The following is a 72,089-nucleotide window of genomic DNA, read 5'->3' on the forward strand; positions in this document are numbered from 1 at the left end:
AATTATGATCCCGGCTTAAACTAATGTAATCAAATATATTACTAAGAGGTTTGGGCCGCATGTGATGATATATGTATGTACGTATGTGACGATTTTAAATCGGTCGAAAAGAAAAAAAAAGGGGTCGAAGGGGGATACAAAATCGGTCAATTAGCAGTTTTTCGCCTTTGGCGGTGTTAAGACGTTTCGGGAAAAAAATTCATATTTTATTTCACATAACACATAAGTATTTATTTAAATTTTATTTCATTAATTAACCTTTTTTTGTTCGTTACTAGTTTATGTATATTACAATTGTTCACGTGTTTAATATTTTTTTTTCTTTTCAACTTGAGTCACTACCTGAACCCTAACTAGAATATTCATTCTTAAATTTCACAAATTTTTGTTCATATTTGCATTCAGTAGCCTGTTTTACTATTTAATCTTAGTGGTCCATCCATTTTGTCACACCTCAGTTTATACATATATACAAATGTATATATAATATATGGAAGTTTTTTTCTTTTGTTATTGTATTCGTATATACGTTTTGGCAGTCGTTTCCAACCGTGAGTTTCCCAAAACAGACGTGTTGAATAAACCTTCATCCATCAGTGGATGGAAAATGATTGTGATGATTATAAAATAGAATGCACTTACTACTACATAGGTCAATTGGGGATTGGCGTCCATTTTTGAATTTTTGTCTTTCAGTTTGCCACCCCTTCAAATTTGCTGCCCTTAGGCACCGATTTATTTACCACGGAACGTCCCTTTTAATTCATATACATATTTTACCACTCATTTTAACACATTTAACAATTATATAATCGATTTTTTAATCCAGCAGAACAGACATTTATGGTCAAATTTGAAAATTTGCAGCATTTTATACAATTCAGCGAAATTCGAGATTGCTGAAAACTCGAGATTTGCGGGAAAATCGTTAAGTTTGCTAATTTCTTGAAACCGTTTCAATGAAAATCAGATTGGCAAACTCTGACAGGAAACGATCGACCTGGAGTCACAAATCCAAGGTCTGGCCAGCAAAAACCAGCGGGATTTGAACCCGTGACCACTGTGTTCAAAGCATTGTATGCTAACTGCTTGTCTATTCTGCTGTTTAAGTCTATTCTACTAGTCTATTCTTTTGATTATAATGGGAGTACTGCAGCCGCAGCCCACATGAACGAGCCGCCACTGCTTTGTATACTTGTGCTAATTGTTTTACCCGGCTTCGCTCAGTATTTATAATATAAACAGCGTAAACATTGCGAATCTAATAGTAAATATTCATTTGTTTTTTTATTAAATTTATTTGAATCCAAAAAAATTTAATATTCAACCAATTGAATTTTCGTCATAGAAACTTCGTTTTGTTTACGAAGTTCCCAACCAAAAATACAAACTTACAAAGTCTCTTTCAAAATTATATATTAGAATAAATGTACAATTTATCTGACCAGGAAGGCTCATTGGGGTTACCTGTTAGGCTTTCTTGGTATAAATTGAAAATCAATAAATAAATTGTTTTTTTTATTGTATTTCTTGCGTTTTATTATGAAGCCAATCTGCCGCTCCATAGAGCGAATGATTAAGTTAAAGTGCAAACTACCAAAATCGACAGATAGATCGTGAACTAAACTAGATGCGCATAGAAATTGGATTTGAATTGAAGCTTCTTTACCATTAGGTACGACGTTGTAGAATTTATGCTAGGTAGCTCTCGTAGAATCGTTGAGTGAAACTACATACCTTTTCGTTCCTTGAATAAATTCTTATCTCATTTTTTACATGCAAGTGTGAGGTTTTTTCGCTGGTGGGACATGCCGCATTGGCGTCAAGATGCATCATTTATAGGGGAAGAGAGCATCTTTTTGGGTAGCAACGACTCTGGCCACCATAAAGCACTCTCTCCTCTCGTGAATTCACAAAGCATAAGACCTCTCGCCCCCTGGCCGTGGGTGGGTTGGGTGAACAAGGAGGTCAAAGTAAGTTAAGGGGCAGCCCCCAGGTGGGAACCGAAACCGCTCAAACACTCGCCAAATTCGAAACAACAATATATTTGATCATAGTAAAGTGGCCGTTTTGGCCACACAGACCTTCACCGTTCGATACGTGTGATTCTTTACTGGAAAATGTTATACCTATGACTAAATTGAAATATACTCCATGTGCTGTTTCATAAACTAGTGTTGCGTAGGGGTGGGTGGAGAAACCAAATAAAAGAAACTTTGGAGAAACCAAATATTCTTCTTTAAGCTTATAAATGGTTTCCTTGATTGTTCTGATTTACTGAATAAGGTTAATTTCAGAATCCCAGTTTGATACTCTAGACGCGTTGCACTCTTTTCACTTGATCCTTTCAATACTAATTCCCAAAAATATTTTTATCTGCAGCGCGTTTATCGTATGTTTAACGGAGAGCTGAATGAGGTTGATCTGTTTGGTATTTCCCTACATCAATTCAGGTCTAACATCAAGAGAATCTTGACCGATTGATTCATTTTTTCTCCTATTCTATTTTTCCAATATTTCCATTATTTTTATACTTTAGTTTAGTTATGTAATGTGCTATTTAATCATATTATAGCTTTTATTCTTTTCCTTTTCATTTGTTTATTTTGTATTTACCTTTTTCATTTGTTTTATATTTGTAAATTTCAATTTCTTCTTATATTCTATCTTATTACCTTTTCCAAATACTTTAATACTATAGTTTAATTATGCAATGTACTACATATTTTGTCATGCCTTTATTCTTTACTTTTTAATTTGTTTTCCATATATTTATGTTTTTCATTTTTGTAAAAATCTATTATTGGACTCGGATGTTACATATATTATTTATTTACTTTTTGTTTTTTTTATACCTATCTCTGTACATCCTGTCTGTTGATTTTTCAATTAATAAAATAAAAATAAAAAGCCAAAGTCGCTTAACAGCATTTATTGGGTGATTAAAGAGATCCACTCACTGCCAATGCTCCGCTCCGTCCACGATGTCTGGTAAGATTTGTACTTTGTTAATATAAACTGATGACACTCTGATCGGCATTTCTAGCAATGCTTTGATGCTGGCATTATCCATGACTTTCAAATTCGAAAATGCAAGTGCATCACTCAAAATTATCATGGTGAGAACTTTCGATTGATTCACTAGTTCAGGGATGGCGAAACTAGAGCACGCGTGCCCGAGGTGCCACCTTTGAGAATTTATATGACACGCGAACGAATTCCAAGTTCAAAATTTTTTTTTTAATTTTTAAGTTTTAAAAATTATAATTTTGATTTAATAATCCGTGAACTATTCATTTATTCCGTTATATTAATTATCAAATGTTTTTGCAGAAGAAAAGCCAGATCAAATCAAATTAACACGAGAATTTTCTGTAGTTATTCAATTGATAACACTGTTCGATAAATGACGACTTTTTTTTGGTTTAGAGACGAGATATGACTTTTCTTATAGAATTATGCCCAGTGAACACGAATCTGGTTATAAAAAATGTTGATTGGCTCGAGATTCAGAGATATATGTGTTTTTTAAATCGCGCGATTTTTCTATATCTTGGTGTTGTTCGGTCGATGTCTCAAAAGCTGTCAATTTCCTGTTCAAAATGAATATTGGAATCTATAGTCGGTATTTTATCTTCCATTTGTAGTACTTTTCAGCTTTTAAATCTCTCTAAGTAGTCATCCAGTTCAAATCAAAAGTCAAAAGTACGTATTTTCACTTGGGGTTTTTTCCCACTGTTATTACTATTTTATATTGAGTAGTGTAGTGATCTGTGTTCTGTGTTAGTACATAGTTTTCTGACCACACTATTTTTTGTTTTCGTTTAAAAGGATTAATTGGAAGTGTGTTGAATTTTAAATCTGTAAAATTGCGAGCTAAAAGCTCGTAAATAAAATTTCTCTTCGTTTATTTTATCGAGGTAAGCCAGTTATCAATAGAATTTTTGTTATTAATCCACAATAATAGTCGAATTATGATTTTTCTAAGTGGAATTTTATTGAATTCTCATATAAAGATAATTTAATATATTATCCCTATTAATTCAATTCAGATTCGTGTAATTACGAGTAAACACTAGTACGAGCTTTAAAAAAAACTGATGAATCCAGTTGGTCGTGTGTATTATTACTAAAAGTGACGAAATATGAACGAGATATTAAGAATTTGTCATCGAATGTATGTACAACAAGAAAAATCTTATTGATAAATAACTGATGTGTATTTGTATTGATTATGACTTTATTTTTAAGAAACTATTGTTATTTTTAGCTTTAAAATAAAATTCAGAAAAAAATTTCTTATTTTTATTTTTTCTATTTTGTTAGTTTTTTTACTGCTTGAGCACGCCACACAATCGAGAAATAATATTTGAGAATTTTTGGCACGCGGACCCAAAAAGGTTTACCATCCCTGCACTAGTTCATCTAATAATGTATGTTCGCCATCACCTTTCAACGACTCAAAATATTATAAACACTCAACAAAACATTGCTAGTGCCCCCTTTCTGACTAGAATACGATGATCCTAGTATACAAACATCTGCACTATTACATAGATCCAACGTACAAAGTGAATAAATTCCACCGTGGAAAGCGTCGTAATCCGCTTCGGTTACATTCGCACGTCCACCAATTTAAACCTAATCCCGGGGAGTTTCCGCGCGAAATGATTCAGAAACTAAAATTCCATTCATCATAAACTCAGGGCCGGGCCCTTTTAACTTTTCTGGCAGAGCACGATAAGGTCCAGCACCCCCCCCCCCCCTCCTCCCCCCCCCGTCGTTTTATTTATCATAAAGGATAATGGGGATCGGACGCACGCAGGCTCTCCCACCTCATAAAACGTGTCCATCTGGTGTGGTCCGCGGACGCACCCCTGCGACCCGAAAGGGTTAAATGCGGTGAAAATGACGAGCGGTGACGTGCGCCGACCCACGGCCAACCGATAAAACCAAATTCAATGACCGTAAACATACTCAGTCACAGTTTCATCCCCACACACTTGACCGCTTGCTTCGAGTTGGAGCCGTTCACCATGACCTGACCATTCTCATAAAGGTGCACTCGCATGGAAAGATTCGCACACATTCTTGATACCCGGCCGAATGTATGCGCGATCGCTATTGCTCAGTACAGTAGTGTATGTAGATCAGTGGTTAGCACATACGCTAGCATCTGATGCTGCGTACGGACCAAACCAACGACGATTTTCGGCCAACTTTTAAAACCAGTAGCGTACAAAATATCGAAATAAAAATAAAATTAAAAAATTGAAATTAAATATCAAAATTAAGCTTAAGAGCGAGATTCAGCTAAAATAAGATCATCGTTGATGTTTTGAATTACGACGATACGCATTTACAAACAGAGAAATATTATAACTTCTCAGATTACGAGCGAAAAAAAATCTTGTTATTATTTCTTAAAAGTCGTCACGATATACTACTGTATTTCGGCCGTCGATGAAACATTTAACAAAAAAACCGTCGGTGTCGGTAGTCGGTGATTTGTCAAAGGGTTTTTTTTTCTTTCGTCGAAATAAAATTAATAATCACATATTATCCGATAAATTTTACCTCTGAGATGGATTTATTTCGACGAGAGAAACAATTGAAGACTAAAAAAATTTCGATTGATGTACCGACAACGCAACGGTTTGGCGACGATCGCTGGATCACCCATACTAATACATGATATATTCTCAGTAACTGTGCATTACGGGGAAGTAAAAATAATAAGTCTTTGATTTTTTTTCGATCTTAGTGCATATCTTCGTAAGTCGAGGATTACCTGTATGTGATTGTTGATGATCTAATTTTAAGTCAATCTCGAAAATTTATTTAAATTGTGCATGTTCTGTTTTAAATTTCAATATTTTATTTTAATTTTATAATGATTATAATTTTATTTTGATATTTGAATTTAATTTTAATATAATAATAATAGTTTTCATTTTGATATTTAGTTTCAATTTTTAAATTTAATTTTTATTTCGATATTTTGTACGCTACTGGTTTAAAAAATTGGCCCAGAGATCGTTCGTTGGTTTGGTTCGTACGCACCATGAGAGGTAACGGGTGCGATCCCTGTTCCAGTGTTGCTGGCCAGACCTTTGATATTTTATTACATATATATTTGATTTTTAAATGCTTTTTATTATTACGAAATTATGTTCACAATACATTATCTATTTTAATAGCTACTGATCTACTGATCATTTTCTATTTTACAATTTAATTTAATTTGGATAGTAATCATAGTATTATATTATTCCAATGTTAATCTACAGCATAATAAGAAAAAGAGCTCAAAAACCTATTTACAATCCTTATAAATGCTCGTAATACATCTAATACATAATATTAATGAAAGACTCTCTAATGTCGATGACCTAAAGCAGATTATGTTTAGGTAATCTGTGTTTAAACCTGAAGGGTATAGACATTTTGTTGTAATCACGGAGACTCTTCACAAGTGTGTTAGTATTGTTATTAGTGATTCTGTCATAGAATCTACTGGTTAGTTTGTTAGTAATGTCTGTAACAAACGAAATATTGTATATGGCATGCAGTTTTTTCAGGTTAGTATATATGGGTGTATTATAAATTATTTTTAGGGATTTATTTTGTATTACTTGGAGCTTGGAAAGGTTAGTATTCGAGGCTTACATACATATATATAAATGTATGCGCTGCTCTACAAATCGCTGCAAAACACGCGGCTGCATGCTCATTTTGATTTCGGTATTTGCCGTCTCGACGAAATTCGCGACTGTTTGAATTTAAGCATGTACGAAAGACGAGATATTCTTTGGGTCGCGCAGATGACATTCCGATGTGCATTGATGATTGGCAATTATTAAAATTGAGTTGGATTTTTCTGGCAAGTTTAAAAAGGAAAAAGTCGAGACAAAAGCATCAGGATCACAAGACGAGTGGAGAAGTGTATTGGGAATCTGACATAAAGTTCGTATATGTGCGAGCAGTACTCGCAGTACCGTAAATATGAATAAAAAAAACCCGTAATGGTACCGTAAATATAAATTAACAAAAATAGTATTTATGCAGTCAGATTTGGAAATTTGTGACCCCAAGTCAATCTTTTCCTATCAAAGTTTGACAATTTATTTAATACTAGCTGTATTACCCGGCTTCGCTCGGTATTTGCAATATAATCCGCTTTAACATGACTAATCTAATAGTAAACATTTTATTAAATTTATTTGAATAGTTTTATTTTATATAAATTTATTTGAATACTCATTTGTTTTTTTATTAAATTGACTGTCACGAACAAACAAACATATATAGTAAGTCTCTTATAAAAAATTATATGTATACCGGAATCCGGTGCCTGCGCTCCCTAGGGGGCAGAGCCGTAGGGCTTCGCCCTCGGCGTCTGCGCCCCCTAGGGCTCCACCCCCTGACGTCTGTGCCCCCTAGGGGGCGGAGCCCTAAGGCTTCGCCATCGGCTTCTTTGCCCCCGGGGATTTGAATCGAAAAAAATCTAAATATTTGTTCGATGACGTCACAGATTTACGACCCAACAAACGAAGGAAACATACATACATACATACAAAGTCTCTTTCGAAATTATTATTTAACTAGTGTAGGGCCCGTTGATTTCAACGGGTGGTTTCGAAAAGAAATTGAAACTCGAATAAAAATAAAGTTAAAGATATGGAATCGACTGTTTTCGGAAAGACAAAGGCACAAAAAAATGAAAATTATGAAAAAAATGAAAAATATGAAAATAATAAAAAATATGAAAAAAATGAAAAAAATGAAAAATATGAAAAAAATGAAAAAAAAATGAAAAAACTGAAAATAATGAAAAAAAAATGAAAAAAATGGAAATAACGAAAAAGATGAAAAATTTGAAGAAAAAAAATGAAAAAAACTGAAAAAAACTGAAAATAATAAAAATATGAAAAAAATGTAAAATATGAAAAAAAAAATAAATTTGTTCCCCATTCTGGTTGATGGTTGATCATAAGAAATCGGAAATCGAAAAAGATTGTCGACGAAAGCCGAAGATACGCGAATGATTGGTTCCCCATACTTCTAAAGGATAATCGAATATTAAGTAATTTTAGAGAGTTTTTTCTGTCGAGGCTGTAGTCTAATGGCTAGCGACCTGTTCTGGGCGAGGGGGCCTTAGTTCGATTCCGTGATTTGGAATTTATTTTATTTTTCAAATATCGCTAAAATATAAATTAATTTCAATTAAAAATATATATTTAATTGTTTTATATGAAAAGAAAAAAAATGGTTCAAAACCTCGCTAAATAAAATTATAATTACGTATTTTTATATGGCGAGAAGGAATATTTCAATTAATGTTTAAAAAAAAAAGGCGAAATGAAAAATTGGATTTGGCGTGATGTCCGAGACCATTAGCTGAATTTAGACCCATATTCAGGCTATTTGGGGTGATCGGTTCGAGTCGCGACAAAGTCGTCTCGTCGAAAAATGAATTAATCGATTTTTATCGATTCGTTCATTATGTTCGGCGAGAGTTAGGACACACACACACACAGATTACCGTCTTTATATATATGATATACATATGTACATACATGAATGAAAGATTTTTAAACATGAGTTTTTGGTTGGCGAGCGTGTGTGTCGACACTTGCCGTAAAGGCTTTCCCGACGTTAAGACGTATAAATAAACACTGCCTAAGCCACTCCATGTGCATCATTTGGAACCCGCTGCATCCAAGATCCTACATACATATTTAGGTTCCTTACAAATTGACTACATACCTCTATTTGCCACCACTGTCTGATTTAATATAATTTCAAATATGTATGTCATTTCAGATTCAGCGGGGGCAGCTGCCATAAGCCTCACATTTTTAGGGTTCGGATTACCTTTTCGAACAAATCCAGTTCTACGTATCTCAATACACAAAGTGATGCACTATATTGTTGATACGATGAATATGTTACCAAACGGCGTGCAAACGGCATAAAGGAAAATTAAATGGCAGGACTCTTGCGCGAATGCACACTACACACATAGCATCCCCTTTTTGTCCCGGTGGCGCATCATTAAAACACACCCGTTGTGACCGGGGCGTGGATGAAAGTCACAATTAAAACGATCTCCGACGTCGGCATTATTCCGGGGTCATAATTTTTATGACAGTTTTTATTTATAATAGTATATATACAAATATGTATATACTGGACGCGCGACACTTTAATCTCTCGGGGTGCGCTATTACGTAGCCGTATGAAAGAATAAAAAGAAAGGCTCCAGCGGTCGTTTTCAACGTGTGAAAGATTGCTGAAATTCGCGAATGCTTTCCGAGATAAAAAGGAAAATAGAGACCGGCATTGAATGTTTAATATTAAATGTGCGGAGGCGGTATTATCCCGGTTTGAGTATTAAGCAAAGCATTGCAAAATTTCATGTGAATATATGTACGTATATCTTTGTATAAATAGAGGTTATTTATATCGAGCGTGTGTGGGTTGTGTAAGCGCCCGTCAAAAATGACGGTGAGTGATGCTTCTGAGGTCCACTAGCTTTCTTGCCTTTCTTGCTTTTCTCTTTCTTACGATCCGTTCAATTGCTGGGTCATTTGAAATGTTTCATTAATGTGTGATACTTGAAACTGTTTCCAAATTGAACGGAATTTTTTTTGCTTATTATTCAACTTATTGTGAAAATTGTCGAGACGGTTATCGTTCGTAGATTTTCGTCAAAAATGATAAGCAACAATCCAAAATATTAAAATATTGTTACGTACGCCGCGGATTGAGCGAATTGCACTTAGACCAACGGATATCTGTTATCGGATTAACTTAGTGCTTGCACTTACTTCCAAGGATTATATCTGGACTCTAAGTGCATTTAGGCTAAACAATGACCGTTATTAGTTCTTTCTCAGAATCGGTACGGGGAGACCCAATGTCGTGGAAATACATATCCGAATACGTGACTATACAACAGGTAAACAGATTAGACGTCCTGAGAGATCTACGCTTTATAAGGCGGTACGTAGGTGATATCATGTCATTCTGGACTGAGCACTGACAGTGCGTGTATCTCCTTAATCATCAATAAATGCTGTGAAACGACTGTTGGCCTTTTACTTGGATCCTCCACCCACCCCTACGCAACAATATCTATATATAAAATTGAATGTCTGTTTGTCTATTATTCTGTCTGTCGGTTTGTCTCGTATAGGCTCCTAAATCACTCAACCGATTACGATGGCACTTTCAGGATTTGTTGTATGCATATCGGGGAAGCTTACTGTGAAAATAAAACGGGAAAAAACTTCAATAATGATATTCGTATTAACGATTTTACCGACGCGAAAGTTTGAAGCGCCATTGTGTAGTCAAGGAAATATGTTCGTTGGTAACCACGTTACCAGTTGGTTTATGACGACACGGTGTTGAAGAGACGTTAGTAGAGCTCCAACCATCACTTGAAACGGGAACGGGAATTGCATGCCTTATTCTGGCATTGCAACGCATGCCGGGCTCAGCTATGTAGTATATTAAAAATGAACCAGATATTTTAATTCAGTCACTATGAAGAACTTTTGTTTGTTTGTTAGTTGTATGATATGCATTGAAAAGTACTGGAAAAGTATGGTATCCGGTTTTGATGTCTCTTCGGATACGTTTGGGCGCTTTTGTCTCTCGCGTTCAATTCGGGGTACAAAATTGTATATAATTTACATTTCGTATACCATTTGAGTACTCATTTTGTCTGAAATGTTGATTCTACTATTTTTAATACATTTTTTATTTATTTTTTCTGTTATTAACTACTTCAAAGCACCGTCGAGCGCTTGAGGCTCAAATCTCCAAGCGCCCACCTATGAGAACACTTCAACTAATAATGTTGAAAAAAAATCTATATTTTTCGATAGTTTCTGAATATTTTCGGCGTTGTGAGAATTCTTTTTTTTCAATAATTTAAGAAAAAAATATTTTCCTTTTTGAATGAACTATGTATGTATGTAATGTACATATGGATGAATTAATCTAGTTTACATGTTTCTAGCCATAGTGGCGCTTTAGGGCAACCTGCAAAGGCTCTATGGTCTAATTTTAATTTTTAAAATAATATGTACATATTTATTATATTTATTAACCTTTAAAAGACGGAACGTCGAGATCGAACAAGTATATCGAACAGGGGTCGCGTAAGACCCCAGTATTTTGTAATCAAACTACAGCTTTTCTCAATATAAATGGGTTCAATATATATCTTATGAATTATTTTATACATCAACATAAAATAGTTTTAGTTGTATAGCATGTTTTTAAATATGTTTGTATTAAAAAATAACGACAAGCATCGACATGTGTTCGCGCATAGGTAAGGCCCACGGGCGACTGAAGTCACGCACCCAAAGCGACGAAAGCAATAGCTTACGAAAATATGGGTGTCTCTTTCTCTCGCATTGATTTATCGATCAACAAGAATCTGCAAGCGAACAGTCAAAAACATGACTTATCGCTACCGTCTTTAAATCATACATACTTTGGAACGTAAAAATGTATAAATGTATTTTATTACGATGTACCCCTTTTCTAAATCATACAAAATCTATTAAAATAAATTTCTTATAGTTCATTCTAGGAATACAAGAAATATATGGTGTATAGCTTTGAAAACCACATAGTTATTACGAAAAATGTAAAAACTTGCACTTGCATACTCCACTTTGGTGAAGAAGGGTTAATAACCTTTTCATATTAGGAAAAATCAAGGCACTCACGGAAAAAAAGGATATGCAAGGCGCTTACAGATGAACACAGACACGCAAGGCGCTAACAGATGAACATCACCTGCACATCTATTTTAGATGGACCAACCTTGCGTTTTTTCGAGCGCGTTGTGTTCTATTTTGAACGGGCCATAATATCAAAAAGTTTAAATATGTAAATAAAAGTACACTTCAAATATACATACATATATGAAATGCCAGCAGTATGGCTCAATGGTAGCGTGTGTGTTTAGTACCAAGTGATCAGTGGGTTCGATCCGCTAAACTGCTAGTTAGATTTGGCGGTATTTGTGACTTCAAATCGAAGTCTGCTAGAATTCTTCTCATTTGCCAAAAGACACTCCAAGTCCTACCAAAATTACAGAAACATATCATGCAAACCTCATACGTGCACATGATTTTATATTGAAATGTTTTCTTTTTCCAGTGAATGAGCGACGAGAAAATTTCAATGGACCTTGACTGAAAAAAAATAGCATTTTTCACACCCTTCCATTTTAATTTTCAGTTGTAATGAGACCCTTGCATGTACACTTGCGCTAAGTGTTATTTATGAATGCACACCTGGAATGCAAGTCTTTTCATAAACATACGAAGGTCATTCAAACAGTTCCCGGAAAGTGATTTTTACATTTTGATACTTTTCAAACAGGTATTATTCGCAACGATTCTGCACGATACTTGCGTGCGTTTTTCTTTTCTTTCGAAATTACTCTTGCATCCGTGAAGAATATTTAAATTCATATAAGTGGGTGCCGACATTAAATGTTTCTCCCTATCTTCACAAGTTGACAGGAAGATGACATTGATGGATACTGGTGTGACATTAGTACCATATGTGTACTCTGATCGATTCGTATAGTATCTTTTTCTGGTCGATCCCTAGTGTTAAAAGACGATTCTTTATATTTCATAGAACATGAAGTGCACTTATCCAGATACAATACAATCAATCAATTCAATCAATATACATAAGCATTTTATACAATGCGAATTCATACAAACATCCACAGTGATATCTACGGAGAATTTTTTGCAGCCTCAATACTCTGAATAACTAGAGACCAAGAGCAAGATTAGCAAGAGAGATAGTAAAGAAGATTTTACAATTTTACAGGAACCATTTCAATGAAACTCAGAAACATTGGCAAAATCTGATAAGAAACGATCGATCTGGAGTCACAAACCAAGGTCTGACCAACAGCGGGACTCTAGTTGGACTCGAACCCGTGACCACTCTGCTCGAAAGCATAATATGCTAACCACTAATCCACTCCGCTGTTTATATTTACACATTGTACCAGTGATAGTGGTAAGATAATAATATTAATAATAATAAAAATAATAACCTAGATTATAGTTGTAACAACAATAAACTAATTATAATAAATATATTCAAATTAAGCAAATAAATAATAAATTAAGTAAGATAATTAGAAAAAACACAAAAATAAAAAAAAATAATAATATAATAAAAATAATAAAATGATAAAATAATAAAAATAATAATATAATAAAAATTCATAATCACAAATTACTGTACATATCTCGGACGTTTTGAATGACTTTTATATCGGGCTGTGGAATCGGATCAAAGTCTACCGACTCCAACTTTATTTATGATACGAATCCAACTCCGACTCCAAACTCCAACTCCAAATTCCAACTCTCAACTCCAACTCCAAACTCCAACTCCAGCTTGAACGATTTTTGTAAGATCAACCCTTCTTGTCCTCGTCTTATATAAAATTGTTCAACATCCAAATACGTGCAATTCAACGATTTTATTTATATGTAATGTCATATAAAATCATGATTTTTATAAATAAATTATTAAATTTAAATTTATTAGTGCATTTACTTCAATAAAGAAGGGAGTAAATGGAAATAAATGGAGACTCTAGTTGAAACATACCGTAATACGATTAATTGAGACTCTAGTTGAAACATACCGTAATACGATTAATTATATTAAATAATAAAAAGAGTCACTTGACTCCGACTCCACTTGAAATGCTCCGACTCCTACTCCACAGCCCTGTTCTATTAAACTCATCACAGTGAGGGCTATTGGTCTAACAGTCGCGAAACCTAATTGGCTGTTGAGCGCTGCTCGCTGATTGGCCGTTCAGTCCCGATCACTGATTGGACGATGAATACTGATCGTCCAATATTCACGTCAAAATACGTTGGATAATAAATCGCTTTTTTCCGGGAACTTTCAACGCCACTCCTTACAACGTTTCGCATAAACATAATTACAGTTTCGGAGCAAACTTTTATATTCAGATTTTTATCTCATATTCGATGTTGGACAATTCTTGGGATGATTACATATGTTGGGTAAGATTTTCTTTTTTTATTAATAGAAAAATATAATATTATATATGTATTATCAACAGAAACATATGATATGTGTACATCATTATCCTCGTCGTTATTATCCAACAGTGGACAAAGCTACCTCACAGCTCTTCCATTTACTCGTATTTCGTATTACTTTCCCTCGACGTCCCCAGGGATCTATTCCATCGCCAACATTTATCCGATCCTGTGACATGTCCAGTCTGTTTACTCTTACACATATGTACATTCGTGCGAGAAATATATTATATGTATGTATAAATAAATGTATAAATAGTAAGTCGTGTCCTTTTTGGGGAGGGGGGGGGGCACCTTTGCCATCTGCTCTTCTATGCAGAGACTTTCCAATTTTCTCAGACAAATTGACGTACAAAAGAAGGCAAAGTTTAACATAAAGCAGTTTGAGAGTTTCACTTTGAACTCACTCACGTTGGGTATACCTATCCCCCTTGCCATATCTTACAGGCTAAACTTTATACTTATCGTGAGCGCACTAACTCTTTCTTGCACACATTTCAAATGCTTCATACTCTTTTTTTAATATTATTTGCTATAAAACTATTTTTTGTGTGTCACTTTGTATCTAAATATTTATTTTTCATATATGTATGTCTTCGTTTTAGCAATCCTCCTCCGTTTCTTTACATTGACAATAGAAAAGTCATACACTTTCTTTATCAAGTCAATCTATCATGTTACATGTCTCTTCCTTTTCACCCCTTCACATTTAAGTTTTCGCCTCTTTGTGGCCAATTTGTCAAAATTCAAATAAAATAGACTATTTTATATACAATTCTTCTCGTGTTTAAGACTCTTATACAGCAGGGCTGGTCAACTTGATGATAGCAATACGTTTTTCAGTTATTGTAGTAAATCGAAACCAAAGCCTATAGTTTTATAATTATTTGAAAACATGATTCATATAGCTCATTTGCGACTTAAAAAACTTCAAAATTTATATTGTAAAATAACTTTCATAAAGGTTTCAGGGAGAAGCCAATGTTATAAATTAAAAAAGGAGATTTTGTTGAATAAATTGTTGTAAAATATTTGACAACGTGACGTTATCTTTATTTACTTTTCGTCTAAACTGTTCATTTTCAATATAGTAGATATAATCTAACTCGGCAGTTAATTTCTTTCCATTTTTTTAACCCTTTTTTTCCATTTATGAAGGATCTGGTTGTCAATAGACATAGGTGGTAGAGTAAAATAAGAGTTTATAACATTGTTTATTTTACGGAGCGCCACAATGAACTGTCGTTCACTGCGTTACATGTACAAGATGACACCTTAACCATTTTTCAACTCATGCATGCAACCTAATCATCCATACATGCATTCTTCTAGGTTTTAAAACTGAATCCCTCTACTCTATTATGATATTTAACATAAACGATTACATACAGGAAATCATATACAAATTTTGGCGAAAGTGATAAAAGTAAGTAATTATTGGTTTAGATCAAAAATGATGATATAAATGTTTTTTTATTAATATTTTTCACGTACCCTATACAGCTCCTTGCTGACCTGAAGTGAGCGTACCCTCATTTGGGAGTCGCTGGTTTTATTGTTTCTACCTGTATCAATAATTATATTTAATTTACTTATGTACAACCAGAAAATTAGATATATTAGTATATTTCACGGAACACTAACTTAAGCCCTAGATGAGTTTAAAAGGGGTTTGGAGCCCGGAATCGAAAGACTCTCATACAAAAACTAAATATCCTTCGTCCGTTATTAATTCATTTTACTCAGCAGTATAGCTCGGTAGTTGCGCTAATGCCAGCCACCAGGTTCCCGGGTTCAAGCCCTACGTTTACCGCGATGGAAAATAGTTTATTCGGAATTATTTCAGTAGTACTGCTGGTTTGACTTGAATATTTGTGGCTACAAATCAATCGTTTCTTATCAGAGTTTGACATTTTATCTGATGGTTTCATTATTGAACGGTTCCTCGTCAAATTTATTTATTTATTTAAATTGGCACACATACAGAATAATATATAAACAAGAAAGCAGTATAGTGAGACAAAAAAAAATAATAAATACAAATAAAAATATAGTATTCGATGTACAGTGAGCATCACATGGTAATACAAGAAAACAAAAAAGAAAAATTACAAAAACATCAAAATTGAAAAAAAAAACAGTGAAGGTGAAGAAGCGAATCAACCACAGATTAGATTCTTCACCTTAGCCCTAAAAATGCTGAAAGAATCAAAAAGGTCGGGACAATCATCTAAGCCATCATAAAGACGGGATATACGTGCGATTACACTATTAAAAGAAGTGTTATTACGACATATTGGTGGATAAAAAAGATTTTTATATCTGGTGAATCGGGCATTAACATTAAAATTAATTTCGTTCAACACGGATGTGTCAAGGATACCATTAGCAATCTTGTATAAAATTAACAAATTGGCAAAGTCATGTCCTGCATGCACCGCATGCCCGTGCAGCATAATAGTTACGCGCCCGCCGTTAATCTATGCTGTTGATTAAATAAAATAAATACTAAAATAAAATAAATGGAAAAACCCCACCTACAGATATAGGGGGGAGTACGTGTCGCATAACAAAACTGTTGCGCCATACCTTAGCAAAAGAAACAACGCTCCCTGTATTGTGTGTCCTCCTCCTCCTCCTCCTCCTCTTCCTGTGCTTATCCAATTTTCTCGACAGACGAGCGTCCGCTTCCGATCCTCATTGGATTCCCTCTCTTTGCAATTGTTGACACCGAGAAGGAAGTTGCGGGACGAGGAAGACGAGTGAGAAGAGGAAAAGGGAGCTGAAATTCGATTTTTGTCCTCGTAAGAGGGCCCAAAGTCGCCCTCCGCAACTTCGAGCTAACTTCACTCAAATCGAGTTATCAGTCTCGTAATTAATTGCTCATCCAAGTGCTCGCCGAACTTTCTTCACGGCACCAGGTGCTGCGTTGGCAAACGAAAAATTCGTTAAAAGAAAATAGACAAAAAAAAGTAAAAACCACAAAAATACTATAATTCAAACTGTTGGATACTTGAGCAGTTTTAATCGTGTGCATACCCCATTATACATAGTTGACCACTTTTGTAATCCGATTAAAATACTCTATCTTCCGTAATTCAGCTCGTTACCGGCTAGGGCTTACCAATCCTTCCTCATAATTGGAGTATTATTACCAACGGGCGAAATTCCTCTGAAAATTTAATTTTAAATTATATATGTACATATGTATGTAGTGAAGTAGTTTTCAATCTTTTTTTTAACAAAAAGATCGGTGAAATTAACCGTGCCTCACCGAAGTGGGGTATGCAAGTGCCCCGATTTTTTCGTTTTTCGTAATAACTATGTGGTTTTCAAAGCTATACACCATAGATGTATAATACATAGATCCGCCCTCACGGATTATACTGGTCTCCCTTTTGGCGCATGCAAAATACATGGCGCATGCACACTTTTCTCTCAGTAGGTTAGTAGCTTCTAAGTAGGAAAGGTCGATTGCGGACATCTTGTCGATAGATATGCGGAGATCTTTTCATCTTTTCGTCACTAACTGAGGGGTGCGGGGGGTTTAACTAGCGGGGGGAAGTGAAAAAAATACCGACCGCTGCGTCGTAGGGAAAAAAACCTTTTTTTTTTCCCCAACTTCCCCCCGCTAGTTAAACCCCCCGCACCCCTCAGTTAGTGGCGACAAGATCTCCAAAGAAATTTGTAGTAATGCCAAATCTAGTCTATTCTAGATCTATGCTATACACCCTATATTTCTTGTATTCTTAGAATGAACTACAAGAAGTTTATTTTACTAGATTTTGTATGATTTAGAAAAGGGGTACACGTAAAAAAATAAATTTATACATTTCTACGTTCCAATGTATGATTTAAAGGCGGTAGCGATACGTCATGTTTTTGACTGTTCGCTTGCATATTCTTGTTGATCGATGAATCAATGCGAGAGAAAGAGACAGCTATACTATCGTAAGCTATTGTTTTCGGCACTTTTGGCGCGTGGCTATTGTCATGCAGTCGCCTGTTGGCCTTACCTATGTGCGTTTGCATGTCAATACTTGTCGTTATTATTTAATACAAAAATAGTCAAAAACATGCTATAGGACTAAAACTTTTCATGTTGATGTATAAAATAATTAATAAGATATATATTAAACCCATTTGTATTGAGAAAAGCTGTATTTTGATTAAAAATACTGGGGTTTTACTCGACCCCGGTTCTGGACACTCGTTCGATCTAGACGATTCGTCCTTCAAAGGTTAAGAGCAATACTTCAAATATGCCTAAGGCAGAATCTCCTCTATAGTCGAATCGATCCAATGATACTTAAATGTACATGCTATCGCATTCAACCCCCAATCAACCCGCGATGGCCAATTACATTTCGTTTCAATTTCGCATTGCATTTTGGCCAAGAAATACAGCATTGTTCGTGAGTATAATTTGACCATGTTGGGTTCCCGCTGCTTTAATTCCTTCCCAACCGTCATATTAAATAGTCGTGTCTTCAACAACTCCGTCGTTTCACTCCATACGCCCCTCATAAAACGTTTTCTAACGACACGACTTTCCTACAAGCCCAATCAACTGATCTCATTTGTATAAGAGACTATTTTATAATATATCTTTATACTAAATTCATAAATTAATTGTAATCAAAAACAATATGTTGTCACAGAATTCTCTAAAATCAGCAGTTAACTAAGAAAATTTAAAACTATAACAATAAAAATGAGAGTTAAAAATAACAATTTTACCACTGTTTAATTGAGTTGTGAAGAGGCGGTAGAAAGCCGCGTTTGGATAGCTACAAACCTGTCATCATTTCGATCTGACACGAGATTCCGATGTAGTTTTTAATGATTAAATTCCTATAGCTTCATGTCGGAGACATTAGCTTACTTCAATGTTAGCTAACTCCCGTATATCGATAAAATATCAAAGCGATCTTAAGAGTGGAACTGGTTCAAAATCAGATCGCAAATTTTTGACGGGCAGGAATGTCACTGAACTAAAAGTTTGTAGGCATAATAAAAGAACGATGAAACAGTTTTCATTCTCCTAAAAATATTAATTTTAGATTTACGAAGCTTATTAGTTAGTAAGTACAATTAGATTGCATAAGTTAGTGTCTGTTTAGCATTAAAAAACGTTACCGACATGGCGACATCTATGAAAATCGGGCAAAAACTTATGCAATCACCTATATGCGATAAGTCATGTTTTTGACTGTTCGCTTGCATATTCTTGTTGATCGATGAATCAATGCGAGAGAAAGAGACAGCTATATTTTCATAAGCTATTGTTTTCGTCGCTTTTGGCGAGTGGCTATTGAGTCATGCAGTCGCCTGTTGGCCTTACCTATGTGCGTTTGCATGTCGATGGTTGTCGTTATTTTTTAATACAAAAAAGTCAAAAACATGCTATAGGACTAAAACTTTTCATGTTGATGTATATAATGATTAATAAGATATATATTGAACCTTAGAATTAAAAAATACTGGAGTCTTACTTGACCCTGGTTCAGGAATACTCCATCCTTCAAAGGTAAAATAAAAAATTCTTGTAATAGTGAGATAAAATATTAATATCCTCTTAACAAGTGGTTAAAAACCACTGATGTATTTAATGTAATCTTTAATTTATTACTCACCGGCTATAATACAAAAATAAATTATGTATATGCAAGGTAAGAGAAACAATACAACAAATATAAAAGAAACTTGTTTATTATATAATATAAAAAAATTAATGTAAAATTCGCAAAATAATTACGCAAACATTTCAATAATTAAATGGCACGAGGCATTCATAGCATAATAAAATTTTCAAATCAAAATATTTCAATTTTTAACAGTATCAGACTTTTCATTTCATGAAAAACTCACAACTTACACACTAAACATAAAACATATACATAAATATTGGAATACAACTTGAATTATCAATGTAGAAAATATATATTTATTCTTACGGCGTAATTAATTGCATTAAATAACAGTCAACGTTTATATAAAAATAATTCTAGTCATCATATTATATTATTATGCATTATAGATAGATACCATTCAATTCATAAATATCACCAAAACTGAGCACCTAAATATGTAACTTCAACTTGTAAACGAAACGACTAACAATTACGTACAAAATATGGTTATAAAACATCACTATTCGAAATACACATCACACATACAATAAATTAATATATTATATATTACACACACATATAAATATGTTTAATATCAAAAATTACAATCGGATTCGTTTGAAAAATATCATATATAAATTATCGCAATAACAATTCTAAAATAGGTAAGTCGGTTTAAAACCTAAAATGCACATGCAAGTCTGGCTTAAAGCTTCGTTATACCATTTATAAAGATTAATATTAAGTACAGTCAACTATTAATTCGGCATAATCGGTAAGCAGTCGATAATTTGGCGTAAAAAATCTTAATTAAAAAAATACATATACTTCATAATATTCATATACATATATATAGTAAAATATGTCTTTATCTTGATCGAATATTAAATAATTGAGGCCGCCGTTAGAACACGGAAGTTGGACTCTTTGATATTACTGGACGGATTTTCCCACAATAATACGGTTCCATCTGATGCTGCAGCATACAAATGTTGAGAATTCTGACTATAGGCCAGGCTAAAAAAAATACGAAACATAATAAAAAAAAACAGTAGTGACAAATACAATACAAAAACGTACATAAAAAACTAAAAGAAGCAACAGGATCATTCAGAAGAAAAAACGGTGTCATACTCCTTAGGAATAAAAATGGAAAAATCATTTTAAATGTGGATTAGAAGAAATCAGCATGGACTGAGTACACAAAATCGCTCTTTAAAGACAATAGAGAGACCGGACGTCATATTGAAGATCCAAAAACAGGACCACATATACATATGTAGGGTTGGAATTGAACGAAAAGCTGATGTATGGACTATGGCTGAGAAAGTTAGCAGACCTGCAAAGATCTCTAGACCGTCTACATCAAGAAATCAATCGAAGAGGTCTGCGCATAAATATTATTAAGAAGACAAAATTTATGATAGTAGATAGAATGCAAACAGACATCGGTGATCTGACGTTGGATGGAGAGGTGTCAGAAAGAGTGAAAAGATTCAAATACCTGGGTACCTGGCTGAATGAAGAGATGGACCCAGATGAAGATCTAAGAATCCGCATCGAGATAGCATTTATCAAAATGAAGACAGCGCTTACAAACAAGCATCTCAATCTTCGTACGTCTGGATAATGTTACTACATGGATGTGAATCGTGGACTCTGAAGACCAGGATGATTGAAGCTTTTGAGATGTAAGTCTACAGGCGTATGCTGATGATCCCGTGGACCAAAAAAATATCAAATGAAGCTCTCCTCGGCATGATAGGGAGAGGCAGACAACTTGTTTCTGTCATCAAGCGGAAAAATATGGAGTACCTCAGACACATGATACGGGGTCCAAAATACGATTTTTTCCGTTTAACCATGGGGAAAGTATAAGGGAAGAAATGAATTGGCAGGAAAAAGTTGTCTTGGCTTCGAAACATGCGCATATGAGCGCCGAAGATCTGTTCCGAGCCGCTGAAGACCGATGCGGATATCTTCAAATAATCGACGAGGTGGTCGCCAACGTCCGGATGCGGACAGGGCATTGAGAAGAAGAAGAAGTGACAAATATAAACAACATTTTAGACTTGAAATACCTGACGATTGGATGAATGGGAGCGACCGGAGTCAAGCATCGCAGCGGCTTCAGATCCCACGAGGAAAACAACCTTATGGAGCCCGTCTCCAGACCGACGACGATGACGTTAACGCTGATGCCCTCCTGAGCGTTCGAATAGCATATGCAGTTGACCTGTTCGACGATCTTGACTTCCCCGACGAGCATTCCGTTGATCGTGCTGACACGTATCTTCGACTTGCACTTTCTCTTGACCATTCTGGGCTTGAGTAAAATTTCCGCAATAGTCCTCGGTTTTTCTTTAACACTATCTGCCTTGACGGTGGAATCTTCGTACGGATCATCGTATATACTGCCGGTTCTTCTATTGGCAGTCATCTTAGTTTCGGCAATGTCTATTTTGGCACTGTTGTCGTATACCTTTAAGTGAACGGTCGCCACGTCGCAGAGGGTTTCGCTTATGCATAAACAGGAAATGGTTGGGATTTTTCTAACCAACGAGCGTATATGAGTGAAGCTGAAACATACAATATGATTATATGTAGTATTATACGAAGTGGGACGAAATCAATTAGACAATAAATAACTCGGGAATGAATAATGAGAATGAAAATAAAATAAATATATATATATGTAGGGTTGAAATCGAACGAAAGGCTGATGGCTGAGAAGAGTGTGTTATGACTGATTGTGGGGTGAGGGATGAAAGACCTGCACTCTGAGTGGTTGGTCGTCAAACCACCGCATCATTGTATTAATAAACAACATGATTAAAAACGCACGTGTTTGGTCTTCCAACTGAACCTGAACTTGAACTGAACCAACTGAACTTCCAACTAGTCCTGAACGGTGTCATCTGCCAGGATTTATACCACATATATTCATTAGATAAATTAAAGCAATATATGTTATAAACAGCGGCGTGGAATAGTGGGTAGCATATTATGCTTTCGAGCAGAGTGGTCATGGGTTCGAGTCCCACTAGAGTCCCGCTGCTGGCCAGACCTTGATTTGTGACTCAAAATTTCTTATTAGAGTTTTCCATTTTTTCTAATTTTTACTATTGAAACGGTTCCTGTAAAAAATGGCTTCTCTTTTCTATCTCTCTTGCTAATATCAAGTTATTCAGCGTCTTGAGGTTCGCCAATATGATTATAAAATGCTGTGAAAATTTCTCCATAGATGTCACTGTGGATGTTTGTATGGATTCGCATTGTATAAAATGCCTATGTACATATATTGATTGAATTGTATCTATTTAAGTGTAAAAAATAATCGAAAGTGGAATAAGTCTACTTTTCTTCATTTCGTATAAATATAATGTTTTGCGTTTAACAATATATAAAAAAAATACGTTTATTCTGCTTTTCCAAGATTCTGGACATATCGAATTAAAAGATGTGATAACAATTTGTGAATTAAATTTTAAAATTGAACTACTGCCACTTTCAAATATAAAGGCTCATATGATCATGCCATAAAGTCGTTTTTTTTAATCTTAACACTTCTATGGCGACTGTAGCGAAATCATACAGGAAACACTTATTGACCCAGGTGGCGCCAATCGGTTGTTTTTATAAGTTTGACAACTTTCGCTTTCAGAGTTTCCGCTTTCAGATAGAGAAGTGAGGAGATGTTGAGGAGTGGAAGCATTCGGGGGATGAAGAGTGTTCGTTCAATGGGAGACTAATGAGAACGATACGCGACATCTGGGCAAAAGACAAGTGGGCGAGACAAAATGGGTGCAAGATGGACGCCATTTTATATTTTTTTATTGTTAGTAATTTTTAATAATGCCCAAGGCATTATCCTCCAGTTAGGTGACTATTCCGCAAAAAGCGATCTCGCGCACATCACTAAAATCTCGATAACGGAACATCTGGCACCCAAAAACTCCATCGACGAGAACTCGAGTGCCAGATATTCTCTATTCGCGATTTTTGTGGCAAAGATTGTCGTGCGCGATTTGCCATTAGAATTAGATTTGCAATTGAAATGCATACATACATATAACATCCGAGTGAAAATTTATGCAGAAAGTATGCTAAGGAAAGTGGTTTTTTAGAAAGCGTCCATTTTCAAATTACTAATCCACCGAATTGTGTATAATCTTATGCGTTGAAAAGTGTTTGTAAACAAACCTGAAAGCATCCCAAATGTTGACGACGCCGTCGCAGCTTGCCGAGGCCGCTACTCCGAACGGCACGCACACCGATATGTCAACTATTTGTGCATGGTGTCCATAAAGATTGATCGGTTTCCGAGAGAAGTCAAACTTTGCGGTAGTAGAGGCTAGAGGCGTTGCGGTCAGGACTATTATTCGTCCAGACTGAAGACCGAGCCAAAGAGTGCTCAATGTTTGACCATAGCCGTGAGCCACCACACATAGCTGTGAAATACATAGATGATTACAAACTTCAAAATTGCAAAGTTCATTGTGATTAATATAATAAATACAACAAAAAAAACTAACAGGATCAATGCTGTGTATTTTTATAAGCGGTTCCGGTGGATTGTCCTTCTTTTGCTTTATTCTGATAATTCCGTCGGGATGGCCCCATGTGATGAGACCCAAGGCATTTATTTCTGGATTTCCCAAAGCGCTATCTGTAATACAATCGAATTATATTGAGTTGAAACAAAAAATAAATAAATTTTAATCTAGTATTCCATCTATTACAGAATAATATTTTATTTTATTTTATTATATATCAATTAATCATGCACACTCGTCTAACAGATTGCTCCAAAGCGACGAGTATGCTAAACAGATTAGGAACATGGGAAAAAATACATGAATTACAAATTCGAATTTTCGCATGATCACAAAACTTCATCTATTGTTACTACGTACATACATAGATAAAGTAAAAATATACATGACATAAAAATTCTTACAAGAAATAAAAGTATAACAGCCAAGTCAGCAGCTAACAGTTAAAATTCTCAACGATTAACTGCTCTAGTTGGTCGCGACTCCCGTAACCGAGGAAGCGGTGCAGCAAATGAAGAGAGATATGACAAATGTCAATGGCACCATTCAGTGAATTTAAGAAACGGAGGCCTCGAGGAATGGGAGAATTCAAATATGCCACAATTCTTGCCAGAAGAATATGAAATAGGAGACGATAGAAACTCTCCAGAACATGAAAGCCAATCTCTGCCAGAATAGACTAGCATGAGATAAAACCTCTAAATATAGAAAACAAGAACATGATGAGGTCAAAATTCCACATGTGTTCACGAAAAGTGTAGCCGACCATACCCATGACAAAACTTGAATGAAATAAATATGGGTAAATCCCATATTGCTGCATATAAAGCAGCTGAAGAAAGCAGCTGTTACCATTCGTTTCTGTTTTGGCAACATTCATCCATTTAAACTCACAAATTCTTCTTATTTCGTCCATTCATCTCATATGTGACCTTCTTTGAACATTTTATCACTCTCTTGGGTACCATTTAAGCGCATATTTTGTCAATTCTTCCAACTACATAATATGCACGTTGACATTTCAAAACACGGTTTGCTTTGTAGTTAAAATAGTATAAAATGTATCGTTGTATAGAGGTGGGTTCAGGAATCCAAATGATAGGCTAAAATTAGTTCATTACATATATTCTACAGCTAAAAAGGTCCACATGCAACCAGTTCAGTCCCTCCTTTTAAAGATAGGAAGCCGAGTGTTCAGACATGCAGTAGTATTGAAGGAAATAAATATGGGTAAATCCCATATTGCTCCTTATAAAGAAGCCGGAGAAAGTGTCTTTGGACAAGTTCGAGTTTAATAGATTGAATTTTGGCTGAAGGACTCCAGATCATATAGGCGTACTCCATGATACTTCTCATCAGAGCATTATACAGCAGCCTCAGAACAATGGGACTATGGAAACGTCGGGACTTGCGAAAAACAAACCCTAGCACCACAAAAGCAATTCAAATCTTGTGGACTACAATTCCTGAGTCAAATTTTTGACAATTGTCAATTTGACCTATTATTAATATTATTCGTACCTTTATTATTCGAGTACATGAGCATCATTGTCATACAACTGGGTATGCCGATGACTTCGTTGTTCAACAATCGTATCAACCTGATGATAGGAACGGTGTGTTGCTTTCGCGCTATCACAACTGGTCTCGGCTCTTGAGGAGTTCCACAGTAGCTTCCCCATCTAAGTCCCCTCACGCTCCGCAAAACAGGAATCTGCATAAGAAAAAAAGGCGCCCATTAAAAATAAGTCATCGTCGGGCTGATGAAAACTTACTGACAAATCAAAAGCTCACAGTCTCATAAGGAATGTGACGTAAGTCGGTCACACAGTGAGGATGAGGCTGTTTGAACAGTTGGCGAGGAGTTTGACCGTAAGTTCGAACCATGGTTTCCCAAGCTGACCTCTCCAAATCATCAGTGAGGCTAGACGCATCATAGCCGTAATAAGTCTGGAAATATATTCAACAATTGTTTGTATTTATTTACAATGTACATATGTTTTTTTTTTTAAATAGTTATGAACACTCACAGCAGGATGGAATACGTTAATAGCATCTATAGCCGGTTGGCCTGTTTGTTTGTAGCCGAAGACTAAATCAATCCAATTCGGAAGGTTTTCCTTGACATGTGTACTTTCTAAGGCTTGTCGGTGGATGAGAACAAATAGTCTGGCGTCCGGAGCCCAACGCGGTAATTCCACATCTTCAACTCGAACTCCACACTGACGTACACCAAAATCTAAGCCTGAAATATTATGAAACATTGTAAGTAAATACTAAACAAAGATTCAAACCAGTTTGGAAATGAAACAAATAAACCATCGAGTATATTGATTTATTAACATATTAGCTACAGTGACATTACAAAGTACTCTTAACTTAATAAGGGCGAAAACACACAGCGATGCACGTGGGTTTTTTTAGATACTTTAAAACACGCGAAAAAAATGGGTCTATTCATGGAACGCCCAGCACGCCCCGCCCCAAAATGACTCTCTGGAGTGTTTTCGGTAAAATTGTATCCTTACTTGACAGTGATCTATAATGGTGTATCCCGTATTTGAAGAAATTTAGGAGACCACCCACAGCAGGGAGCCATGCACACGACTTGCCGTTCTTCCCTGTGTGATTTCGCCCTAATACAATTACATATAGGCATATAAAACACTCGTGCCAATACTTATACATGTATGAACATATGCAGTGACGTAGCGAGGATAAATAGCGCCCGGGGCAAGCTTTTTTTTGCGCGCCCCCCCCCCCCTTCCCCCTCACTCTTTGTCATATTTGTTGACTTTCATTTAAGATACATAAGTTAAACTAGCCATAAGTTAAGCCAGCAGTATAGTTTGGTCGTTAAGCTTCTGCTTAGCGTCGTGAGTTACCGGGTTCGATCCCATGAGCTGACATCAAGTGAAAATGAATTTTTCAGAGTATGCTGCTGGTCAGACCTGGATTTGTGACTCCAGGTTGATCGTTTCCTATCAAAGTTTGCCAATTTTCTCTGATTTCATTGTTGAAACGGTTCCCGGTAAAAATTGGCTAAAAATCCTTCCTATATACAATATGTCACCAATATTTGTGTTTGATTAATGCGCAATAAATAAGTTCATAGATGTCTCATTGATTTGCGAGTTTTTCAGTGTCTCGTAAATCAGTGACTTGTATAATGAATAAAAAATGCTGCAATATTTGTAATTGGTCAGGAAGGTCAGACCTTCCTGGTATGTGTGTAAAAAAAAAAGTATATACATTGACAATGTCCTCTCGGCTGAAGGCGACAAAATAATCTCGATTTGTTAAACTCAAGTATGTATAGCTTAAAATACAATACAAGAAATTCCATATTTTATTAATTCGTAGTGTTTTCAAGCGTTTGGATACAACATATTTGTGTGTATGTATAGAAAGCATTGTCTTAAATTCAACTTTCGCTTTCAAGATCAGGGTCAATCTGCCACCACGTTATTATTATATTATATACAAAGTATTTATACAAAGCCTCGTACAAATACAGAGATACAAAGAAACTCATAGCCTAGAAAGACAGCATATTTGACAGATGGATCACGAAGAACAGTCATAAAAATATATTTTGCCTTCATGACGCCCCCGAAACTGGTGTGCCCGGGGCACCGATACTCCTCTCACCCCCTTTAGTTACACACTTTACACATCTGTTACATATAAAAAAATATACTTGTATGGATCCATGTCTGCGATTCACAGTCATGGTTTTCGACATATGTAGGATCGACAAATTTCAGAACGACTCGGAGCTTCGGATAGAAAGACTTCCGTACAAAAGCTTACATTTATAAATAAAATATTGAAATGTAGTTAATTATACCTTCATTATTATCCAAAAATTCAGGCAAATAGTAAAACTCGGGTATAAGTTCTTTGACATCGGTCGTAGAATCAAAGCTCGTCAAGCGCCACGTTGTATACATTGAATGGAAGGTCCTATCAGGCAGATCTAAGTTATTATCTGAAAAAATAATTACAATTAAAACATAAATCAAAACCCATAAAAAATAACCAAAATCTTCAAACACTACCTTGATACTTTAAGAACAAGTTCGTAAACGGTGGCAATCGAACCATAAAGTGCAAAGTAGTTCCAGAGTTGGAATAATGGGAGCTGTAATGATACGGCTCCCTATTAAATCCAGAAGACGGTCCCAACCCTTCTCTCTTCGCATTTTCCAAAAACTAAAATCAAAAACAACAACTATAACATAAAAGCGAAAACTTTGAATGAATCGCCAACAAAAGAAAAACTCAAACCCTATAATTTTCGACATAGTGCGCTTCCTGTTGTGCATTTTGAATGGCCATCGGCTTGGCAAGATTTCTGAAACTCTGAATTTCCTGCAGATCCAACACTTCGGACGTATAATCAGCAATAACAAACGGTAACACCGGATACTGCATCAAATCATTGTAAGTCCTTCCCGAGATGCTGTTCAACTGCATCAAATAAGCCCAATTGGTCATACCACCAGTTCTCCAATAGCCCATGCTTTCACTCAACGAATCAAACGGCAACCTACAAAAATTCAACAATTAACAAACCGCACAAACACACATAATCATCCGTTAAAAAAGTTACAATCACCGATTTGGCAAATGTGCACTTTGGAATGACACAAGAAACACTTTCAATTGTGCATAATTTTCAAACGCAATCAAATGAGCATGCCCAGACGACAAAAATATCTCCAAAGCCCGCTCGTGTAATTGCCACCGTCTCGTTACAACATTGATTATATCGTTCAAAGGCCAATGAGTACCCGTAAAGGTTTGATTGTCTCTGATATCAGGTACGAAATGTATACACCTGCAAATACGAATATATTACAATTGATAAATCTGTCGATAAAATAAATTCAATATAAAGAATGGAATGGAAACATGATAAATAATACTACAATTATATTTACTGAATTATTTAAAAATGCTGCAAATTTACAAATTTGACCATAGATGTATCTGTGGGTGTTAATTGATATGTATTTACTTTGTACAATACTTATAAAAAGTAAATGCATATCATAGTATCAAATATACAATATTTTTGGCCAGGAAGGCGCATTGTGGTTACCTATTAGGTCTTCCTGGTATAGATTAAAAATAAATAAATAAATTTCGCATGGATTGGTGGAGTTTTTGGGTGCCAGATGTTCTGTGATCGAGATTTTAGTGACTTGCGCGAGATCGCTTTTTGCAGAATAATCACCGAACCACTTTAAAGTATATACACAAGGAGAATTCACACAGTGATAGATCAAGCAAGCATGAAAGCGAGATGATATCTCCGATACAAGATAAGACCGATCTTTGATCGGTAAAAAGATAATTAAGGAGAAGACGATTTACACATTTGCAACAAACATAATGTCTGGCTTTGAGTCTTAAGGCCGAATTTAAACCACGGCCTTTTGTATTAACGTGGGCATGGCTTGTATCTTACATCCTGCTAGCACACACGCCAGTAAGGCATACAGCTTGCATCCTGCTCGTACTAGTATTACTTGCGTGTACGCAAGCAGGACACAAAATATCATCAGTAACAAGGAAATTTATGGTGATACTTTAGTATGTGGTCTACCTTAGCATGCGATCTACCTTTGAATCGCAGTCGACTATTTTTTTTTATTTGTATCGTAGCGACGACCTGTTTATAATAGTTTTTTCCTGCCGCCCCATAATGTTGTCGAAGCATTTGTATTAAAATATCGTCAATAGCGAAGAAAATACCCACCCCAACAACCTAATCTTAAATTAAATTAACCTAACCTAACCTGACTCTTAAATAAATAGATGTTGGCTGCTAAGATCAATATTTTCACAAAAAAAAAACATCCCTAAGCAGCCAACACTTATTTATTTAACCCTCTGCCTGCGGCAATAAATATAGCGAACAAGCCCTGGACGCGGCACCTTTTTCGCGAATTTGGCAATCGAGTTTTCGACCTTAAATCCAGATTTTAATATTTACTCAAGTAACCAGATATATTAATTAACACATTAAGTATTATTTTAAGCAATAAAATACATAATATATCTCGTAGTTTTGGCTCAATTGTCAAATAATCATTCTTCATACAATTGAGACGTATCGTCGCCATTGTTCAACAGACGTGACGTCACATAAACGAGGTTTCAGTATGGTTCCACAAAAAACTAATTTTGACAGGTATATACTCATTTTATGCAAATTGAATAGATGGCATTCAACTCTCAGTAATATATTCAACCAATTTTGAACCTTAAAACAGTTGAAATAGGCGCATATAAGGCTCAAAATCCCGTGCAAAGTTCAGAAATTCTATGGAAGACAACCGCGCTACAGACTTGTCGCGCAAAGCTTCCATAGAAGACGGCCGCGGGCAAACGGTTAAGGGTCAGGTTAGGTTAGGTTAAGTTAGAGTTGGCCCTATTCATTTAAGATCAGTCACACGCGAGAACTGAGACAGTAAGACCGCATATTAAAGTAAAAACTTGAAGGTAGATCGCATACTTAAGTACATATGTATATGAGGGTAGACCGCATACTAAAGTAGCATCGAATTTAGTCTACTAAATGAGTTTTCTGAAGATCAAAATTCTGAAAAAGTTGCAAGATGCCGAGGAAAACGACCTTGAGATTTGTTTGATGTTTGATAGATCTTATATAAGTGATGCTATTTTCATTAAATTTCTTTGTTTTTAAATTAATAAGTATCTAATTGTTTCCGATCCACTCTATATTACGATATTAACCTATCACTCAAAAGCAGCTCTCCTTCTTGCTCGTATGTGATCGTAACATAAGTGGCACGTGACATAAAATTGACGTTTTCATTCAAATGCAATCTGTCCAAAATACCATCGTTGACATTAGCGTGCGAGTGACACGACTCAAACAAATACGACAGAGGCATAGCGACCGTGCAACTTTCTAAAATAAAACAATTAGTGTAAAAATATATAAAAATCAATATAATATAATAAAATAATTTCCTCAAAAATAAACCTCTTTCTTTTTGGATTTCTGGTTTGAAAAACTTTTTCTCAATGTCGAGATGACGTCTTCTGAGCCTGATCCGAACTCTATCGGGTCCCTCCGTCGGATTCAACTCCCACGACTGTGGATACGTCTTCTCCGAATACCAAATTCCATTTTCGTGGTAGTGTTTGTCGGTGAGATTCCTCCACTTTTGAGCAACGAGCAACGACGAATTTATCTCTTGTTTCACATAGTCCAAAAACGCTTTCCGTTCCGAGTTCTGTATCTCGCTGACAGATCTAGTGATCGACATTGCTGATTCAGTCAACGAATCCACTAAAGCATCCTTACAAAACATGCTCCTGTAAATATAAAAGAAACAACATAAAAAATCAATCATAACTCAAGAATGTAAAATGGATATAAGATCATTGACCTCTCTAGCTTAGATATATTCTCTGACTTAGACATTTATTTTATTTTTACAAAAATCAATTAATCAAGCACACTCGTCTAACAGATTGCTCCAAAGCGACGAGTGTGCTAAAAAGATTAAGAAGTACAATAGTAAAAAATATAAGTTAAAAAACAAATTACATATACAAATATACAAATTAAAAAGGAAAGGATATCTAAATAAAACATGAAATCATAATTAAAAAACACTAACTCAACCATTCTAAATGGTCGCGACCTCCATAACTTAGGAATTGGTGCAGAGAATGAAGAGAGACATGACAAATGTCAATGGCACCATCCAGTGAATTTAAGAAACGGAGGCCGCGAGGAATGGGAGAATAACTGAATGCCACAGTTCTAGCCAAAGGAGTGTGAAAAATGGGACGATGGCGGGTCCATATCACACTCTCTGGATCATGAAGGCCCAACTCAGCCAGGATAGACGGACAGGAGATACAGCCTCTAAATATGGAAAACAAGAACTTGATGAGGGCAACACTCCTCCTGTGGTCAAGAGAAGTGTAGCCGACCATACCCATGACGAATTTTGAAGGAAATAAGTATGGGTAAATCCCATATTGCTCCTTATAAAGCAGTCTGATAAATCGTCATTGGACAAGTTCAAGCTTCATAGATAGAGACTTAGTGAAAGGATTCCAGATTATAGAGGCGTATTCCAAGATACTCCTAACTATTGTATTATTATATCAGTTGGTTCAGTATATAAACTCACTTTTCAATGGCGACAATATTTCTAGTTTTCATGGCTTCCTGTTTGTCCAGTAGCATAAACTTGCGGGCTTCGTTATCGCTTAGTGTGGTATTTCCAGCGTGTCCTCGCAATTTTAAAGAGTCAGCCCAAGTGCCGACCCAAGCCTTCAGTGCGGTCTCGGCGATAGTTGCCGTTAGTAAATTTTCCGAAGCAAAATGCAAATATGTGCAGAGCTGAAACGACCCAAGACATTCAAAAAACCAAATTTTTCAATCATATAAATACATTAATTCGACGGCTTACCTTTCGCTGTTTGGTGGGATCGTTCGTCTCGAATATCAGTTTCAGTTCTGGATCACTCTTGAAGCGCTCTAAAATTCGTGCACCTATCAATTTAATGACCATCTGCGGTGAAATAGCCCAATAGACCAATTCGACGAGGAGATTTTGCAAGAAAATGTTGTTCTGGCTTGAACGCCACCTGCTGCGATTTTGTCGGATTGATTCCATAACATCTACGACAAACCAAACACCATTATGTATTTTATTTTTTAACTGTTGTTATAATTAACGAATCGAAACGACACTTACCATCAGCAAGCAGTGTAAACACATCGAATATCAGGGAAAATTCAGTCTCACATCCGATCAAATCGAGATCTAAAATCAATACACAATACTATTTATATATTTGTATGTAAACAAAATCAAAACTACACCAATTTGTACCGATGGTCAAACTCAGATATTATGAAACTCGCGATCCCGGTAATATCAGCAATTAATTGAATCTTCTTTTAAATAATTTACTTATATACATACATGTAGGGTTGGAATTGAACGAAAGGCTGATGTATGGGCTATGGCTGAGAAAAGATATGTTACGACTGATTGTGAGAAGGAGATGAAAAGGGGCAGGGATGTCACGGTTAGTCGCAGTTGGACCTGTGCTCATCATCTTAATAAACAACATGACTGAAAACGCACGTGTTTGATCTTCACCTCAACCGCCACATCCCAACCGTGGTCCTGAACAGCGTCATCTGTCAGGGTTCTCTACCACATACATATATAAAATTAATTTGAATGTGTATGCTTATACATGTATAAACTAAATATAATATCAATTGTCAAAAATTTTAAGTTTGCTACTGCAAATTGTGCCCGACGGAAAGTTAAGCATAAGTTTAAGTATTCTCAGTCGTTTGTCCTATTCTGAATTTACATACATATATACCTTGGGTTGCAATATTTTTAATATCAACGGGAATTTAAGCAACTACTGCTAATGCGCCACAATGGGCGAAAAAATACAAAGAGAGATGATAAAAATAAAAATACATTATCATAAAAAAATATCATTATAATAATAAGAGATAAGATAAAAATATCAAGTAATAAAATACAAAGTAGGGAATGTCTTGCACCTATATAGCCAGCACCAATATATAATATAAGAACAAATGCAAATACAAAACATCCCTGCGAGGCCCAAATGGAAGAGAGAAGATCAAAATTTCACTCATACTTCAGATTCAATTATGAAAATAAGGATGAGCGCAGGCTACTAGACAGATAGGTTAAAATAATCTCTGAAAGTCTACGCTCAATAAGATGGAAAACCTACATTCAGGTTTTATTTAAAAGTCGAATAGCTCTTGGAATAGGAGCCATTCGATAAAGAACTGTACAAGTAGTAGGTACAACTATCAAATGATGATGTCTACCATGCACGTAATTATTAGGGACATTAAGTCGCAACTGTTCCAGCAATGACGGGCATGACGTATTACCACGAAGAAGCTGGAGAACAAAATGAATTAATGAGAAGTTTCTCCGAAGTACAAGGAAATTATACCCAAGCATGCCCAAAAGGAAAGGAGTAGGGTAGATATATGGATAATACCCATACTCTTTCCTATATAGGAAACGAAGAAATGCTTTTTGCACTTTCTCAATCATTACAGAGTAGTTTGCTTCATGCAGATTCCACACAATCTCATTATACTCTATCTTACCTCTCACAAGCGAGTTAAAAAGCAAGCGAAAAGACAAAGGGTTGGAGAATAGCCTAGCATATCTCAAGACAAATCCGAGTCGACGAAAGGAAACGTCAGCGACTGTCTTGATGTGGTTGTGAAAGATGAGTCGAGGATCAAAAGTGATACCAATGTGGTTTCCATAAGATTTCCCTTTTAAATACTAAACGTTTTGACAGCTCAAAAGTTTCATACGACATCTAGTGAGTCTATTTGAAGATGGTTTTTGACTGTTAACTAAAGCTGATAGTTCGTGTATGAACAAACTAGAATGTCACGAATGAACTGTAACATATACATAGCTAAGCTATTGTATGGGGAAACGATTGAAGCAGCGATTTTTGACTATATATAAAGACAAAACAATCGATCGAAAAAGAACAAACCTCTTGATATTATATACTTGACGATTTTGTTTAAAATACTGGATCGTTTAGCGACAAGTTCAGCTCGATTCGGCTTATACTCGGTTTTATGTTGCATCATAGACTTCCTCAACGGTGTACACCAAGAAATCTTAGGTTCAATGGAAGCCGTCAGCTCGATATAAGCTGCAAAATCATGTAAAAAAAATACAATTTCACATTTTGTAATATTTGAATTCAATATATATTATAATATATAAATGTATTATACCTATTGGAAGAATCATTTGCCTCGACACTTGTAAATGAAAACATGTTAACTTATCGTCGATATATTTGATTTCGGCTCGATATATGTGACAGTGCATGCTTCTCATGATTTTATGTGTTCTAACGTTGCTTACAACTTTAAGTGAACATTTTTCGGGTAATTCAAAATACAACAGTTGATTGTGCAAATCGGTCAATATCTAAAAGTCATAAGTAAGTACATTGAGCAAACCTTCAAATGATAAAATATCGACTTTAATCAAAAACAACTATCATATAACCTGTTGATTTTGACTCTGCAGCACTTTTAAAACAACTTCTATCAAAATTCTTTTACAACCGTCAAACACTACGCTGTAACTAGACAGCGATTTACTTTGAACCGATCCTAATATTTTCAAACATTTTAAAACGGCCTCACATACACCAATATCTTGCAATGTCTTTACACTACCCTATATGTATGCATAATAAAAAAAAATCATTAAAAAACCATTCAAATTCATTTAACATAAAATATATCAATACGCAACCTTTTCCACAAGTTTTAATATCAGCGGTACAATACTTTGAAATAGGGCTTTTTTATGATACGTGCAATTTAACATCGCCACTAACGGTTGACTCCTTTGTAAATCACTATCGTTGACTCCGTTCCAATATAGATCCTGAATAATACAAATAAAATATAAGAAAATTATAACTAATATGCACACAATTATACACCGATAAACCACAACCTCCAACAAGTTATCTGAATCGATTTGACGACCGACGATGAGAGAGACGCAAGCTGCTACTAAATTCTTAGACGCGGTATGCTGAGAAATTTGATTCGCCAAATGGATGAAATAATTCGATTCCACAAGTGTTTTGATTTCTTCCTGTGAATACTTTGGCAACAGTGCTAGTATAATGTCGATTATTTTGGCTCTGACTGATGATTCTTTATGATTGCTCAACACCAACAATATATTGTTGTTGAATAACAATCGCAAAACCTAAAACAAACAAATAAAACAATATAAACTACATTATAAAGGTAGCTTCATATACGCAATAGTATAAAAATAGCATTTACTTGATGCAAAAGAGAATCAGACATGAGAGAAACTGTGTCCTTGAGTAAAATCAATAGTCCTTCGCAAATAATCCAACCAGATTTGGAACTCGATCTCAAATTTTTCCATACATCAGTATTCCTCTGACACTTCAAAAATAAAGAAATTAAATTTAAATCAACATTTCAACTTAACAAGAAAAAAAACAAAACCATTTGACTACCATTGGGTCTCGAGAGCTCACACCAGGCCTTTGCGGTTGTTCAACTGTGGGAGCTCCAACAATTTCATAATCAGATAATACATTGTTTTGAGAAGTACTCGCTACAGGATTTGTTACAACAGCTTGATCGACTTGAATAGCATCTAGATCAGACTGATCGCCTTGCTCAATTTGTACATCCGGATTGGCTTGATCAGATTGATCAGCTTGCTCATTCGGATTAGCTTGTTCACCTGTAGTACCCGGATCGGATTGATCTGCTGCGGGAGATACAAGGGCTTGATCTGTGTCATTATTTCGATTAGTTTGATCAGCTTCATCTGGATTAGCTGAAGGTGATGGAGCTTGCTCAAGTGGATGAGCTAGTTCACCCAGAGCAGCTTGATGGGATGGAGCTTGCTGAAGTGGATGATCTATTTCACCTAGAGCAGCTTGATCAGATTGATTTTCTTGAGCCAATACATCGGGTTGATCAGCTTGATCATCTAAATCATCTATAATTTGTAATAAATAAATGAATCAATTTCACCGTAATGATAGTATAATAAATTATATATATAAACATTTACCTGTATTTTCAGAAAGGGTAGATTCCTCTGTTATGCGTGAAGTGATCAAACTACTTAGCAAAGTATTTTGCGACGGTCTTGAAGACCCCCTGATTTCAAAAAAGTTATCATTGTACATAAAGTGTTTTTGAAATGTAAAGCTTTATTTTCAGATATACCAACCTTCTGGTTTGTCTTTCACCGCCGCTTTCAATTTGAGCAACACTGGTGAATGTTGTAGAGCCAGACGACGCATTATCCTCTCTTGGGGAAGGATCTTGAGGAGCATTTGAAGCAGTGTCCTCACTGAACAAAGCAGAACGCGGTCGCCTCTTAGTTGAGCTTCTAACAGGTACGGGAATCGTCTTTGTGTTTGTCGGAAGAGGATCGATCATACCGCCACGGATTGTTTTCCGCGGATCTTGACGACCCTTCATTTTATTGATGAACGGTAACGTCAATGCTTTCAATTGATTCTCTTTAGTCGGCGAAGTCGATATCGGAAGGAAATAAAAATTTGATCTCGTGTGGGTGATGAAAGTTAGATTTGGCTAAAAAAAATATTTCCAAAAATATTCATCGTGTTTATTACTTAAATATAAAGATATAAATCTTATACTGACTTCGTGCATGAAAATTAAGAAGTCAATTATCAGAGCGATCTGATGATATAGCGGCGTAGCACCTATCAAAGTTCTGATCAACTTCACAAAAATGTGGCTCGCCATGTCGTTCAATTTTCCTACATCGAAATGGGCGAATCGATCCTGAAAATACATACATAAGTATAAATTAAAATTGCTTCGAATTTCAATCAACGTAATATCATAATGTAAACAACTCACTTTACAAAACAACAAGAGGTGTTCTAGTAAGTTCGCATTATTCATTTGATAAATGTTGTATGTCCTGAAAGGATGGTCTTCCCTGAGCATTATGTCAAATGCCAAAAATAAGGTATCCAACAATTTTTTATCGTCATTAACAATAATGTCATTTGTCTTATTGATTCGACTGAATGACCGGTGCCAAGGATTTTGCGTTTCTTCATCTGCTGTGACATGAGCTACAGATTCATTAATCTGAAATTAATAAAAATAACTTTACCTTAACCAATTTATTAAAAATCGCTTATGTAAATGTAAATTGGCTATATATTTGCGTATATATTTGCCGTATTGAATACAATATCTTACTCGAGCATTGCGTTCAAGGCTTCTCCAAGCTTTCAGTAACGTAATCAAAATTTGAGAATGAACGATGACACTCGAAGAATTTGTAAGAAGATGAAACTTTGAATTTATACTTATAAGAATAGAACTGCTACAAGCTGAATCCAACATAACCTTAAAAAAAATTGATAAAGATTTTAATAAAAAGCATCAGCAGCACTTGCTTCATTTCTAAATTTATTGAAATGAAAATAAACCTTCAAAAAGTTATGTGACATGACACATTTAGGAGAAGAAAACACTGATAGAAGCATAGATAACATCTCTTCGTGATAAAACGTCGAATATAGTCTACTATCCGAAAAGGCAACTTTGAATAATATACGCAAAGCTGAAGCTTGTTCTTCGGCACCGCTACCAAGTTCGACAACCTAAAATTTCAACACTTTCATCAGACAATGTGAGCAATAATAAACATAAAATTATATATAAAAACTATTCTTCTTTACCCTGGCAAATAAATAAAGCAGAATTTGTGGACCGCCTAGTAAGTATACAGCAACGGGTAATCCACGATATTGACTTGCCACCGGCACACCGTTCCAAACGAATGTCATCGACGATGGTATTGCAGCCGTGGTTGTTTTTATACCACTGGTGATTTTACCTTTCAATGATGTACCTATGCATTGATTAAAAAATAGTTATCATTATACTTTTTATCAAATTGTATAGATAAAACTATTCTAAAAAGAAATAAAACCTTTAGTATGCACAATCGCTTGATGGTACAATTCTACATTTTGAGGATGACCAGCTGAATATTTCAGCAAAAGATTATCTTGAAGTTTTCTTATGTCTGTTCGCGACATTTCCAATAACTGCAACGTAAAAATTTCATTAGTCCAGTAACAGTGTAAATACAAAAGATTGAATGTATCGAACTTTCATACCTGGTCCCAATCAACGTTTGTTATTATAACTTTCTTATTATACAATGACGTAAAGTCCAAAATATGCTTATCAACCTGAAATTATAAAAATCAAATTAACTTTAAAAGTCAAAAAAAATCCTTATATATATTAGGGGGACCGAAAAGTAATCAAAAACTTTCGACAAGCTCTTTTGCAGTCAGTTTGTGTCGAGACACGGTCCAGTAAACACTTAAGTTTCGTTATTATGTAGAAGTTATTGTTGGAAATTTATTGTTTCTGTTTCTAAGCCCGCTTTAAAGGTTAAGGAATTTGACCATTAAAGCCCTCAACATGACGCCACCACCCCCCCAACGAATACAGTCTAAGAGACCCTTTCGTCGGAGAACGAGACGGTTGTTCATGAATATCACACAAGAACAACCGCACATCACTGTTCTAATAAAAAAAACCACACTATACATAACCAAGTACAAAATAAACAACAACGCATGAACACATAAAGCGCGCATGCGTTAGGAAAATTGTTTCTGTTTAAAAAAAATTCTACCTAAGGAAGGATGTCGAGACCAATAATAGAGGAAGGACACTTACGTCATTTTATGTTGGTGACCGGAAAAATGCACTCGAGATAGTTGCACTCTCAAGACATCCAAACTTAAAGATGCTCAAGGAGAACTAACACAATAAAATACCACAAAAGAGCGTCAAGGGGTGTTTGGATTTTATCCTAGGGTGCTAACCTATTTTTTGTAGAATTCTATTGCGTAAGTTCTTTTTGAGCGCCTTTGAAACTTATGACTTCTCGAAACTGCGCTACTATTCAGTGCAATTTAGTGCAGTTTTCCGGGAACCGTTTATGTTAGACCAAGTAATGAATGCAAACGAAGCAGTGAAAAAAATCACCGGTACTTACAGGGATATTCTGAAACTAAACAAGTGTCATCGGTGGTATAAACAATTTAAAAATGGGAATAGGGACATAAAAGAAGAGCTCAAAAATTAGATGATGATATCCTGGCGTCAATAGTGGAATCAGATCCTCGTCAAACCATCAAGGAATTATCGTTGAAGATTGGCTGTTCATGGTCTATAGTCCAGGATCATCTTCGTCGCATAGGAAAATTGCACAGACAGGGAATTCGGGCATATTTTTTTTATTACTTTTCGGTCCCCCTAATACATAATGAAGCATAGTTTGAGAGTTTACCTGGCACGTTTGCAACGAAGTATTGTTAGGTCCGTGAGCTATTAAATACATAACATTATATTTGTTCAAAATTGGCATCCGGAATAGAGTCAATTCTGACAAAAACCACGATCCAGCCAATGTGATATCTTCGTTGTATTTTGAAGCAGCGTGACCCAGTAGCAGAAACGTTGAACGTTGTTTTCTATTGATAACTCCTTCGATCGGAATAACAATCGCTTGTTCTTCTAGTCCATTCACAAACATTTTCACCTAAAATATAATATAAGACATTTTAAATAAACTCGAAAAATACATATATATATAATATATAGACATAATTTTTATATACTTCAAAACAAAATATATGATTTTGCATGATATCTTTGACGTTCATTGCTAGATGAAACCATTTACGTAGTGGAAGACACGATGCTACTGTAGTCTGGCCTATTACGACATTACTTTCAACACTGGGGGTACATATTTTAATCGTCATTTTGCCTAAAATAAAAATTTATACTTCAACATGATTGAAAATATAACAATATTCCATATAAATTTAACAATATTGAAACCAGAATAGTTTCTAAAATAATCATGTAAAAGGATAATGAACGACTGGAATTCGTTCAATGTGATTCTGTGTAGGGAACATAGAAGTAGAATGCATAGAATGGTCATTGTTAACAAAAGTATCGTCTAAAAGCGAGCCATCGAAGAGAGAGACGGAAAGTCAGAGATGAAGTTTAGCAAACAATGAACAAATTCTGCCGCGCAGAGTTTTTTTAGCAACATTTTTGGAGGCTGAGAGCGATTCTATGCATTCTACTTCTATGGTAAGGAAGCATTATGGAAATAGTTGAATTAAATATAAATTAAAATGATACAATACCGTTACTAGTATTGATCCAAAATTCAATGATCATAGAGTCTTGACCGACAGAAAAAAGATGAACGATGCTGACTGCAGAAGTATCTGCAGCCACTGCAGCCACTGCAGGTTCAGCAGGTCGTCTTGCTTGGTATGCTTTTGATTTCGAAACTGAAATGAAATACAAAATGTAATGATTTTTAGGTCAAAATAAATAAGTACTATCAAAATTGAACAACAAAAAATACAAGCGTACTTCTATTGGTTTTGTATTTCCATTCTGGAATATTCTCATTGCCAGATTCTTCGCTTGAAGTGAAATTAAATAGATCAGGCGACTCGCTTGGCTTTGACTTGTGCGGTTGAATTCTGATCCATGTAACCAAAGCAAACCCTTGCATCCAAACACTCCAACCAACCTTTTCAATACTACGCCAGGAACCCACAACGGACCAGCACGAATCAATCCCTTTTGAAGAAAAAAAAAGATATCAATAGTAATCATATTGTATATAATTACAAACGCACTTAGAGCCGGACCACAATGGGTGACTTGTGAGTGACTTTTTTGCCCCAGTGTAACTATATAGCATGTACATGCTTGTGGTCAATCACTGATGGCAACCAGAAACGACCAAGAACCCGCTCACTAATACTTAATAAGAGGTTACAATACGTAACGAAATAACCACACGTGTTCATAGTTTTTTCACTGTGGAGTTGCCTGGAGTGATATGCTCCATACAACTGCATACGTTTGATCTGGTCGCGCAACAAAGTCACCCACCGAGTCACCGAATCAATCTAAGTATGTACCTTTTTCAATGTGTGATTTTTCTAATGCTTTAACCAACTTGTCAGCTGAAGACAATTTAGATTCAAATACCAAATCCGATCCTTCACCTAAAAAAAGATACATAGGTCGTAAATTAATTAATATTTCATCATTATGATTGTTTCTAAAATTATATGGAGATTTTTACACACTTGGATCTGAAGATTTTTTAATCGGGAAACAAACTATAAAATCTGGAACGTTATAATTGATATTGTTTGTTAATTTCAATAGTGGTTCGAGAATAATTTTTGTCGGAATTTGAGAATAGGAAAATATTTCTAGATATGACTTGAGCTCCAACGGTGTAATGCAATGATTGGCTATTGCATATATGAGATAGAACAAGCTGCGTTGTAGTTCTGAAATGAAAATTGATTTGATATAATATATAAAAATTACAATTAACAAAAAAACAGAAATAAATACAAAAAAAAACCTTCTAATTTCTTCGAAGCGATTCTTAAAAATCTTGCAACAGGATTAGAGAATATGTAAGAAATCAAGTCATTGACAATAGTGCAATTTTCTTCGATAGAAAGTATAGAGGCAAGACGGTTAATATACTGACAGACGAGAGTATACAATTCTGATGATGCAGCAGATTCTTCATTCGTTTGAATAATTCTGAAAAATCATTACATTTTCATACAATTAATTACATTTAAAAATAACTCACAAAAATACATATAACCATGCTTACTTTTCGATCAACTTCATCAACACATCTATCAATATATTACACATTTCCGGATGTATTATGTAATTATTTTTAGCATCGCCCTTGTTCAAAACATCACGACTATTGTGCAGTATACCATCTGAAATATAAACTGACGATTAAAATCTACCATTCGGTAATAAATACACTATAATCATGATTCATACCTTGTTTCAATCTTTCAGCTACTTGATTGACAATGTCGGAATTTGCTGATGCAAAGCCTTCTGATATAGAATCACTCTCTAAAGCGCCAGCTTCAACATCGGCCTAAAACATTCAATACAATATGAATATATAGTTTCTAATTGAAAATTATGATATTTATTGAAGAATTCATATGAAAACCTCATATCCTTCGTCAGCTGTCACGTAAAGATCACTATCGTCGCTTCCATAAGGACATATATATTGAGTCTCATCCTCTTCCTCGCTGGACGTTAAGACTTCAACATCACGTGACGTAAATGTAAATGGCGGCAACTAGAAATAATATTAAAAATCAAATCTAAAATGCTATAAAAAGTCTTAATATGGCACAACACAGACCAGCAACTGCACGTAAACTATTCTTTGGTACATTGTATATAAATGCGTCCATATTAAATGTACCAAAGAATACTTTTCATACTGCTGTTTACGTGCAGTTTCCGGTCTGTGCTGTGCCAATTTTTTACATAGATATATACCAGAAAGGCCTAACAGGTAAACCCATAAATCCATAGAGACATCTATGGATTTAGACTTGTACATAATTTTTTACATATTGTACATAAATCAAATTCAGATATTTGTGACATAGCGGATAGGATTGTTTTTGCCAATTTGATGGAGGAACCGTTTCAACAATAAAATCAGATAAATTGGCAAACTCTGATAGGAAACAATCGACTTGGAGTCACAAATATCCAAGTCTGACCAGCAGTATTAACACTATGGTGGCCGCTGACTCATATTTGTATCATGTTGGGTGCACAACGCTTACTGGCCGCTGATACATATATGATTCACGACTGCGCGAATATATTTTTCGTGCATAATATATTTTTCAGTCTGATGATACATATTTGTATCACGTTTTCGTCATAAACGAAAACGTGATACAAAATTGTATCATCGGCCACAAACGATTGACGCAAACGTGATACAAAAATATATTAGCAGACTGATACAGTTCGCGCAGTCGTAAATCATATATGTACCAGCTGCCACTAAGCGTCGTTCACCTAACATGATACAAATATGAGTCAGCAGCCTCCATCGTGTTAAAGATTAGCATGGGATCGAACCCGGTAATCTCTCAGTGCTTAACATAAATGCAAGCACCGAAGCATATTGCTGGCCTTAGAATAGAATATAATAAACCTTAATAGTCTGTCAGAAAAGTATGGGAAGTTGTGTGCTTGGTGCATATAATGAAAAAATATAGAAAATTAAAAGCACAGATGAAAGTTATGACATAGTTGAGCAATTGATGAAATTTAAATGGCAATATGGTTAAAAAAAATGGACAAAATACGTACAAGAGCAGTGCTCAAATGTTACCCAAGAGAGTATCTAAGGACATGTAGGTAGACAAAATTAAAATGTAATGTAAATTTAGAAAAATGTTTGCGAATTAATAGATGAATTATACTCATGATGTAAATGATGATGATAAAAAGGAATAAAAAAAAAATTACCCTCGGTCTCACGATGTCTGGTAAGACTTGTACTTTGTTAATATAAACTGATGACACTCTGATCAGCATTTCCAGCAATGCTTTGATGCTGGCATTATCCATGACTTCCAAATTCGAAAATGCGAATGCATCACTCAAAATTATCATGGTGAGAACTTTCGATTGATTCACGGAACTGTCTGCGAAGAAAAATTATATATTATAAATAAATTGACACTACGGTTACAGAAAAGACGTAATCCATACAAACATATCTGTTTGACTGAATGAAGCGACTAAAGATGATACCAAAGAAAACCAATTTGTAAGGATTCTATTAATGTGTGAATGAAGTATCGAGTTTCGTTCGAAAACAGGTTTATAAAACAAGAATATTAAGTTACTTGTGTAACATCACAGTTCATTTGCATACTATGATAAAAACGTTAATATTCAAACTATCGAATTATACAAAACATTTTATGCAATCGATTACATAACTTAAAAAAAAACAAGAAACAAAGTTTAGTTGTAGAAATCTATATTTTACCTGATGCGCAGAACCCGATGATGACAAGAGCTTCCAAAAGTTTCAAAAGATAAGTGTTTTCATCATTTTTCGGTGCAATTTGGCATAAAATATGAAGGGTCAACTTGAGCAGTCTGTACGACTCTCTGAAGACTCTCTGACACACCAAATATTTTCTCATTATCGGGCAGTACAAACAGAGTGCGGAACATGTCTTCCAAAAATTCAAAATATTCTTCAACATCGGAGTGTAGTCTTCAGAGCTGTCCTGAATCGATATGTCTTCTTGCGAGGTCGAACTCGACGACGCAGATGAATCTTCGTTGAAAAGAAACGAGCATCCCTTAAAGCTCAAGTCTGTAATGTTTACGTATAAATCGAAACCGAATTTCGTTTTGAAATATTCCAATGCATGATCGGTGGTCTTCTCTAAAGACTTCACCAGCAATTTTAAAGACGGCATCGACAGAATCATATCGCTTAGAGTTTGCACGACGAAGTTGCCTTCGTATATTTCGTTGTAAAACTTGTATTGCATTTTGAAAATCTCGACATCTATTGCTATTTCCAAAATCGAGCAACACTGTTTAGAAAACTGTGGATTAGGCATCAGATCCAGGACGCTTGCGAGTCCTCCGATGTTGACAAACTCGTCGGTGACCGATACGGTACAAAGCATGTTGGAGAACAGCTTCAAGCATGACATAGTGACAAATAAAGAGTTGTTGGTTTTTGTCCGGCCGTAGCATTCCTTAGCAGTTTCGAAAGACGGATACAAAACGCAAAACAACAAATCGTGTCTGATGTTTGTATTGCAAATGAGCGATATACGTAGCAAATGGTCCATCGTAGAGTACACCAAAGAGGGACTTTCGTTTATTAAAAGCTCGCTGTAATGCGACAAGAACGACCAGAATTCGTTGTCGTTTCCGGAGAAACGGGCAACCTCTAAATTCTGCATAGCCGCCACGTCGTTGGAAAGGATGAACGCCCGTTCACACATAGGACATTGCAGTCTATCATTCTGGTTGTACAATTTAACAGCACCGATCTCCCTGAACATGATACGTTCCAATACTGTGAAACTCAGTCTCGCTACGTCTCGATGGTTTTGCACCGATTTGACGAAGGTCTCTACGAGAGTCTTCGGCGAGAAGCAGCAGCACGTGCCGCATTTTATCATACACTTCAAAACCTTCGTCCTCAATCTGATGTTGGTTATGAAACGGTTGTCGTTCATCACGTGCGTGAAAACGTTGAAGAGCAAAGCCACACAGCATTTGGCACCCGACTCACCGGTCGCGGATAGAAAAAAATGTGCTCCCAAGCAGTCCTTGTGATGATGTACCATCTTCATCAGATCTGCTCGGCACTCTTTATGCCGGAGTAGCGTGCACGAATTGGCGTGTGTAAGCTCGCTCCTCATTCTTTTCATGAAGCTGACAAGTCTCATTATAAAATCGAGAAGCTTCTTCACCATGATTATAGTTTCTTCCGAGTCTGAAAGTATCAACATCTTACTGATGCTGGCGCCGAACAGCGTTCCTCTGACTTCGTTGAAAGCTTGGAAGCTGTTGACGAAACCTCTCAGCTCTCTCATCCGTTTCTTCTCTTTCAATAAACAATACACGATTATCAAGAGTGTGTAGTTCAGACCGAATATGTACTTCGCCAAATCCATAGCTTCGATGTCATTGAATTTGGGCATATCGCGATGCGCTTCGTTCATACCCTGAAGCAACGTTAACACTTGGGGATATATTTCAATTTTTAATCCAGTAGTTTGTTGTATACTATTAGACAAAACTTTATCGAGTGACATTGTGAAAAGTTCCATCAGCATGAGCTTCAAATGCTGAATTTGTATCCGATTTAGATTGCCCTCGAAAATAGGCAGGCTTTGGAATTCCATGCCGCCTAGCTGTTTGGTGGCAAAACGAGCACACTTATAACTGACGTGTGCATGCTGAGGACCATAGCCCCGAGATTCTGTTTGGCAAAGTTGGTATATTAGATCGATAGCAATAACATGCAGCTCGTACACGCTTATTTCAGAATTCATAATCTCTCTATGCCGGTCGGTTATAAAATCGTCAATAGGTTGTTTCGGAGTCGGTCTTGAGCTCGCCGACGCTCCATCACTCTGAGATTCAGAATCTTCTGGATTGATATTCGGCTGCATCAGCAAAGATCGATTTAACAATTCCAAATCGGAACCTTGCTCTGAATCCGTGGATGCAACATTGCTCGCCTGACTAGTTCCAGGTTGTTCGGCGGCGGTGATGGTGGTGGCCGGTGGTGTTCTAACAAATTTATGAACTTGATATCCGACATGTTTGTTTTTCAGCTTTTTACCATGACTAACAATATTCTTAGACGGTGTCAAATCTATCCTTTCTTTCATCCAAAACCTACAAAAAGTTATTTCACAATAATTATATTAAATCGAAACGGATATAATTGCTATAATTGGATATATATATGCACATACTTATTCGAAATTAATTCATATAAGGGTAGTCTCTCATCACCGTCGCACAAATGTGGATTATTTTTTTGATTATCACAACCTTCTCCGCTCAGTTCTTCACATAGCCATATTAAAAAACCGCACAAATTGCGATTACTAGGCAAACACTACACCAAATTCATAAAATTATAAATAAAAAATAAAACAAAATAAGTATATATTGTAAAATAATAAAATAAAATTAACCCTAGCTCCTATTCCTCGAATGACAGCTAACGCTTTCCATGCGATGCCTTTCAAAAGATACTTTTTAATCGATGCATTTTTACTCTTCAATATTTCAGAGTCAGTAAAAAATGTGAAATAAGAAGCTGGAGAATCATCATCCGGGGGATTAGCAGGATCGTCTACGTTTCGAGTAAGCGCGGCGGCTACTTCTTGAGCGCTATTATCCTGAGCATCTGCTTGATCTGGTGTTCTAAAGTTCTTAATGATTGTATGTATCCCGCCGAGCAATTCGCAAATAATTATCTGCACCAATGCATTGGCCGTACTGGAATAAAAATAGCAAAAATAAATACATCAATTGAAATATTTAACCTATAAAAACGTATTTGGCAATAAAGAAACGTATCAAATAAAATTATACTATAATTTCGTGGAAAAAAAAGGTGTACAATATCGAGTAATTGGATTTACCGTCACGGTAAACTTATTTACATGTAGTCAATAGCAGTCCACTGTAAAGTGGATCGACGGACAATAGTGTGTCAACACTTAACTGGCTTTATTATATGTATCTACATACTGTATATCAGTTACGGTACAGTTTTACATACCAAATACCCTGGATCCTTTCGTGTATATCGTCTTCTTCTTGTAGAAGTATCAGAAATTCTGACAGTAATAAGTCTAGCCATGATGTTTTCTACAATCATAAAATATAATTAGTTGAACATCAAATTATTGTATTTTAATTAACAATAAAAATGTATATTGACTTCATATGTTCCCGCTTCGGCTGTGTAAAACAGTTTCCATATTAATTGGAACCTTTCCTGAGGATCAGTAATGTCGCTCATCTTTTAATATCTGAAAAAATAAAAAATAAATTGAAAAACTATGTCTGGTGAGTGATCTATCGAATTATAATAAAAAAAGAAAATAATAATTATGAATATTTTTCAAAAGAAAATATTTATTTGGTTTAATTTTAGTTTAAAGCTAAATAGCACATTGTTAAAAAAAAATATATAATCATTGAGATCAGTTTTTAATGTCATAATAAGGTGATAAAAATAGTTCCCGATGTTTTTCAATTTTTTTTTGACTAACATCCTTATCAGACAGCATTATCTCATATGAACTATGTACATAATAATAAATCTGGACCAAAGAGTTACCATCAATTTGAAGCAACATCGTTTTAACATAATCAAAATAATTCAAATTAATTAAAAAAAAAAAGAAAGACGTAAACCATTTTTATAATGATTCAATGAACCAAAATAATTTTTATTTATTGAAAACATACAGTAGAGTTGATATGATGCAGTTCAAATGAATAAAAATACTATGGCATAATAGAAATAGATCAAAAAACATTAAAAGGTAGTTGTGATTTATTGAAATAGCACCAATTATAGAGATATCCATAGTTATTATACAAGAAATAAGAACAATTTAGTTGTAGGTAGAGTAAGGAAACAGCTGGTGGTGTTTTTCACAAAGGTGTGCTCATGTACAATGCCCTCCCTGAGTACATCAGGTATTCTAAGACCGTGGATGCATTCTTGCGAGGTGCGAGGGCAGTGCATATCAATTTTAGAGTTGAGTAATTAAGAATATATAAATAAATAAATTCGGCTGAACTAAAAACCAAAAACAAAATTGAACCATTTAAAAATATTGCCCAGTAAACATAAATAAATGGTTTAAATTTAATAACAAAAAAATAGCAGACTTAGACTTATTTACAATTAAAAAACCAATTTTTGTAATTTCAGAAACCAAAAACCAAGCTCTGAAAATAGTAAATTAAATACTAAATTAAGGTGACCATTCATACTGATTTTACCAGGACAGTACTGGTTTTTTTGGTATCTGTAAGTTGTGAGATAAAACCAGTACACTTAATGTAATTTTTTTTTATCTAATAGATGGATAAATATACAAATTCCTCGGCGAAAATGATGTCTTCTACAAAAATATTGGCAAATTAGTCAAATGTTGTTTCCATTTATCAGGAACAATTTTGAAGGAAGGATTTTTTACTTTAATGAATAATATATAGTCCAGTGATAAAACGAAATTGAATGTTGAAACCTTATAATTTTTGCTAATCAGTATAATTTTAAACACTCTTGTGTAGAATTTTATAAGAGCATTCAACAAAATGAATTTATTTTTTCATAAATGTGCGTCCATGATTCTTTAATCTTCATTCATTAAATAATTGAAGTATTTAGAAATATGTTTTTGGAAAAAATGTCCTGGTTTTGAATTTGGAAAAAATGGCCACCTTAATATACGCAAACCACTGGTTGATTTGTGATCGATGTTGGATTCAAATCAGTGAAAATTTCAAAGTTGAGAGATTCGTCTCTCGGCAGGGCTACGACAAATATAATTAGAGTCCAGCAGCAACCGGTGGGACTCGAACCCGTGAACACTTTGTTCGAAAGCACATATGCTAACCACTAGTTCACGCTGCTGGTTAAATAAATAAAGAATATATGCACTGTTACAAGAAAAATATAATAAAATACTTTTATTTTATTTACTTATATGTAGTTATGTGACCAATAACTACTAAGTATTCAAACATAAAGAAAATTAATTTATTTTTTATAAATGTGCATCCATTATTCTTTAATTTTCCTTTTTGAATAATAGTAGTATTTAGAAATATGTTTTTGGAAAAAAATGTCCTGGTTTAAAATTTGGAAAAAATTATCACCTTATACAAAACCAAAAATATATCAATTTGGATTTTTTTAGGATTTAATTTTTTTTTTTGTTCAGTCATATTAAAAATAAAAACGCATCAATGTTCATTTAAATATACATAAAACTCGAGTAGAATTTTAATATAATAAAAAAATATATTTATTTATTGATTGATTTAAATAAAACATTTCTACATGTAGGAAGGCGAAGAGTTCTAAAAATAGTCATGAATAAAAGTATGAAAATCTTTTGTTTCGATGCGTACATTATTCGCACCCAATGTAGGTAACATGAAAATAAAAATATGTATGAAAAGCGAACGATCGAAACAAATGAATCGGATATAAAATGTTCAAACGGAGAGCATGTCCTAACAGAGTCGAACGTCGCGCCAAAACCTGAGAGTGGATGCTGGAGATGGTCGACAGAGATGGAAATAAAACGAAAATTCTTACAGATAAAAGCAGCCGAGCCGAACAAAGAAGTGAGGGGTGTGAACGTCGCACAATGTACTCCTCGGGAGACGAGATCTAGCGATGAAGCATGTGGACGTGGATGTGGATGCGAATGCGAGTCCGAGCGTGGATGCAAATGCGACGAACGCTCGGCGTCCGTACGCCGGCTCGACGGCCCGGCCTATGAACGTGAACGTGAACGTAGCACGAGTCGCGTCAAGAGACACGATATGTACATTTTTCAGGGGCTCTCAACCGCCTCGTCGCGCATTATCTTAGCCGGCCTGGCCTAGTCGTGTTTTTGGCGAACGGACACATAACCGTGTCTTATCATCTCAAGACGATAATATCGGCCCGATAGTGATATTTTTGTTTTGACGTTTCTGTTGACGTTTCGTAATTGTGGCGTTTGCCGCTCTCGTGCAAGGCAGCGCCACTTGCGCAATGCGATTCTTTCGAATTATGAATGCTGAAACTAATCCTCCCCGTTTTTTTTAATTTATCTACCGGTGTTGTACCCGATGATTTCAACAGGTGACTTCGGAAAGGAATAAAATAAAGCTATATATTATCAATGCGGTGCAAATGATCAAATGACAAGCGCCAGACAGGCTGCGTGCGCACTGCTCGCACTTACACTAAGCGAAATCTACCCGAAGTCCCGACATACCCACCCTGTATACGTTCTGTGCTTCTGATATTTTGGTTCCGAATTTTGCCTTATTAAACTCGCCAGGAAGATCCAACTCAATTTTAATAATTGCATATGTGCACATCGAAAGGTTACTCGTCATCTGATGTGCAATATATCATTCGTGAAGTCGAGAATTGCCTTTAAAGCAACCATCCAGTTAATCTGTCGTTCAGTCTGTCTGGTGCTTGTCGATCGTTTGCACCAAACCCATATATTATATATGGTTCAGTGATTATTGCCCACAAAGCGCTCGCCCAAAAGTCACTAAAATCTCTATAGCGGAACATCTGGCAGCCGAAAAGTCCATCATACTAACGATACCTATAGTGTAAGCCTTACACTATAGTTATCATTAGTAACTATAGTGTAAGGTAATTTATAAGCGCGTGCGCGTATTAATGCGCCATTCACCCGTTCGAAATTATGAATGAATATGTGTGTATGCATGTGTCATCCGTCACTCGGCAAGACGTCGCACATGCCTGTCGTCACTCGGCCTAACGTCATATGACGCTTCACACCCCTCCCCCCGCCCCCTCCCCCACTTCTCCGAGATTCCTCGACCACTTGACTCTGATTGGTTTGTATGTCCACTGTTTGCCACATGTCTTACTCACATGCCGTCCGTTTTTATATATATTATATTATATTTCTATTGAAACACCGAGTGAAATTCTCAATCCCTCTATTTTAAATGAGTTCAAATATGGGATACCCTAGCTTAGTGGGGAGTTATAGAATTGAAAGCTGAAAGGGGTGAGAATCCCCCTTTGAAGTAATGTGAAAGCGATTCTGAAGAGCGCCGAGCGGGGGATTTACTAATTATCACATACGTATAGGGTTCGGTGATTATTCCGCAAAAAGCGATCTCGCGCACGTCATCAAAATCTCGATCATGGAGCATCTGGCAGCCAAAAACTCCATCAATCGAAAGCCATGCACGCGAAATATTATACTATCGAGAATTCGAGTGACAGATATTCTGTATTCGCGATTTTCGTGTGGGCGATCTCAATTTGGGCAAAAATCTGTTTACCACATATAGACAATTTTTTACTTTACGATCGGAGGTTGGTAGTTACGAAAATGACGACCCAATTTAATAAAAATATTACAAGCTGAAATTTTTACGTGCTGTATTTTTTATGCTTAGCAAATATTTAAATTAAATAAAATTCCTCAGTCTGTTCAAACACATTATTTTTTCAACAGTCGCTATTTTTCTTTAATCAAATCCTTTCAAATGCCTTTATCACTATAATACTTTATAGATTTATTTCTATTATGCCTTAAGCACTAACATATAATACTGTTGGGGCCCTAAGACATGGTAGAGTTTGGGGCACCATCCTGTGAGTTGGAACCTATTCGTCCATGTTGGTGGAGCTACTTTTCTTCCTTCCAACCGTCTTTCTTCCTTCCAACCAAAGTCTACAATTCTGTCATTTCATTTCAACCGCCCCCATAATACTTATAAGAAAAATAATATAAGTACTTATAGTGTATAAAAAATAGACTTGTGCTGTATTGTGAACAAAAATTTGGGACAATAAAAAGATTTAAAAAATCAGTTCTATAACTACATAGATTTATTATATATAAATTTTATGAACTGCTATGAAATCAAGCTGATGCAATTGAAAATAATCCGATGAATATTTTGTAAATATATAATTAGGTTTGAAATCCCTGTCAATTGTACCGGCTTCATACTATGCGTTAGAAATACTTACAAATCAAAATATAATTACAACAAAAAAATAATAATAAAAATCTTTATATTTTGTAAATATTTGTATTTTATTTTTTTAATAAACAAATTATGGTATAAAATTTTTCAATACAAATATTCTTACAATATGCAATACAATTCAAACTACCTGCAAATAATCTTGTATCAATATATTTACAACATTCATTTTAGAAACCTACCATTTTAACATTGTAACACATACGGCGCTCCATACACTGGAAAAAATCTCAACAATAATAGTAAAACTTACTTTAGCAAACAACATTATATGTAACTTTAATTACGATATAAAATAAAAACAAGATAAACTATTATTTAACTCAACATTATTCGAAAAAAAACCCATAACACGAAAGGAATGCGTATAATACAAAAATATTACACTATAAAACTGATAATTAAATTGAATAAATACATAAAAAAAAGCTATTATAAATACACATACATTAATTTCAATGTAAGTTCTCATCAATTTCAGTACTTCAATTTAATCTAACTAAATGATGTTTTTAAATAAATATAAAAAAAAAAAACAAACATACCCAAGCAATTCGATTGAATAAAATATAAACGAACACAAATAAATAAATTAAAATAATAATCGTACTAAGACATAAAAAAAGCTATCAATAGAAGTCAGTCTCGAAGGTCATTTCTTTTTTTACAATTGATTAATTCTTTCTAAAGCTTCTTAGAATAGGATATATAATATTTAAAGATTCCGTGACGTCATCTCGCGATTTACCACCTGAAAATATTATTAGCAATATTATCTAAAGACGTACACATTATGTTTTACATAACTAATTAAATACTTGCCTGTAAAGACTATTTTTCCATTAACAAATATTAAAAGTACAATTCGAGGTCGAATCATTCTATAAACTAGACCTGGAAAAAGTTCTGGCTCATAAGATGTAAACTGTCCATGAGCTTGTTGTAAAGCTTCAAGTCTTATTGGAAATCTCAAGTCGGCAGTGGCAACTAAATTTTGGATTTTAAAATCACTAAATCTTACCTGAAACGAAACATTTTTTATAGAATAAGATTCTTGAGACGTTGGAAATAAAGTAATAAACATGCATTTGTAAATATAATTACAGGAAATCCCAGTTTTTGTATTATGCGAGCGAATTTCTTGGTTGCTAATAAGGAATCGTGCTCATTTTTTGCACCTGTACACACTAGCTTTCCAGTGCTGAAAAAATATTGCATTTCAATTAATTTAACGCAAAATTTTATTTAAAAAACTTGACGTATAATATAATAATATTAAAACGCATTTATGTACGTATATACCATACCGAAATACTAAAGCAGTAGTTCTAGGTTCTAAAATCTTCATTACAACTCCGTGAAACCTTGACGGGTTATACTCTGAAAATCTCGTCCTACAATATATATCTAAAAGTTTCAATTCACACTGTAAATTTACAGTTGAAACACAATTTCTGAAAGGAAAACATTAACATTAATCAATATTTAAACAAATGCATCTAAAATTGTATTAATTTCGCAATGCTTACTGGAGTTTTATACTATTTTTAGCTTGATTGGGTCCACTGCTCATTGGGGTTTGGGGTATCATCGAGGAATGGGGATTAGACGCATTTGGAGTGTAAATACTGTAAGTCGGCGTAAGCGCGACCTCGCCGCTTATCCTACTAGGTTGAGGAGTTAGGGGCATACGATCGATATTAGGGGTATTTTTACTCGAGAGGGCTTCGATTAGCGCACTCGAACTCTCTCCAGATGGAACCGAGGCACTCTGTACGTTGTAATGGGAGTAGGATTGATGCATCGGAGGGACCGGAGGGGGCGACATCAAAGAAGTCGCACTCGGAGTCATGTTGGACGATCGATGTTGGTTGGCTAGTTTTCCAGCAATGTTTATCTAGAAATAAAATTATACGTGACGTAATGTAATTGAAATATGGTGTGTGTTGTGTTCAGAATGGTGAATGGATGGGAGATTACCACTGAAGTTCTGACAGGAGTGTGTCTGGGTGAAGATGGAGGAGCAGGTGGAGGAAACGCTGGCTGCAGCGGACGACCACGAGGAGATTCACATTCGCTCGTATCCATGTTTCTGATTACTAATTACTGTCACGCTGTCAATGTGTCAAACACATGTGTTGCCTATTTTGTTGTCTTAACACTATTAATACCTACCATAAAGATGATGAAATTCAACTCATTTTCAGCTCATACAATGAAGGATTCATTGGTTCGGTGATTAATAGTCAAATGTGAACTGGTCACAGGACAACCGGTCGCTCTAGATTGGTCACACGTGATCACCCGTCACACTAAAACTGGTCACAATTAAATCGATCACGAGAAAACTGGTTGAACGATTTTAGGGTGCGACCAGTTTTCTCGTGACCAGTTTTAGTGTGACGGGTGATCACGTGTGACCGATCTAGAGCGACCGGTTGTCCTGTGACTAGTTTACATATGACTAGTAGTCCGTTTACCGGATTCATTCATAATTTAATTACAAATACATACATTTAACTTACAAAACCTAATTTAAGAAATATTCAATAACCACAATCATTCATCAGCTGACTGACTAGATGATTTAGTAGACAAGAGAAATATAACAGTAATTGGACTATTCGTCACATTGCGGTGGTCACAAAGACAATTTTTACCATGAAAATCACGAATGCGCAATATTTAGCACTCAAGTTCTCGTTAGTGTGATAATTATCGTTAGTATGATGGACTTTTCGGCTGCCAGATGTTCCGTTATAGAGATTTTAGTGACTTTGTGACGAGTACTTTGAGTACCAGTAATCACCGAACCAAATATAACATCATGGTAACGACCAGAATTATATGTCTGTTACCAAGAGTTGGCGCGAACAAATGCGCTTGTGTAGTGTCGGTGAATATGTAGGTGTATAGCAGAGCACCGTAACCTGTGCACCGCGGTAATATGTGTTCTCCGAACAGCACTTTGGCCTAATGCGTACGAGTAAGATCGCGTGTGAGGGAGAAAACCGATGTTAGTTAGTGTTTTGTCCCTATGCATATACGGAATAACTAGCGACTGCCGATGAAGTAAATATGTATGTATGTAGCTGACAAACTCTACGAGTCGTAAAAAATATGTGCCGCGAATATCCAAAGGTTACGATGCTCTGGTGTATAGCATGCTGTCACTCTGCATTCAATACTAAAAAATACACGCTCAATCCCTTTCGCGCGCTTCTGTGTGAGAACGGGAACGCGCCAACTATCAGTAACAGACCTGTACGTTTATTTAAAATTATATGGTTCTTACAATATATTTATACAGACAACTTTATAGTGCAATTCTATAAACCTCATACTATTAATATAAACCTTAACCTTTTTATAATTCGACATTTTTTTTATTTTACATAGATATATACCAGGAAGACCTAACAGGTAAACCCAATGCGCCTTCCTTGACAATTAATTACAAACGAATTAATTACAGGTCGAAGAATACGAAATTAGCAATTAATTAATCTATAGAGACATCTATGGATTTAGACTTGTACATAATTTTTACATATTGTACAAAAATCAAATTTAGATATTTGTGAAATAACGGGTAGGATTGTTTTTGCCAATTTGATAGATGAACCGTTTCAACAATGAAATCAGATAAATTGGAAAACTCTGAAAGGAAACGATCGACTTGGAGTCACAAATATCCAAGTCTGACCAACAGCATTAAAAATTAGCACGGGGTCGAACCCGGCAACCTCTTGGTGGTAAACATAAACGCAACCACCGAGCCATACTGTTGGCTGGATATGTGTTAGTAAAGAAAAATAATTAAATTTAAAAAAAAATGTGATATAGAAATTAGTTCCCTTTTACTTTTTCGCTATTTTTTTTAATTTTAATTTTCTTTTCATACATTTCTTATGCCTTTTTGATCGGTACCGATCCAGCACGTTTTAGAAAGATTAAATGTATAGCCAATTACACATTTTCAACGAAAGTTACATTATAGTAGAGCTAAATCATTTTTTAAATGTATAATTTTGTTTGAAACCACAATATTTCCAGTGTGTAAATATGCGCGAACGTAAATATCTAGACTAAATTTAGTAATGGCAACACGGGCGTAGAATCTACTGTTTGCAGAATCCATCTATGAGTGGTTACGTCCACTAAGATATCCTATAATAAATTGATATAATAACGTCAACAACAAACATTATCCTTCCGATAAAAAAAGTGTTGAAGTTTGTGAAACAAACGCGTGATATTTAAGTATCGTGATAATTAAATACAATATAAGTATTCATTCGTAAATTAAACGAGTGTTTTGAAACGTAACTACAAATATTATAATACATACATATGTATATCAAGGAGGAAATTTAATTTTAAAAATTCTTCGATATGTTCCCTTATAAAATGTGTTCATAGTTAATTAATTTCTCACTTCCATAATACGGAAATTAATTTATAATAATCAAATCAAAGTCTTGCAAGTACGAAAACGTTCAAATTCAATTTGACCGCGTTTACATTTAATATAAAATAAATAAAAATAGTACAAAATGAATATGTCATTCGTAAAGTGTTGTTTTGATTCGAGCGAGACCCACGACATTGTTGAGGCAGTCGTTCAGAAATGCACTGATCCTGGATGTAAGTAAATATGTATAATACTTATATGCATCCAAAAGTATACTTTATAGACTTGTGTATGTATGTAGCACATGACAGATTTCATGAATGGTTGGTTTGCGTCATTGAACGGAGAATAAACTGGGTGTAGGTATTGATCCACCCCAACCACTTTCACGTCTATATAGGTCGTGGCATTCCATTCTTAGGCACCCCTCCATGCCACCCCTAACGTGGTGGAAACTTATTCTTAAATTTATGTGTCTCGTTGTTGAACTTTGTTCTTTTATCGGACCTTTTACTTTTTTATTATATTATACGAGTATGCGTGGGTTTATCGTGTAACCATGGTAAAATAACTTAAGTGTAAAATTGGTAATTTTGAGATAAATACACGAACATATTGAGCAATTTATTATAGATTTTAGATATATGCATATATTCATGTACACATACATACATACGTGGACATACTAAATCGATTGGTGTTTGGGTTTTTGCCAATGTTTCTAACTTTAAACTTGAACCTTGCATTTAATCGCATGCCAAAACTATAGCGGTGCAATGTATGTGCATATGTAATTACTAATAATACTTACATATGTACATTACAGATGTTAAAATAAAAAGATATGTGTTCAAATTTCATCTGATATATGTTGAGACAAGTTGTTACTGACCTACATGCCAGAATTTTGTTGTCCCATGATTTAGTTACTATAGCCCTAAAAAATAAAAATTCCCATTTTAAATGGTATTTAAATATTTGTTATATTTTTTTTTGGAGTAAATATTTTTCGTTGTCATTAGGAATTGCAATTTACCGTAAAATTTCATAAACCGGTAAACGGTTAATGATTTTTCTTACTACCGGTATATTAGTATTTACCGGTAAATTAAAAAAAGTTTTTTTTTATGTATGTGGTTGCTTTTCCTAAAAACGTTAACCTAGATTGAATCGTGAATAATAAAAAATAAATCTTAGGTAAATAATGTTACATGTGTAAATGCGTTAAAGTAAATTCGTAACAATAAATAAATTATATATTTTATTTTGTATTTATAACCAATCATATTTATTTATTTAAAGTTTGGACCATTTGAAAGTTTCGATCAGTATTGAAACAATCGTCTGATCGCAATTTATTAATTTAAAATTGCCACATTTAATACTGAAAATAAACAAATTCCAAAAAACCTAATTAACAATACGCCATTTTCATCGATACCTAATTCGAGATAAAATAGTTTCCGGTAATTACCGCTAAATTTTAAAATTTACCAATGGCGAAATTTTGTCGATTTACCGGCTAACCAGTATACCAATATTGCAATCCCTAGTTTTCATTAAACCTTCCGCCAAATAGGTACAACTTTTGATTTATTAGAGTAGATGTAAAATGATCGATTGGTTTGTCTAAATTGTAAATCGTTTTCCATTTGTTTAAGCCACTTTCAATTTTATCGTTTTGGTATGATAATATTGTATTCTATGTACATATTCGGTTCAATTTAAGAGATATGTATTAAGAAAAATTGGATGTGGCCAACCCATGACTTTTATTTGGGGAATATAAGAAGTTTCAAAAACAAAATGCAATAATGATGCACACATATCGGATATGAAAACGTTCTCGTTTGAGCACATATGTATATATAGGGAAACTCACACACTTTGGAATTTCCGTAAGACAAAAGTTCTACTTCTGCAAAAAAATTATTGCTTAATATTATTATAAAATTATAAGCATAAAATATCAAAAATAAATAAAACAAATTGGTTCTTCCGGTTTACGAATTCTATCCAAAACCTTATCAATTCTAAGTTAATACATATGTATGTACATATGTAAATTCAAATATAAATGTTCAGTAGTGTGGAAAAAAACGTGTGGTCACAACATTTTTGACTTTTCAAATAAGATCTTAAAATCCTACTTCATCAAAATGTAATTTAATATAAAAAAGGCACTAAAATGTAAAAAATAATTTCAGCTCTCAAACTTCCGACGGTTAGGAATTTCACCTAATTAACTAAGTGAAACTAATAAAAAGCTTGTAAAAATATATCACGTATACTGTTTTTATCTATTTGTAATTCTTCTACTACTAAATTAAACAAAAACAATAAAGCCCAATTTTTTTAGAATTCAGATTACCTACGTGAATATGTTTGATATTAATGATTTTCTATTTTCGTTGTAGAAAAAACAGCATAAGGTTTTCTTTAAGTTTAATATATGTATGTCGTCTAGCGTGTGCGTGTAGTGTAGGAGCTATGACGTCAAAGCCTCAATTTTCCGTTTTATTTTTTTTGCGCATTCACTAATTTTATAACCTTATAAACAAAATTATCGCTTTTCTTTTAAATGAGCTACTCTCTTTCTAATTTTGGATACACTGCTGATCATCGCGATACTAACCGATTACACTATCAATACGGATCGCGATAGGCGTGGATCATGTGATAATATTGATAGTGTAATATGCCCCATTCAATGTATATAATGTGTTACCAATACGGCTCATTGACTGCCCCAAAAGAATATTGCCCTGGTCAAAATCCGAGGTCTAGTTATCACGGTAAACGGATTATTTCGCGCACAAGACAATCGTTGCCACGAAAATCGCGAATACGGAATATCTGGCATCCGGGTTCTCGTTAGTATGATATATAGTTGGCGTGGGTAACTCTCAATGGATGAAATTTTTGAGTGCCAGATGTTCCGTGATCGAGATTTTAATGTGAGATCGCTTTGTGCGGAATAATCACTGAACCAGTTATCACACATTATTCCGTCTCAGATTTTATTTATTATATAGTATATGATTAATTGAATTTTAAATTAAAATATAATTCTTTTTCCTCGTGAAAATACACGCAGTCTAAATTTTTTGGGTTGTATGGGGCAATCAACACAGTCGGTCAACTTTATGACACCTCATTCTTACAAAATATATCAAATATTATAAATTGATGCTGGCAGATTATGCCATTTGTATAATATATGATACGAGTACTCATCCTGAAGATAGGATTAATTTATATGGAAATTGTTTTCTAGGAAAAAATGCATTTGATATGCATATACATATGTATACTTCATTTTAACAGAAAAAGCTTAAACCTGCTTATCTTTTGAAATAATGAGCACAAGTAGTTTTTGAGTGGGAGTGGGTCGCATCCCAGTATATTTAAATATATTTGGATAGTTAATATAAAATTTCTTCATAATATCCACTACTCATACGTGATTAATTACAAAAATATGTTTGCTTAGAATGATAAGGGGTCAACAAAGAAATACAAAGGTGGAAAGCAGACAAAATAAACATAGCTCAATGATTAAAACCAAAAAAAAAACAAATAAGCCAAAAAAACAAATAAGCCAAAAAAAAAAACAAATAAAGCTGAAAATGTGTAAAATACAATGGATGAAAATTGCACAAGATAATCTAGGATTCAGTATTTACATATGTATATATATTCATATATTTGATCTCGCACACATCACTAAAATCTCGATCACGAAATATATGCTACCTGAAAATTCCATCCATTAAGAGGGCTGGACACCAGCGCATTGTCCATACAAACGTATTAGACTTCTCCCTTCCTCAATTATGGCACTAGAGAAATTATTTTTTAATATGCAATGGATATCCACCATTGGGTTGCATCTATCGTTTTATTTTTTTGATTAGCTATTTTTGATAGGAGCTAGGAGCCGCCAAACATCAATAAAATCGCCTCTTCTTTACACCCACGAAAAGAGTCCAGCGTGCTTATTTAACGGTCGATTTAAAAAAAAATACGCACATAGTTGCTCAGAAAATATCTTTCTCATACCGATGATGAATTTTTTTTTTAAATTAATCCAGTTTCGGAGGAGAAAATAGTAGAATACGAAACCTCGATTTTGTCAATTTAAAATACGTTTTATCTGGTCGAAGCGCAACTGTCGCATTCACTCAATATATATATCGAAGAAAGGAACGGCAACAAAATGAAGGTTTCGGGTGTACAGCCCTCTTAAGAGTTAGCCTCGCGAACTATCATATTAACGAGAACTTGAGTGATAGATATTGCGTATTCCTGATTTTCGTGGCAACGATTGTCGCGTGCACCATGGCAATGTGCGAAATAACCCGTTTACCACTGAGTTTCTATTCTCTTTTGTATCAAACATTTTTTTATCAAAGCGAGGAATAATATCGCTTTGAATTTTACCGATCTGAATGGATTTAGATTGGCTTTTCTAAACAACTTAAAGCAAACAGCCGAAAATGGCGAACAAAATTAAAAGAAAATGGGTGAATATATTTTGATCAGACCATGGTCAGACTTGGATGTGACTCCAGGTCGATCGTTTCCTATCAGAGTTTGCCAATTTTTCTTTCATTGTTGAAACGGTTCCCAATTAAATTGGTTAAAAATCTTCCTACCTACTATGTCACCACTATTTGAGTATGATTAATGTACAATAAAATGTATGCACAATTCATAGATGTCTCCTTAATTACGAGTTTTCAGTGTCTCGTAATTCATCAAATTGTGTAATAAAAATGCTGCATTGTTTGTAATTAGCCAGGAAGGCGCATTGGGGTTTACCTGTAAAGCTTTCCTGGTATATATGTAAAAAATAAACAAATAAAACATTTTTCATGCTGCCGAAGGCATTTTTTGCTATTTCGATCCTTCTTCTTATCTCCATTTCGTAACTGACGTCTGTATTGATTATTATTCCTAGGTATTTGTAGTGTTTGACTTGTTCAATCATTTGGCCAGCAGCATAGCTCGGTCGTTAAGCTTCTGCATAGCACCGAGAGGCGCCGGGTTCGATCCCATGATCTGACTTCGATTGAAAAGAATTTTTCTGAGTATAATCTTTAATTCTGCTGGTCAGACCTGGATATTTGTGACTCCAAGTCGATCGTTTCTGGTGGGTCTGCCTCATGGCACCGAAAGTCAAAAGACCGAAAAAGCAAATATCGGAAGGCAAAGATCGAAAATCGAAAGATCAAAAAAAAGGGTGCATGGTAAACGGTACTATGTATATGTATATATAATATATATCAGTGGCATGCGGTGAAATTATCTTTCTTTTTGTCATAGAGCCTTGTTTAATGTGCGCGCGCAGGGTACGGGAGGAAAAGCCTGTTCCTCTTGTTCTTCATGTATCCTGCTCGCGCAAATTAAGTGAGGATGTACGACGGGGGGAGAGAGACTTTTACCGCACGCCACTGATATATATATATATACCAACCGTTTTTCAGTAGCGTGGTCTAGTGGTGAATGTTGAATTATCTCGTACTTGATGTTACGAGTTCGATTCTCGCTGTCTCGCTATTGGCCAGACCTTGATTTGTCAAGGTCGATCGTTTCTTATCAGAATTTGCCAATTTTTCTGATTTTCATTGAAACGATTCCTGTAAAAATCGCGTTTCCTTCCCAATTTTCTGTTGCGAACCTTTAGTTATTGTTATATCTTAGGTTTCGTCATATTGCTCACCATAGATGTCTCTGTGGTTGTTTATCGAATATAAAATTCGTATTGTTACATGAAAGTTATTCATCGTTATTTATCGTATTAATACGATATTTGTAATATCTGACGATAGATGTCAGATATTGTTTAGATTTACATGTATCTATGTAATAATTATGTGAACCAGGAAGGCGCATTTGGGGTTTACCTGTTAAGCCTTCCTGGTATATTTGTATACATGTATGTAAAAAATATGTATGTAAAAATAAAATAAATAAATATGTATGCATGGTAAAAGAACATTTTCGATTTTTTGACTGTCGATGCGGTGGCGGTCACCCCTCCTAGGTATTTGTAGTGTTCGACCTATTTAATAATTTTTCCGCGCACACTTAGGTTTACTGATCTTACTGATAAAATACTAATCGTTTAAATACAAGCCAAATTAAAAGAAAACTTTCTAAATTTATAAAACAAAAAAACCTACATACACAGTCATCACGACACATGAAAAGCAAACACGCTCATATGCGGCAATAGAATAGCTGGACAGGCTAGCGTGTTTACAACCAATTAGGGAGAAAAGATTGCGTGCACGAAAATAAAAAAATCGGTACATGGTCGGATCCGCTCACACTACGGCCGTCTTCGATCGACATTGGCCGGTTACTCGGCTGTCAAATGTCACTCGGTCAGTGAGTGGTGACTCGTCATCGTCACTGTCGCTTTTTACCTGTCATTTATCGTTGCTGACTGAAGTCTCCGATCGTGGAACTCCTGACGAGGAGCAGCGTGCATCATGGCGACTGGTAAGTCGAGACGCCTCTTCTTTCGCCCCACACTCCATTTTTTTCAGACAACGCCCATCTTTGCATACATCTACATTTGAATTTGTCCATCACCATACTTTGGTGTGTTACGTATGCTCCATCGACCATCTGATTAATTCATATTATTTATGTAAACACATTTTTATATATGTATATAGGTGTTGCCGTACTTTGATCGTTCCATGTGAATCAATTAGCAGTTGATGATTTAATTATCACAGGTAATTTTGTGCAATAAGAATCTATCCGGTGAAGTTTTGTAAAGTTGAGTTGTGAATGTCATATTCGTAATTCGTACATACATAATTTTGTATAATAGATATAGCCTTATGTAAGTGATAATTATATGGGATGATAACTTACTTTGATAATATTTTTATTTATGTAATTGCATTATATATAGTTGTAAAAAAAAATTCATTTAATTTGCCATTGAACGAATTCTTTTGTGTAAGTTATAGAAACAAATTGTGAATGTTAATATATTATGTATTTTAAGAATATAAGAAAGTCACAAAAGAAAATTCGATAATTAAACATACATATACCGGTTATGATGGTGATTTCGATACAAATTGGGCGCAAATGTAATGGAAACTTGCACAAGACAAAAGTTCTACTTCCGGTTGTCGGATTTTGTTCAATTTTTTTTTGTTACTTAAAATCACTATCAGTATTATACACAATAAATATCAAGACGATTAAAATAATTTAAAAAGTTAAAATAAAATAATGAAATATTGTTTTAAAAAAAAATAATACTTCCGGTTGATGAATTCTAATCAAAACCGTACCAACATAAATATAAATTTTCTGCTTGATACGTTCAGGGGTGTGGAAAGAATCGTTCACAACATTTTTTACTTTTCTGAGAGGAAAAAATCCCACTTCCGGTTTATTAAATTTAGTGATTTTTTTTTATTTTCATCACATTGATACAAGAATTATACTTGAATTTTTTCGTGAAGAGCATACATGTTAAAGGAGTCGAAAAAAATAGTGGAAGAAAAATCGAACAAGAGTAAACTGCCGTTATGATAATGTTGAAACAATGTTTACACTCTGATGTTTTAGAGTAGTCTAAGGCAAACTCCTAAAAATATGTTCACTGTATATGGGTGAAATTCTAAATTTCAGTACATCGTATCGTTTTCCATTGTCCAAAATCCATTCCATTGTTCGCAGTTTTCTCGAAACTCAAGTTCTCGAACAAAGAAAGGTCATATATGAATCATGATTCATGTACACGCAGAATCTATAAATAAAACATACATATTTGGATATTTTCAATGTATCGGACTGAAAATCATTTTGAATTTTTACGTTAATACTCGAAATTTTAAATACTCGATCCGGCGGGCTTTGAAGCCCGGATCCCAAATCCTGGTTTTCAGTCATCAACCGGCCGGGTCGAGTCCAGAAAACCAAATCTATAGTTACTACGTACATGGATAAAGTAAAAATAAACATTATGAAATCGTCCATTAACTATTAACGTACATAACGTACAAGTGGACCATTTAAAAGTCCGTCGATTTATTAATAAATTTAATTTGACAGCAACCTATAAAATAAAAAGATAGCGTATACGTAGAGTTTTTTTGAGTATTTCGGTAACCTTTGCACTTTGAACGTAAGAGAGATAAATTTTTGATATAAAAACTTTGAAATTCTATTAATTTCGGTAATTTCATGTTCCTCTATTTGCATCTTATCAAAAATGAATGAGCAATAATAACGTGGTATACATAAATTACCTTAAAATGAAAAACCTGAACCAGCATCTACAAATTTAAAATATCCATTGAATTCATACGACTAGAATATTGCGTTGAATAGAATAATAAACTTTTTGTTATATTTATGACTTGTTTGCAGCAAATTATCAAATTAATTAATCATGCTATTTTTTTCGAAAAAAATTACTCTTGCGGCGCTTTAATGCGGTTTAATACAAGAAGCTTATGAGTCACAAATTTGTAAATTTGATTTTATGTTTTTCGGCCCCCATAGCACCTCTCCCCCCCCCCCCCCCCGGTTTTTGTGCCCGGGGTGCAACTTTTTCTCAGCACCGCTTTATAATAAATATAAAATATATATATATATATATATATATATATATATATATATATATATATATATATATATATATATATATATATATATATATATATATATATATATATATATATATATATATCAATTATAAAAGTGTGTTGATTTAAAATATGCCAGGCTTCAAATAAAGTATAAACGCACATTCAATTTTTTATTACATACATCCTTTACGTTTCACATGGCTTCCGTGTCAGTGGTCATTTTTATCTCTTATCCGATCGTTTTCATACTTTGCCATATTGCTCATTGTGGTCATCAATACACGTTAATGTATCGTCTGCCATTACGTTGGAGATAAAATATCGTATACAACGCGTTTTAAACACGCGGAAAGTAAATCTTCTTGACGTTTAATAGGCGTTCGTCCCGTATCTTCCAGCCTGTTCGCCTTGATATGGCGATATAAGATTTTGATTGTTTAAACGCCTATAATTCACTCTATATTTTATGAAATTTGCTCTATTGGTTCTCGTTATCTCTAATATGTAAATATTTATAGTTTTAACTCTCATATGTATATATAAATTTCAAATTTGGCGTGTAGCTTCTTGTAGGGTAATACACGATATATATTGATTTTTGGCCAAATATGTCACATTTGACATTTCACGGCTAAAAGTATATCTCTTCACTGGGTTTTATCTGCGAGATAAGTATTCAATAATTATGTATATCGTCACTTTAGTGCGGAAACCTCCCAAGTCTCGTTTTTATCAGGAAATAGTCAACGTAATACAAAAATGTATTCATCGTTTTAATTATCAGAATTTTTTTTTACATGTACATATTGTTGCGTGGACGTGTAGAGAGGGCTTCCGGGATCGGAGAGAAAGACGCAGCAGGGTTGTAGAAGTCGTTTATTCGTCTGCTCTCGTCGGCGTCCCAGGTCGGAATGGTTTCCAATTCGAGAGCGCCCCATATTTATACATGTTTGGGCTCAACAACTATTGGTCGATGAGTCAGACGATCCCATTGGCCGTTGCATACGAGCCGTATGCGTATTCATTCGTAGAGGCCATTTTGGCGGGAACGAGAGATCAGGTGATCTGCGCTAGTAAACCATCGGTCCACGAGCGCCACTCACCTAATCTCTACGTTACAATATATACAAGGAAGGCCTAACAGGTAAATCCCAATGCGCCTTCCTGGCTAATTACAAATGGGAACTAATTATTTGGTGGGTTAAAAATAACTAAAATGATGAGATAAAAATTAAGATTAATAATCAATTATTTATTAAATTAGTGATCAGTTAAATAATATAAATGATCAGTAAATATTTATTTTTCGATCAGTAAAAAACAATTTTTCGATCAGTAATTAATTAAAGAAGTGATCAGATAAATAATATAAATCAAATAACTTATAATTTTTGACAGTTGGATGATAGCGCGTCGCCCATCTTAGATCTTAGCAGCCAACACTTATTTATTAAAGGGTAAGGTTAGGTTAGGTTAAGTTAGGGTTGGTCCTATTCATTTGAGATCTGATTGTTAGGGTCGGTATTTATTAAAAAAAAAACATCTTAGCAGCATTGATCATTTATTTTAAAATCTTATCATTTTGTTTTATATACTGATCATTTTGGTTTAATTACTGCTCATATTATTTAAATACTTTAATAGCAAGTGATCAATAAAACTGATCATTTATTATACTCACTGATCAATGCATTATTTTTACCTACCAAATGTTTTTTTTACCGATTAAAATGTGAATTTTTTACTGATCGTTTGTAATGGCCTCTATTTAATAAAGGCCATTACAAACGGCGATATACAATTTTTAGAATAATCTTAACAAGGCATTAAAGAGACATCTATTGATTAATTTTTTGATAAACTTACATATTCGGTGCATTTTTTTTAAATATATAAATCGTCAAATTTTGAATGCTGAAAAACTCGTAATTCGCGAGACATTTATGGAAAAATTTGCAACATTTTTACTATACGAATCAGCGAAATTCAAAAATTGCCAGAAATGGGTAAAGGTTGACAATTTTTCGGAACCGTTTCGATGAAAATCAGATAAATCGGCAAACTCTGATAGGAAACGATCGACCTGGAGCATAAACCAATATCTGGCCAGCAGCAACCGGTGGAACTCGAACCCGTGACCACTATGTTCTAAAGCATATATGCTAATCACTAGTCCGCGCTGTCGGTTAACCTTTGAAGGACGGAGCGTCGAGATCGAACGAGTGTCCCTAACCGGGGTAGAGTAAGACCCTAGTATTTTTTGATCAAAATACAGCTTTTCTCAATACAAATGGGTTCAATATATATCTTATTAATCATTTTATACAGAAACATAAAAAAGTTTTAGTCCTATAGCATGTTTTTGACTATTTTTGTATTAAAATATAACGACAAGTATCGACATGGAAACGCACATAGGTAAGGCCAACAGGCGACTGCATGACTCAATAGCCACGCGCCAAAAGCGACGAAAACAATAGCTTACGAAAATATAGCCGTCTCTGTCTCTCGCATTGATTCATCGATCAACAAGAATATGCAAGCGAACAGTCAAAAACATGACGTATCGCTACCGCATTTAAATCATACTTTGGAACGTAGAAATGTATAAATGTATTTTTTTACAATGTACCCCTTTTCTAAATCATACAAAATCTATTAAAATAAATTTCTTGTAGTTCATTCTAGGAATATAAGAAATAGAGGGTGTATAGCTTTGAAAACCACATGGTTATTATGAAAAACGTAAAAATTTGTGTGGGAGGGTTAAATAAATAAAGAATATATGTACTATTACAAGAAAAAGATAATAAAATACCTTTATTTTATTTCGATTACATGTGTACATACATATTTAGTTACGTAATCGATACAATAGATTGTGAAGATTATAAGAAAGTGATTTTTTTTTATAAGAAGTGGTTTGTTGGCATTTTATCTGCATAGTTTGATAAAATGCTAATGTTTGCTGTCATATAATGGATAAACTGAGTGATAAAATCGTTATCACGTCTCGGTTCCAATATGTGCCGATATTTTTCACTCAATGTATTATAATTGTTGTTCTAAGGTAATTCAATTGATCTATTGGCGTAGAACGGACTTGTGTGTTTGATCGATTTAAATTTTTACACAACACATAATTTGTATCAAACCATTGTCGAGTGATGTCGAGTCTTAATTGTACAACATTACTACATAATCCGTCGAAAAAACACCGAACGATCATTTAAATTCAAATTGTTTCGGTCGGCTCCAAAGGTATGTTGCTTAAACTTTGGATCTCGGATAATAGTTGCCGCTTATAGTACACTAAATATTTATTTTACACTCACATTTGATTTGTGTGCGATCGTGTATTTGATTGTGTTTTGTAACGTAGGCAAATATACTCCTTTCGATTTTGATGTTAATGAAATTTTGCATTAACACGCCAGTAATGTATTAGCAGCGGAGGGAAAACATCTCCGTTTCGTTGAAAATGCTCAACCAAGTTTGCTTTTTCACAGTGAGACTAATTTATTTGATGTGTAAGTTTCGACAGTAGGGGGGGAAAAAACAATTTAATATAGCTGTGTGTTTTAATATATGTAACTTTCTTTCGGCAGGTTGTTGCGGATGCTGTTCGGCTTTGAGGCCCCGCTATAAACGGCTCGTCGACAATATATTCCCTGTGAATCCGCACGATGGCCTCGTCAAGTCCAACATGGAGAAGCTCATCTTCTACTCGCTGTCCAGCCCGGAGAAGTTGGATCGAATCGGGGAGTATCTGTTTCAAAAAGCGAGCCGTGATATATACAGGAAACGAAACGGGTAATTATATCGTTGTTTTGTTTGTAATCTATGGCTGATATATGTAACTGTTTGTGTAATGGTGATGTTTCTATAACGAATAGGCTAGTCATCATCGCCATGGAAGCTATGGATCAGCTGCTCGTCGCCTGTCATGCGCAAACGTTGAACCTTTTCGTCGTCAGTTTCCTCAAGATGGTGCAAAAACTGTTGGAGTCGGCCGACCCACAGCTGCAAATATTGTCCACTCAGAGTGTAAGCCTTTTTTTTTTTGCTATCGCTTGATCGCTTCCTACTACTGTTTCCATTTGATGTTTTTTTTATGTTTTTTAGTTTGTACGCTTTGCAAATATCGAGGAGGACACACCGTCGTATCATCGCCGGTATGATTTCTTCGTGTCCAAATTCTCCGCAATGTGTCACAGCAATCACGGCGACAAGTCGACTAGAGATAGTATTCGTTTGGCCGGAATCAAAGGCATTCAGGTGAGAAAAATTGTAAATGTGCATAGGGAAGATTAAATGACTCCCGGGTCACGTGTTTTTTTGTTTGTTCTTCATGCTTTTGATATTTGTCTACTTATTTTTTATTATATACATACATATATGCAGCCAACAGTATGGCTTGTATACACCTAGCGTGTATACACCTAGTGATAAGTGGGTTCGATCCATCATACTGCTGTTTAGATTTGGGGGTATTTGTGACTTCCAGTCGATCGTTTCTTATCAGAGTTTGCCAATTTTATCTGATCATTGTTGAAACGGTTCCTCAAAAATTGGCAAAAAATCATCTTTCCTGTTGTCACAAATCTTCTGTATTTATTGTGTGTATAATTTGTAAAAATTATGTACAAAATCTAAATCCATAGATATCTCAATGGATTAATTCTGTAATTAATTGTTATTTCGTGTTCTTCAACTTCTGGAAATACATTGATTTATGTAATAATAAAATGCTGCATTGTTTGTAATTAATTGTCCAGGAAGGCGCATTGGGGTCATCCCGTCAAGCTTTCCTGGTATATATCTATGTAAAAATAAAATATATAGCAGGAAGGCCCAACAGGTAAACCCCAATGCAAGTCCATTGTACTAACGAGAACTCGAGTGCCAAATATTCCGTATTCGCGATTTTCATGGCAAAAATTGTCTTTTGGGTGATCGCAATGTGACTAATAATCCAATTACCACATAAATTATCTTGAAAAAAAAACCGGAATTATTCCAAATTAAAAAATGGACATACAATATTTGTGCATCGATATATAAAAAAAATGTTTTGGCCATTTAATGTGGTTCAGATTTATTTGCACATAACTACAGTTACTAATACGTATGTATGTATTTACATAGATAACATTCATATTGATTCATAACACAACTTTCTCCATGTTAAAGCAATCAAACGTACTCGATAACGTATTATATTAACAAAAACATCAATACAGGTTTATAAAACATCAAATATTGTACTTTTATTTTAGGGAGTTGTTCGAAAAACTGTTGCCGATGATTTGGTTGAAAACATTTGGGAAGCGCAACACATGGACAAAATTGTACCGTCTCTTTTATACAACATGCAGGTATGGCCTTATTTATTTTCACTATAACTCATATCGATAGCCTCGATTAATGATTACGAACTTCAAATCGTGTTTCTTTTTTGTTAACATTCTTACAAGCTCATGTTATAATTAGGATGATAACAAATCCAGGTCAAATTATTTATTGGGGTGATTAAAATTATCACCACCGTTCAATTTATTCTGGCCTCTATTCAAGGCAGTGGAAAACTATTCCTTTTTTTTTTAAGATACGGCTGCTTTTCCGACAGTGAATGTTTAACACGGCTTGAAATAGAATATGTCGAGTTGACATTCACAATGACGAATATTTGATTGTATCATTTTAGAATTGTCAATATGACACGACAAAAGAAGGCGCTAATGTGGGAGAAGCTGTGGGCAGCGCTCAAGCCAGCACTCCTCCGGCACTGGCCGAAGCCTGTCTTCGT

General features: G+C 34.9%; 3 protein-coding genes across 3 annotated transcripts in view; 1 reads left to right on the forward strand and 2 right to left on the reverse strand.

The window, feature by feature from the left end:
* Nucleotides 1-19,848: 19,848 nt before the first annotated feature.
* Nucleotides 19,849-51,005, reverse strand: mv (lysosomal-trafficking regulator mauve). Its single transcript, XM_077444579.1, has 50 exons — nt 50,793-51,005; nt 48,390-48,480; nt 48,228-48,316; nt 47,635-47,941; nt 47,410-47,555; nt 44,940-47,329; nt 44,411-44,589; nt 43,077-43,211; nt 42,896-42,998; nt 42,711-42,828; nt 42,447-42,634; nt 42,160-42,369; nt 41,989-42,075; nt 41,429-41,641; nt 41,194-41,343; nt 40,651-40,802; nt 40,320-40,571; nt 39,130-39,204; nt 38,940-39,057; nt 38,686-38,858; nt 38,434-38,607; nt 38,201-38,350; nt 37,850-38,086; nt 37,628-37,771; nt 37,188-37,555; nt 37,026-37,114; nt 36,457-36,950; nt 36,254-36,382; nt 35,913-36,173; nt 35,706-35,840; nt 35,454-35,627; nt 35,174-35,372; nt 34,924-35,088; nt 33,090-33,158; nt 32,802-33,013; nt 32,520-32,731; nt 31,355-31,689; nt 31,102-31,279; nt 28,955-29,176; nt 28,624-28,885; nt 28,395-28,548; nt 28,184-28,324; nt 26,364-26,578; nt 26,128-26,283; nt 25,855-26,047; nt 24,313-24,446; nt 23,981-24,228; nt 22,161-22,356; nt 21,859-22,088; nt 19,849-20,794 (listed from the first exon to the last, which is right to left on the reverse strand). Exons 2-50 carry the CDS (start codon nt 48,468-48,470, stop codon nt 20,662-20,664), a joined length of 11,175 nt encoding a protein of 3,724 aa, XP_077300705.1. The 5' UTR covers nt 48,471-48,480; nt 50,793-51,005; the 3' UTR covers nt 19,849-20,661.
* Nucleotides 51,006-53,274: 2,269 nt separating this feature from the next.
* On the reverse strand, nt 53,275-55,405 carry LOC143920836 (TBP-related factor-like). The gene is made up of 6 exons (XM_077443819.1): nt 55,217-55,405; nt 54,766-55,133; nt 54,544-54,690; nt 54,341-54,437; nt 54,059-54,257; nt 53,275-53,987 (listed from the first exon to the last, which is right to left on the reverse strand). Exons 1-6 carry the CDS (start codon nt 55,322-55,324, stop codon nt 53,911-53,913), a joined length of 996 nt encoding a protein of 331 aa, XP_077299945.1. The 5' UTR covers nt 55,325-55,405; the 3' UTR covers nt 53,275-53,910.
* An 8,622-nt stretch (nt 55,406-64,027) lies between these two features.
* Nucleotides 64,028-72,089, forward strand: part of stmA (Protein EFR3 homolog stmA) — a 16,014-nt gene continuing 7,952 nt past the window's right edge. Inside the window, exons 1-6 of the mRNA XM_077444471.1 lie at nt 64,028-64,160; nt 69,889-70,093; nt 70,177-70,327; nt 70,406-70,558; nt 71,560-71,658; nt 71,988-72,089. The exon at nt 71,988-72,089 is cut by the window's right edge and continues 59 nt beyond it. Of these exons, the coding sequence (XP_077300597.1) occupies nt 64,151-64,160; nt 69,889-70,093; nt 70,177-70,327; nt 70,406-70,558; nt 71,560-71,658; nt 71,988-72,089 (720 nt within the window). The 5' untranslated portion in view covers nt 64,028-64,150. The remainder of the gene's footprint in view (nt 64,161-69,888; nt 70,094-70,176; nt 70,328-70,405; nt 70,559-71,559; nt 71,659-71,987) is intronic.

Source organism: Arctopsyche grandis, chromosome 13, assembly GCF_051622035.1.
Source record: "Arctopsyche grandis isolate Sample6627 chromosome 13, ASM5162203v2, whole genome shotgun sequence".
Taxonomy (NCBI): domain Eukaryota; kingdom Metazoa; phylum Arthropoda; class Insecta; order Trichoptera; family Hydropsychidae; genus Arctopsyche; species Arctopsyche grandis.

What these genes read in the sequence shown, in the direction of transcription:
- LOC143920836 (XM_077443819.1), bottom strand. Translation starts at nt 55,324, where the DNA reads ATGGATACGAGCGAATGTGAATCTCCTCGTGGTCGTCCGCTGCAGCCA. An exon ending in CTCCTGTCAGAACTTCAGTG is followed by an intron (nt 55,134 to 55,216) that starts GTAATCTCCCAT and finishes TTTTATTTCTAG; the next exon opens with ATAAACATTGCTGGAAAACT. An exon ending in TACAAAAACTGGGATTTCCT is followed by an intron (nt 54,258 to 54,340) that starts GTAATTATATTT and finishes GTTTCGTTTCAG; the next exon opens with GTAAGATTTAGTGATTTTAA.
- mv (XM_077444579.1), bottom strand. Translation starts at nt 48,470, where the DNA reads ATGAGCGACATTACTGATCCTCAGGAAAGGTTCCAATTAATATGGAAA. An exon ending in CTTCGTTGCAAACGTGCCAG is followed by an intron (nt 39,205 to 40,319) that starts GTAAACTCTCAA and finishes TTATAATTTCAG; the next exon opens with GTTGATAAGCATATTTTGGA. An exon ending in TGCAGAGTCAAAATCAACAG is followed by an intron (nt 35,373 to 35,453) that starts GTTATATGATAG and finishes TATGACTTTTAG; the next exon opens with ATATTGACCGATTTGCACAA.